At 44.1% G+C, this 72,089-nt stretch overlaps 1 protein-coding gene across 1 annotated transcript; it reads left to right on the top strand.

Moving 5' to 3' along the window:
- The first annotated feature begins 14,745 nt into the window (after window positions 1–14,745).
- Window positions 14,746–71,118, top strand: ISOC1 (isochorismatase domain containing 1). Its single transcript, XM_044275857.1, has 5 exons — window positions 14,746–15,151; window positions 48,527–48,646; window positions 49,920–50,123; window positions 55,301–55,417; window positions 67,239–71,118. Exons 1-5 carry the CDS (start codon window positions 14,873–14,875, stop codon window positions 67,383–67,385), a joined length of 867 nt encoding a protein of 288 aa, XP_044131792.1. The 5' UTR covers window positions 14,746–14,872; the 3' UTR covers window positions 67,386–71,118.
- Window positions 71,119–72,089: the final 971 nt, after the last annotated feature.

Below are 72,089 nucleotides of genomic sequence, written 5' to 3'. Positions count from 1 at the left end.
ACGAAGATGCAGAATACTTCGTTATCTTCGTTTTGTGGAATATGACGAATGCATTCGTTATATTCGTTTTGTGGAATATGACGAATACATTAGTCATATTCGCTAATTCTACCAAGCCAACCATAGTAAACCAGGTTCAAGTTGAAATCGCAATTCGATTAATTCAAGTTATAATAATTGAATTTCGATTTTAACTTAGCACTGCTATATTCCATATTAGGCTAGAATTAACGAATATGGAATATAGCAGTGCTAAGTTAAAATTGAAATTCGATTATTATAACTTGAATTAATCGCATTGCTATTTCAACGTAATTCTCAAATCCGACAGTACATTGTAGTATATGGAGACGTTCCCATGGTGATGGGGACGCTCCATGAGCACGGAAGTCGGCAGAAGCGGCAACGGGCACTGACTGGAGCAGCCAGGAATCCAAAGGACAGGTAAGAACAACTTTAGGGAAATGGGAAAGAAAAAAATATAACAATTTAAAAAAAAAAAAAAAAATATTCAAAATATCGAATTTATAACAGTACATTCGAAATATTGGCGAGTTAGCGAAGTGCCGATATTCGCGAAAAAAATTTGATATTTGAATATTCGCGCTCAACACTAGAAATTAATGGAAACCATACTTAAGGAGAGGATTGTGGAACATCTAAAATCCCATGGATTGAAAGATGAAAAACAGCATGGGTTTACTTCAGGGAGATCATGTCAAACTAATCTTATTGATTTTTTTGATTGGGTGACTAAAACAATAGATGGCGGAGGTACAGTAGACATCGCTTATCTAGACTTCAGTAAGGCTTTCGATACTGTCCCACACAGAAGGCTTATCAATAAATTGCAGTCTTTGGGCTTGGACTCCCATATTGTTGAATGGATTAGGCAGTGGCTGAGGGACAGGCAACAGAGGGTTGTAGTCAATGGAGTATATTCAGACCAAGGTCTTGTTACCAGTGGGGTACCTCAGGGATCTGTTCTGGGACCCATATTGTTTAATATCTTTATCAGCGAAATTGCAGAAGGCCTCGATGGTAAGGTGTGTCTTTTTGCTGATGACACAAAGATTTGTAACAGGGTTGATGTTCCTGGAGGGATACACCAAATGGAAAAGGATTTAGGAAAACTAGAGGAATGGTCAAAAATCTGGCAACTAAAATTTTATGTGGATAAGTGCAAAATAATGCACCTGGGGCGTAAAAACCCAAGAGCAGAATATAAAATCAGTGATACAGTCCTAACCTCAGTATCTGAGGAAAGGGATTTAGGGGTCATTATTTCAGAAGACTTAAAGGTAGGCAGACAATGTCATAGAGCAGCAGGAAATGCTAGCAGAATGCTTGGGTGTATAGGGAGAGGAATTACCAGTAGAAAGAGGGAGGTGCTCATGCCGCTCTACAGAGCACTAGTGAGACCTCATTTGGAGTATTGTGCGCAGTACTGGAGACCATATCTCCAGAAGGATAATGATACTTTGGAGAGAGCTCAGAGAAGAGCTACTAAACTAGTACATGGATTGCAGGATAAAACTTACCAGGAAAGATTAAAGAACCTTAACATGTATAGCTTGGAAGAAAGAAGAGACAGAGGGGATATGATAGAAACTTTTAAATACATAAAGGGAATCAACAAGGTAAAAGAGAAGAGAATATTTAAAAGAAGAAAAACTGTTACAAGGGGACATAGTTTTAAATTAGCGGGGCAAAGGTTTAAAAGTAATATCAGGAAGTATTACTTTACTGAGAAAGTAGTGGATGCATGGAATAGCCTTCCTGCAGAAGTGGTAGCTGCAAATACAGTGAAGGAGTTTAAGCATGCATGGGATAGGCATAAGGCCATCCTTCATATAAGATAGGGCCAGGGGCTATCCATAGTACTTAGTATATTGGGCAGACTAGATGGGCTAAATAGTTCTTATCTGCCGACACATTCTATGTTTCTATGTTTTAATGTCTCCATAGTCTGAGAGCCATAGTTTTTTTTGGGGGCGATTGTCCTATGTAGGGGCTCATTTTTTGCGGGATGAGGTGACAGATTGTTACTATTTTTGGGGGCATGCGCCTTGATCACTTGGTGTTGCACTTAGTGATGTAAGGTGACAAAAATTGCTTTTTTTTGACACAGTTTTAATTTTTTATGGTGTCTATTGGACGGGGTGGATCATGTGATATATTTATAGAGCTGGTCATTACGGACGCGTCAAAACCTAATATGTGTGTTTTTGTGTTTTTTTTTCAATTTTTTTTAATTATAAAATCAGGGGAAAGGGGCGTTTTTTTCTTGAAGCTTTTATTTTTATTGAAAACACTTTTTTTTTTAAACTTTATTTCTGTCCCACTCTGGGACTTCAACTTTTGGGGGTCTGATCCCCTCAGCAATGCATTACAATACATCTGCATTGTAATGCATTGCCTGTTTGTGTACTACAGTGAGTAGTATACTAACAGGTTGCCTAGGAGACTCAGCCCGAGGCTGGATCTCCTGGGCACCTGTAGAAGGCAGGTCCCGATGCCGTGCAAAGGCATTGGGTAACCTCTGCACGGCATCGGGCTGCGTTGTGACACATCGAGTCCCCGCCACAGCAGCGTGGGGACTCGATTCGCTCCTTCACCCACCGCAAACCACTTCTATGTCGCGGTCAGAGCGGACCGCAGCATAGAAGGGGTTAATCCACCGGCATCAGCTTTTACAGCAACGCCGGTGAATACAGCAGGGGCCCGGCTACCAGGGACTACCGGACCCCTGCAGTGACCGGGAGCGCACCGCTCCGGTGCCCGCCCAATCAGCCCGCCGTGCATGTACGGCGGAATGCATTCTGGCAATGCATCCCCCGCCGGAAAGGCACGGCATTTTGCGTTAAGGGGTTAAAGGAAATCAATGACAGGATAATTGCTTTTGAAGTAAAGCCATGGCCTAATAGCACTTAGTACTTTATTTCTAGATTTGCCAGCAATAGATGTTTTTTATCTCTGAAAATCCAGTTTATTTGAAATTTAAATGAGCCAGTAAGGTGCCCAGAGGGTTGTCACTCTTGCAGGAAGGAGCCCAGCCCCGCCCCCAGCCACAATGTGTCCACCCTCCAAAGATGAACTTAAAACCCTGCCCCCACTAAGCCACACCCCTGATCCAGTTAGGACATGTAAAAATCTACTTCTGTCAGCTGCAGGGGTGGTCGGTGAATTTTTCCTTGCAACTCACACTCAGACAGCACAGTGCTGCCGTCTTAGAGTGAACTGTACAAAAGATAAAAACGCCCCGATCCGGTTAGGCCATGCCCCTTCTCACTCCTCAGCATACATGGATTGAAAAAATGAAGTTAAAAATCAACTTCTGTCAGCTGCAGGGGAGGGACAGTGACTTTCTTCCTGCAGCTCACACTCAGACAGCAAAGTGCTGCTGTCTGAGAGTGAGCTGTTCAAAAGGACATCCTTGTGTCCATCCAGGCCCTGCACCAGACAGAGGACAGAGAGTCTGAAAGCCGGACTGTCCGGCCTAAAACTGGACCTCTGGCCACCCTAGGGGTAGGCTGCTGTGGAGGTCACAGTTAAGGGGATGGTCCGCTATGGAGGTCAGTGTCAAGGGGCAGATTGCTATAAAGGCCACTGTTAAGAAGGCGGCCTCTGTGGAGGTCACTGTCAAGGGGGTGGTGTGCTGTAAAACTTACTGTTAAAGGGGAAGGCTTCTGTAAAGGTCAAAGTTAAAGGGGTGGGCTGCTGTAGAGGTCCAATTTTAAGGGAGGGGGCACTGTGGGGGGGCAGTTTTAAGGGATGGGGGGCTGTGGAGGTCACTGTTAAAGAGGACCTTTCACTTGTATAAACTATGTGAACTGAGTATGCTGCCATATAGAGCGGTGCCCGGGGATCTCACTGCACTTACTATTATCCCTGGGCGCCGCTCCATTCTCCCGTCATAGGCTCCGGTACCTTTGCTTCTTAAGTTATAGTAGGCGGGTCGTCCCTTGTCCTGTGGGCGTCTCCTTCTCCAAGGCTGCAGCACTGGCCAATTGCAGCGCACAGCTCACAGCCTGGGAAAAAAAAACCTCCCAGGCTGTGAGCTGCGATTGGCCAGCGCTGCAGCCTAGGAGAAGGAGACGCCCACAGGACAAGGGAAGACCCGCCTACTATAACTTAAGAAGCAAAGGTATCAGAGCCTATAACGGGAGAACGGAGCGGTGCCCGGGGATAATAGTAAGTGCTAGTGCTAGTCCTACACCCAAAGCACTAGCACATGCAGATTGGCCTACACCACTCATTTCAGTACAAAGATGGCTTGACTACTTAATATAACAATCAACTACTTATTGTGTCACCCCCCATCTCTTAGAGTGTGTAAACCCTTGCAAGCAGGACCCTGACTCCTAGTGTTTCAGTTGTATATTAGCCAGTAACTTTGTGACTTTTTTGTTTTCTACATGAATCCCCATTGTAAAGCGCTGAAGAATATGGTGGCGCTATATAAATAAAGATCATAATATATATATATATCGGTTTACATAGAGAGCATGTTTTGACAAGTTAAACTAAGGAAAATACCTATATTATAGAGATATACGGGAGGCTTATACCTAGGTTCAGATCTGCTGCACTTTCCAGTTTTTGTGTTAGATATATGAAAAGAAAAGTGAAAAAAAAAAGAAGTGTCAAATTCAGATTAACAATGCCTGATAGACCCAACTGACTATAATGGTGTCCTTGAGGTTTCCATTCTAAGCTTCATCATTTTGCTGGACAAGGCAAATGGCTGGAACTGTATAATGCACACAGTCAATGGATGAGTGAAACAACAAGTACAGCAGACCATTATTTATCATTTCCATTTGTGGCCAGTGGAGATGACTAAGCCCCCATGTTCAGAATTTCATAGCTATTCCAAGTCAAATGTAACAATCATTAAAGGGGTTATCCGAGTTCTATAATGCCCCCCATATGCCCGGGACTCTCACAGAGGTTGTACTTACCTCGCTCCTAGACATTTGAGTTGCTTCTCATACCGGCACAGGAACGAGCCTCCCTAGCATAGTGGGTAATGGTAGTTGGCAAGGAGTCCCTGACCTTTATTGTCCAGGTGCCCAAATCACTCTTAAGGCATTAGTTTAATGTGTAAGGGGAATACGACCCTCCCCGTACAGATGATCTCTGAGGAAAGAAGTATCAGGCAAAGTGAATATTATCGCTCAACCCTTCTGTTCTCCCAGGAGATAAGCCACCTCCAGAAGTATCTGGCAGTGGCTTCCTCCCCTCTCCCCATCAAACACATATACATCAGACGATCCAAATGTGAATGAGCATGGTGAAGTATGAAGAGGTAGGTGTTTAGTTTGTTTCTATTCCTGAAGAAACAGTTTAGCATAAAGTCATTGTTAAAGACATCTGTGAAATGCTAAGGCCCTTTCTACTAGCCAGTTGTCCCCAATGTACATTGTACATGAGCTATGGCTATATGAGAAGTACAAGTATCTGCATTAAACCTGGATACGTGTCATATCTGGATTTTGTCTGATAGTTAAAATTTGTATCACTGTTATTGTCCCAGGCGAAATACAACAGGAGTGTATTTAGAGTAGTTTGGCATATGGTACGGTTACAATTTTGATGTTGAAAGCAGCTTAAAGGATTTAAGAGAGATAGTCGCTCGACACTGCAATGTAATTTACAAGAGCAAGTTTCTATGCTTATATGAATTAATCACCATGTGGTTCACTTTCCATGTTATGCATGTCACGATCAGTGGGGGGGGGGGGGGGGGGATGGGGGACTCCACACTGAACAGTGAACACAGGAGGGAAGGGGAACAGTAACTGGACCTGGAAACTAGGGAAGAAACAGGCCACCTCTTAGACAACCCTAATCCGGGGACTAACTAACTATCAATATGAATAGACCCTGAAGGTAGGAATATTCATATGCCTTATATCCCTATAAGGCCCTGGAAAAGGTTAGGACCAGAGACAACCCATTCCTCCCAAGATGGACGAATGGAAGTCTTTGTCTCAGGCCCAGATACAAACAACAGGGAATATAACAAACACAAACAAACGCGACACCTCACTTCTGTAGAGATGGACGAGCAGAAACACCAGGGACAAACTCACACCAGCTCAGGCAAACCCAAATGAAGCTATCTACCGTATAGTCAGAAGGGTGGGGTCAGACTTATAAAGGGTAGAAGTGATGACCACTGAGCAATAGCTGAGAAAAGGGAAGTGGTCATTAACCCCATCAACACTGAATCAAGAGAAATCAAGGAGGCTGTTAGATTCCTCCACGCTAAGCCAATCTCCTTGACTTCCTGACATCAGGCACCTGAGGGACCGTGACAATGTATGGGTGCAGTAGAGCACAAAGCCATTTTACATGATTAAGGCTCGGCTCACACGGACGTTGTGGGTGACGCGCGGGAAAAGATGCGGATGCGTTGCGGGAAAATGCACAATTTTTTCCCCGCGAGTGCAAAGCGCTTTAATGCGAGAAAACTCTTCACAGAAGTTCGGGTTTAGGTTAGGTGTTGTGTAGATTTTAATAATTTCCCTTATAACATGGTTAAAAGGGAAAATAATAGCATTCTTAATACAGAATGCTTAGTAAAATAGGGATGGAGGGGTTAAAAAAATAAAAATTTAACTCACCTCATCCACTTGTTCGCGCAGCCCGGCTTCTCCTCTGTCTTCTTCTTTAACGCCCAGGAGGAAAAGGACCTGTGGTGACTTCACTGAGCTCATCACATGGTCCATCACATGATCCATCATCATGCCTTTTTTTTACAGCGGTCACTAAGGCGCCTTTGGCTGGGCTGCCACATTTTTACATGAGAGCCGCGGCCCTGCTTTAACAGCTTGGACCGTCAGGAGTGCCGATTTGAGCTGTTTAACACTTTACATGCCGCTGGCAATGGCGGCCGGCGCATGTAAAGTGCTGAGAGCGGAAGCGGACTCCCTCTGTCTCCCATCGGCACCCTGCAAATGTGTTGGCGCAACCTGCTGGTCAATGTCAGAATAGCATTGCCATTAAAATGCAATGCACTATAGGGATAGTGCATTGCATTTTAAAAGCAATTAAAAAGCTGTCTGTTATAGGTGGTTAAAAAAAGTTTTAAAAAAATCAGTTATTTGATTTAAAAAAATCCCATTAAATAATTATGCTTTTTTTTCCCATTGAAAATATGCTTTTCAATGATACAAATTGCAAAAACAAAAACTTCCCCATATGTTTGGTATTGTCGTGTCCATAACGACCTGGACTACATAAATATCACATAAATCATCCCCTTGGTGAACGCCGTAAAAAAAAAAAAAAGACATATTTAGATCAAAAAGAGTGATTTACTCCAAAATGATACCAATGAAAAATACAAGTTGTCCCCCAAACATCAAGTTCTCACACAACTCAGTATAAAAAAATAAAAAAGTTATGGGTCTTGGGAAGTGGCAATGCAAAAACAATTTTGTCTTAAAAAAAAGGGGGTTTTATTGCAAAAAAGTTGTAAAACGTAAAAAAAAAATGTTTTTTGTATCACTTTAAACACTGACCCAGATAAATATATTATGTTATTTATACTAAAAAATTAACGCCGTAAAATTTATAACGGAAAAACGCTGTGGCAATGGCAGTATTGCTGTTTTTCACATCTCCCTCCCAGAAAGAGTTAATAAAAGTTAATTAGAAAGTTATGTGTACCCCAAAATTGCAACATGTTGTAGTTTGCTTTCAGTCCTGGGATTACCCCCAATGCAAGTCAATGGGGACTGCTGCTCCTGCCCGTGCCCCCCGGAGGATTACTATATGCTGGCATAACACATGGGTACTCTGTAACCATGTACTATGCCATGATAAGCTGAGCGGAGCGGGCTCCTGCCTGCTTCACTAAGCTAAGAGAACTGCATGGCAGCACTTAGCTTAGCAGGCACAGGCAGGAGCCCGCTCCGCTCGTGGCATAGTACATGGTTACAGGGCACCCATGTGTTATGTCATCCTCTGGAGGGGCACAGGCAGGAGCAGCAATAAACGCTGTACTCACTGCGCTGCGGCCCCATTGAGAAAATGATGTCTTGATTTTCTGACATCTACGACTTGTCATAAACCTACATTTTTATGGCCATGCTGCAATTTTCAAACCTGTAAGAATGTCCGTTATGTCCCGGATTTCCCAAAAATATTTGCAGCAGATGTAACCGCTTGTAATACTATTTTTTTCATTTTCAGCTAATGTTAAGTTGTTTGGTTTATTCCTTCTATTTCAATATATGACATTATAGGTAATGAATAAATTCAGTCGGATTAATGGGATTTCTATGTAATTGCTGCTCATGTACAATGCTGCCCATAATTATTCATACCCCAGGCAAATTTTGACTTAAAGTTACTTTTATTCAACCAGCAAGTAATTTTTTGATGGCAAATGACATAGGTGTCTCCCAAAAGATAATAAGACGATGTATAAGAGGCATTATTGTGCCATCACCCTAATCTTTAGCTCCCTACACAGATTCTCAATTGGATTCATATCTGGACTCCAAAACGTTAATGTTGTTGTCTGCTAACCATTTCTTCACCACTTTTGCTGTGTGTTTTGGGCCATTGTCATGCTGAAATGTCCACTGGTGCCCAAGGCCAAGTTTCTCTGCAGACTGCTTGATGTTGTCCTTGGGAATCCTCATGTATTGCTCTTTTTTCATGGTGCCATTTACTGTGATTAGGTTCAATGGTCCATTGGCTGAAAAACCCCCCCAAAGCATTAGGTTCCCACCACCATGTTTGACAGTGGGGATGGTGTTCTTTGGGTTGAAGGCGTCTCCTTTTTTACGCCAAATGAAGAAAACATCATTGTGACCAAACAATTCAATTTTTGTTTCATCTGACCATAACACAGAAGACCAGAAGTCTTCTTCTTTGTCCAGATGAGCTTTTGCAAAGGCCAAGCAAGCTTTTGTGTGCCTTATCTGGAGAAGAGGCGTCCTCCTTGGTCTGCATCCGTGGAACTCAGCAGTGTGCAGTGTCCGTTGGATTGTCTGCCCTAAGACATTGCCACCAGCAGAGCCCAGATTCAGCAGGATGGCCTTCTTTTTCACCTCTCTAACTATCCTCCTGGCCAGCACAGGTGTCACTTTTGGCTTCTGACCACGTCCTCTGAGATTTTTCACAGTGCGGAACAGCTTGTATTTTTTGGTCAAATGTACCGTATTTTTTGCTTTATAAGACGCACTTTTCCCCTCCCAAAAGTGTGGGGGGGAAATGGCCGCGCGTCTTATAAAGCAGATACTTCGCTGGCCGCTATGCTGCACAGCACGGCCAGCGAAGTTTCAGTGTGGAGGGAGGAGGCGGGGACACTCATCGCGGGGCCCGATGCAGTGACTCTACTCTAATACACTGTGACTCTACTCTAATACGCCTGCCGCAGCTCCCTCCTCATGCGCCGCCTGCCTGTTCATTCATAAAGTGAGATAAGCAGGCAGGTGGCGCATGAGGAGGGAGCTGCGGCAGGCGGCGCATGACCGAGGGAGCTGCCGGTCTGCGCAGTCTTAATGCTATACATACGGTACTGCAGTAAGTACAGAACAGTGCGGTATACATTAACATATGGATCGGATTGAATGTACTTAACAGCTGCGGGGCCCGGTGTATTAGATTAGAATCACTGCATCGGGCCTCCGCCTCCTTCCTCCACACTGATGCATCTGATGGGGGATCTGTAGATGACACTTATGGGGATCTGTGGATGACATAAGTGTCATCCACAGATTCCCCCCATCACAGTGCGTCAGCCACAGATTCCCCCCATCACAGTGCGTCAGCCACAGATTCCCCCCATCACAGTGCGTCAGCCACAGATTCCCCCCATCACAGTGCGTCAGCCACAGATTCCCCCCATCACAGTGCGTCAGCCACAGATTCCCCCCATCACAGTGCGTCAGCCACAGATTCCCCCCATCACAGTGCGTCAGCCACAGATTCCCCCCATCACAGTGCGTCAGCCACAGATTCCCCCCATCACAGTGCGTCAGCCACAGATTCCCCCCATCACAGTGCGTCAGCCACAGATTCCCCCCATCACAGTGCGTCAGCCACAGATTCCCCCCATCACAGTGCGTCAGCCACAGATTCCCCCCATCACAGTGCGTCAGCCACAGATTCCCCCCATCACAGTGCGTCAGCCACAGACTCCCCCCATCACAGTGCGTCAGCCACAGACTCCCCCCATCACAGTGCGTCAGCCACAGACTCCCCCCATCACAGTGCGTCAGCCACAGACTCCCCCCATCACAGTGCGTCAGCCACAGACTCCCCCCATCACAGTGCGTCAGCCACAGACTCCCCCCATCACAGTGCGTCAGCCACAGACTCCCCCCATCACAGTGCGTCAGCCACAGACTCCCCCCATCACAGTGCGTCAGCCACAGACTCCCCCCATCACAGTGCGTCAGCCACAGACTCCCCCCATCACAGTGCGTCAGCCACAGACTCCCCCATCACAGTGCGTCAGCCACAGACTCCCCCCATCACAGTGCGTCAGCCACAGACTCCCCCCATCACAGTGCGTCAGCCACAGACTCCCCCCATCACAGTGCGTCAGCCACAGACTCCCCCCATCACAGTGCGTCAGCCACAGACTCCCCCCATCACAGTGCGTCAGCCACAGACCACCATTAGTTCAAAACCTACAAAAGCACACCTTTTGGTTCAAAATATTTTTTTTCTTATTTTCCTCCTCAAAAACCTAGGTGCGTCTTATCATCAGGTGCATCTTATAAAGCAAAAAATACGGTAAATAAAAGCTGAGAGGATTTTTTTTTTCCACAATAATGCCTCTTGTACATCGTCTTATTATCTTTTGGGAGACGCCTATGTAATTTCCCGTCCAAAACATTACTTGCTGGTTGAATAAAAGTAACTAAGTCAAAATTTGCCTGGGGTATGAATAATTATGGGCAGCACTGTATGTGTGATATTCTGAGACTAGAGAAAAGTAAGGGAAAAACACTTTGCACTTTCATTTATCCCTGTGCTATCATCCTTCATTCTAAGCAGCTTTGGACAGGATCAGTTATTTACTCCGCTGAGATCAATGATCTGTCTCTACTTTGGTCCTAAGAATTAACTACAAAGACCCCACAGCCTTAGCTTGTCTTTCACCAAGGCGAGCCGGTAACCTGCAGTTTAGGTGATTCTCCAAAGTCTGAATTTATAGTGGTAATCCTCTATGTTTAGTGTACTCGGCGATGCACAAATATTATTATTTCACAGTACTATCTGAGGTTTTAAAGTGCTCCTTTCTAAACCCCCTGTCAACATAAATCTACACTGTTAAGCTTCATCTTGCTTGTTTGATAATTACTATTCCACAAGAGACAGTTCACATTCAGATGCCGCCCTATTGTCCTGCATTCAATTCCATAAAAGCAAAGGTCCTATTACACCAATAGATAATCGCTAAGATGATGGCTAACGAGTGATCATCTGGCAGTGTAATACTGCCGCTGGTAATCGGGATCTTTTACGGCTACTTTCACACTTGCGTTTTGTGTGGATCCATCATCGACGGATCCGTTCAGATAATACAACCGCCTGCATCGGTTCAGAACGGATCCGTTTGTATTATCTGTAACATAGCCAAACTGATCCTTCTTCAACACCATTGAAAGTCAATGGAGGACGGATCTGTTTTCTTTTGTGCCAGATTGTGTCAGTGAAAACGGATATGTACCCATTGACTTATATTGTGTCAGGACCGATCCTTTTGGCTCAGTTTCGTCACGCGGACACCAAAACGTTGCAACCAGCATTTTGGTGTCCGCCTCCGAAGCGGAATGGAGACTAATCGGAGGCAAACTGATGCATTCTGAGCGGATCCTTTTCCATGCAGAATGCATTAGGGCAAAACTGATCCGTTTTTGACCGCTTCTGAGAGCCCTGAACGGATCTCACAAATGGAAACCAAAACGCCAGTGTGAAAGTAGCCTAACATGTTTAAAATCCTTGTTTGCCGGCGGCAGATCGCGTCGTGTAATAGGCACTCTGCCGCCGGCAAACAATGATAAGTATTGGGATGAGCGATGCATTAGCGATCGCTCCTCCCTATACTGAGGAGATCCTTGCATGTAATAGCAGCCAGGGAATTGATGGAAAGGAAAGCCTCCCGACAATCGCCTGGCTGATCTGTCAATGTAATAGGGGCTTAAGACAATTACATTGTATAACTCAGTGTTAATGGGTTGTCTTTCAAGATAAACTCTGCCCATGTGCCTTATGTACTTCATATAGCAGGGGGCTCCCTCTATGAGCTAGAACTGACTGCTCAGGCCATCCACGTATTAGTATATTTAATGTTACATGTAATCCTACAATCCCCCTGCTGCAGCAGCATCTATCTGAACGGGGATGCCTCTAAGAAGATGGGGTTATAAATATTATGCATCGTTTTGGTCCAATTCTTTTAAAAGGGTTTATTAACCATTTTTTTTATTCTCTGGGGAGCAGCCAAGCTAATGAAAGGAAAACAGCTTAACTCACTTGCTAAAAGTGATGAAGTGGCATCATCACCTCCGATACGAGTGGAGGCCCTGGGGACCAGACTTGCATGTTCCTGTGTCACATCCATCGGTCACAGCTGATCGGCCGAGGTGCTGTGTGTCGGACGCCCGCCGATCTTATATTGATGACCTTTCCTGAGGATACGTCATCAATATTAAAAGCCCAGAGAACCCCTTTAACCTTTTTCTGACCACCCATTGACTATAAATCTCCGTGCCACTGGTCTTCATCTCTGAAGGGGCATTTTTTAAAATTCTGCTGATTTCCGCCCTCTGCGCAGCCCCATATGAGCTCCGTGACTCAGATGTGTCCTGACAGCTGAGACCATGGTGCTTTATCCTGAGACCATTCAACATGGTCTCAAGGCTTGTGATCTGTGGGACAAGTAGAAACGGTGATCACAAATGCTCGTACCATTTAGCCGGTCAAAGAGGGAGATGGGTACAATCAGCTTTCACATCTGTGATCTGGCGGTCTGCAGAGTTTTACCCCTGGAGACCACTCTGAGCGTAGTTACTCAGCGATGTCTAATTTCCTTTGTACATGTACCGTTCCCTCAGAATACTAATGTGTAGAGGAATATGTTGCTGTAAATAGGTAAAGAAAAACAAAATGGGATGAAAAAAATGATAACATTTGTGTAACATGATGATGATCAAATAAAAAAAATACGCATTCATAGGTGGATAGCCCGTCACAGATACATAAAGAAACCAGTGGAGATATATACAGTACTGTAAGAAGTGAGGGACAGTGAGAGATCTGCCCCCCCCCCCCGAGATAAAAAGAAGTACTGACCGACACAAAAGGGGTGTTCAGACATGGAAAGCTGACTACCGTTCACATTAGGCCTCATGCCTGTAAGTGTTTTGTGATCCACAGGCTGCAGATCTGCAAAACATGGATAGCGGCCGTGTGCACGCCGCATCACAGTGCAGACCCACTGCTGACCCCCCCCCCAAAAAAGGAACACTGCCTCAGTGCTCAGGGACTATGTGCTGCACTGCTGCTCCTTTCTCTCCTCACTGGAGCGGTGCACAGGCTGGTTTGGGCCTGGAGGCGGCGGCGCAGCTTACATTAGAGCCAGGAGTGTGTGCCCTGATGACTCTTCAGTGCACACGGTGTAGGCCTTAGGATGCTGCGGACCTTTACCAGCCTGCGCGCAGACTCTGTTGCAAGCACATCAATGTGTGCACCCTGCAGGAGCCCTTCAATGAATGGAGGGATGTGTAACAGCGGCCCTGCGCCCCCATGAAGTTTGTCCCCCACAATGCTACACTACCCAATCACATGTGGCCTCTGTCAGCTTTACATGAACGCGACGGAGTGAACTGCGCGGAGGCAGAGAATAACTGCACATGCTCGACCATGATAGCAGAGAACTACAGGTCATAACCATGGATAACTAGGGATAAACCAATGGCTGGCTGCCCTAAAAAAGATACTTTTATTGCAGATATATCCTGATAAACTGCGAATGACGTCATATCCGTGAGCCTTGTGAAAACATAGGTACTACTCCCTTCAAGGAAAGGGGGGAATGTTAGAAAACTGACCTGGTCCTGAAAGGGTACGTGCGGTTTCTATGTGGATTGTAAAAACTTTATAAGGGTTCATGCACACAAATGTATTTTTTTTTTTCGTGCCCATTCCAGGTTTTTTTTATTTTGAGGATCATATGCGGAGCCATTCACTCCAATGGGGCTGCAAAGAAAAGACTGAAATGTCCACTTGGCGGTTCTGCAATACGTCTGTCATGTGCATGAGCCCTAAACCTCATATACTGTATTTAAACAATAAAGGCTGCAGAACCCATTATATATATTATCTATATAGCCCGGTCCCTGGTATATGAGCGCTGTCCACAGGAGCCAGTCCCGGATGCAGTCATGGCGCTACACCCTCTGACTGGAGAGTTCTGTCACAAGGCTCCAGCTCCAGGCCTTAGTTCCAATGCAAACTGAAGAGAACTAGGGGAAGCCGCCTCCCGTGACGTCACTGCGCTCTGGCGCGTGTATGAGCCCTGACAGATGACGGCTGTAGGACTACAAATCCCAGGGATCAGTGCTGGCGCCATGCTGGGAGTTGTAGTCGTGCAGCCACAGGTTGCCGAGCTGCTGAGAGGGTCAGAGCCAGTGTGTATGAATGATGTGCAGCGCAGGCTCCAATCACAGCCCTGGGCTGGAGCCTCTCGGGAAAGGGCTATCACCTAGGCTCCCCCCGCAGCCTGTGTGGCTCCTCCTCCTCCAGAGTGGGTGACAGTGGGAGGGGCAGTGACCATTTCTCCGGCGGGGGGGGAGGTGACCGTACACATTGTCGTGTCCTTGTTGTCAGCAGCGCTATGGCAGAGCAGCCGGCGGTGTGCGCGGCACAGGTGAGCGGGAGTGTGCCCGTCCTCTTCTGCTTCTCCGTCTTCGCCCGGCCTTCCTCCGTGCCGCACGGCTCCGGCTATGAAGTCCTGATCACGAAGTTCCTCAGTCTGTACGGGGACCAGATAGACATGCACCGCAAGTTTGTGGTGCAGCTCTTCGCGGAGGAGTGGGGGCAGTACATCGACCTGCCCAAAGGCTTCGTGGTCAGTGACAGGTGCAAAGTCCGCCTGGTGCCCCTGCAGATCCAGGTGAGTGGCAGCCTGCCATCTGCTGCCAGCCTTCCCATAGCTGTATGCCCCATGAGATTCGTCTTGGCCAGTGAGTGTGTTGTGCCAGGATAATAATCCTCTCTCCACTTTCTGAGGGACACTCCCCTGTAAGTTTGTGAATTTGTGGTGGCAACCTGCTTGCTGATGGGCTCCTGCGCTGCATTGTGTATAGGACCCTGTTCACACTGGTGTCATCATGACTAATGTTCATCACTTATGGACTGAATACGGACAGACCCATTGGGGAGGTTTATTATCAAAACTGGTCCAAAGGAAAACTGGTTTATTTGCCTCTGATAACCAATCCGATTCCACCTTTCATTTTCCAAAGGAGCTGTGAAAAATGAAAGGTGGAATCTGATTGGTTGCTAGGGGCAACTAAGCCAGTTTTCCTTTGCATCAGTTATGATAAATCTCCCCCATTCATTTTTTTCGGGAGTCTGTAGGGGTTGTGCTATTTTGATGGCAATAGAGATGTAAACTGCGCCTTTATTGCCGTCAGTAGCAATAGCACCAGTGTGAACGGAGGGTAACACGTGGAAGACATGTTTGGATTTTTGAGTCCATTGAAAATTGGAATATGTGCAGGGCCGGTTCAAGGATTTTTGCCAACACAAGTGAAGCTACATTTTGCGCCCCGCCCCCGATCTTGGTGGGGGTGATGTGACATGGAGAGGGAGAAATGTGACATTACTCCCCCTCCATGTCACATTTCTCCCCCCATGTCACATCATTCCCCTCCCCCCCATGTCGCATTTCTCTCCCTCCCATGTCACCTCTGGGCCCCTGATTATGTCTACATTCACACATTGCAGAATTTGGGATGCAGCATCCACACAAATTTTGTAAGGCTACTTTCACACTTGCGTTCAGAGCGGATCCGTCTGAGACGGATCCGCTCATATAATGCAGACGGTGGCTCCGTTCAGTATATTGTTATAATATATTGTTCAGTGCATTATAATGTTAAAAATTTTCTAAGTGTCAAAGTAACCTCAGACGGATCCGTCCAGACTTTACATTGAAAGTCAATGGGGGATGGATCCGTTTGAAGATTGAGCCATAGTGTGTCATCTTCAAACGGATCCGTCCCCATTGACTTGCATTGTAAGTCTGGACGGATCCGCACGGCCAGGCGGACACCCGAACGCTGCAAGCAGCGTTCAGGTGTCCGCCTGCTGAGCGGAGCGGAGGCTGAACGCTGCCAGACTGATGCATTCTGAGCGGATCCGCATCCACTCAGAATGCATTAGGGCAGTGCGGATGCGTTCGGGTCCGCTTGTGAGCCCCTTCAAACGGAGCTCACAAGCGGACACCCGAACGCTAGTGTGAAAGTAGCCTAACTGTGTACATGAATGTTTTAGCAAACGCCTGGCTGCCCACAACCAAGTCCGCAAAGTTCCGCTTCCTTATTTGTATGCGGTGTGTGAACCCAGCCCGATAGTCGTCCTAAGTGATCTCCGTTAAAAAAAAGTTATTCTGGAGCATCTTTTCTTCTAACTGTGTTGAGCCATTCCTCCATTATTCCCCCTAGAATCTTAAAAATAAATTGCTAAAATGTTGTGTTTGTACAGAGTCTAAGGGTATGTTCAGGTGGAGTATTTTTACCGTGGCTTTCAGCACAGATTTGGTAACGAAAACTGTGCTGAAACTGGCTCCCTGTGCCACAGTTAATGTGGATGAGGGTTTTCAAGACCGCTTGAACCCCCCCCCCCAATGCGGCAGCAGCTCAATTCAGAGAGGGGCAGCATGAAAACCCACAGAAGAAAGCATAGAGGTGGACAAAATCTCCATGTGAGCCTACCGTATTTCTCCGAAAATAAGAATTATATATATTTTCTCCGAAAATAATATATTCTTTTTTTGGGCTCCATGAACAACAATCGCACAGTTTATGCCTGAACAAAATTTTTTGATGTATTCAAATACAGTATAATCTGGAAAAACAGCATAAGGGCTCTTTCACACTTGCGTTGTCCGGATCCGTCGTGTACTCCACTTGCCGGAATTACACGCCGGATCCGGAAAAACGCAAGTGAACTGAAAGCATTTGAAGACGGATCCGTTATTAAAGTCCTGGTTGCCATAGTAGTAGTGGGGAGCAGGGGAGCAGTATACTTACCGTCCGTGCGGCTCGCGGCTCCCGGGGCGCTCCAGAGTGACGTCAGAGTGCCCCATGCGCATGGATGACGTGCCTTGCGATCACGTCATCCATGCGCGTGGGGCGCCCTGACGTCACTCTGGAGCGCCCCGGGAGCCGCGAGCCGCACGGACGGTAAGTATACTGTTCCCCCGCTCCCCCGCTCCCCAGGACTTTAATAGCGTCCTGGCTGCCATAGTAACACTGAACGCATTTTGAAGACGGATCCGTCTTCAAATGCTTTCAGTTCACTAGCGTCCTGGCAGCCATGGTAACCATTCAGAAAAAGCTAAACGTCGGATCCGGCAATGTGCCGAAACAACGTTTAGCTTAAGGCCGGATCCGGATTAACGCCTTTCAATGGGCATTAATTCCGGATCCGGCCTTGTGGCAAGTGTTCAGGATTTTTGGCCGGAGTAAAAAGCGCAGCATGCTGCAGTATTTTCTCCGGCCAAAACACTCCAGAATTGGTATTTCTTGGGAATATACTTACCTTAAAAGACTGTCAGGAGAGGTGTAAGAATTCGTTTTTTTTTTGGGCAAATCCCTGACACACTCGGCCGGACCTGTAAAGGGAAGCTTACTTACCTGCTTCCTGGCGCACTCCTTCTCCTCCCAGTGTGCAATGCTCTGCAGCGGCTAGCATCCCCTTACATCATAACAAATAGTCACATGACGCAAGGGGGTCCGGTCGCCGACCGGTGATTGGCTGCGGCAATGTCATACCGAATGTTTACAGTGGAGCATCACTGGCTAGGAGGAGAAGGAGCGGGTGCTGGCGCAGGAAGCAGGTAAGGCTACTTTCACATATGCGTTATTGCTGTCCGGCATGAGATCTCAAAACCACAGCAAAAAGCATCCGTTTGAATAATACAACTGGCCGCATCCATTCAGAACGTATCTGGCTTTATTATATCGAAAAGCCGTTTTGTGTCCGGCGTGGGAACACAACAAACCGGAAGAAAAGACTTTCATTCTGTTCCGGTTTTGAGATCCTCTGCCGGATCTCAAAACAAGAAAAGAAAACGCAGATGTCGAAGTAGCCTGATGCCCCTTTCAGTCTTGCAAGTTTCACACTCGCGCTGCGAGTCCAGAGTATGCGGCAGCTCCTGTCCAGACCTCCCAGCACTGACGGGGTCACATGACATTATATTGATTTATGATGCTATGTAACCCTTACAGTTCTGGAATGTATTGGATAACACTGACATAATCTATTCGGATGCAGATCGCGGACCCCATTCAATTAATGGTTCCTCCGTCCTAATACGGCGGCCCTATGATCGGTACCCATGCATTGCAGAATAGGGTTGTCACGATACCCAAATTTTGATTCTATTGCGATACTCGATATCACGCAAAAATAAGTAAAACGCCAAAAAAGCTGCGTGCATTCCGCATTTTATGGAACTTCCGGACCATACTCGAACAGTCCGATTCTATTTTTTGGGCGCAACAAGGTGACAAAAAAATGGCAAATCGCGGCATAGGAGATATTTTTTTTATATTTTAATAGTTTGGACTTTTCGGACGTGGCGATATGTAATATATTTATTTTATTGTTTATATATTTTATATGTAAAATTGGGAAAGGGGTGATTTATAGTTAATATTTAGTTGTGTGTGTTTTTTTTTTTTTTTTTTTTTTTTCTTTTTTTTTTTTGTCTTAACTTTTCATTTAATAATTATTTCCCCCTTTGGGCTAGAAGAGCTCTATTAGGGTGAATAGGACTTCACACTCTCCCTGTGCATAGTACACACATCAGCAGGGAGTTTACCATGGCAGCCAGGGCTTCAGTAGCGTCCTGGCTGCCATGGTAACCGATCGGAGCCCCGCAATTTTACTGCTGGGGCTCCGAGCACAACTGCCACTGCACCACCAATGAAGAGGAGGGGAGGGGACCCTGTGGCCACTTCCACCAATAATTTAATACTGGAGGGGTTGGGGGGGGGGGGGCACACTGCGCTACCAGTGCTTTTTTCCATTTCATCCACCATGACGGCCCACATTGAGATTGACCCTTGACCTCTGTAGGGGCAGGAACACATAGAGAGTTTAAGAACCCCCCACCCCTCCACCTCCTCAGTGCTTTCCTGCCCCTACAGGGGCCAACACGTGGAGAGGATCCTCCTCAAGGAGGATTACATCGTTAGTTTTTACTTTGCAGGTTCTCCAGCTGGCCTCCCGCGGCATGGGCTAAGGCTGGCCAGCTTGGAGCATCGAGGACCCTCGTCTCGGCCTATGCTGAGGCCTGTGGTCCTCCCCCATACCTCTCGTACTTCCTTCCCTCCTTAGGGAAGCAGTCGGGGGTGCCGGATTCGCGGGTGCGGTGTGCGGCGTTCTTCCTCCGCATGCTGTGCGCTTGTGACCGGCTGGGGGAGCAGGTGCGGCGCATGGAGCGCTCAGGAGGCAGGCTGGACGCCGCACGCATCCTCTCATAGGCTCGTGTGGCGCCGGCTCTTGCCGTCACTAGAGGCGCAGCTTGATGACGTCAGACGCCGGGAAATTTGAAAAGGGAAGTAGACCGCGGTTCCCTTCAGCTCTTGCCTGCTGCACCGCGATGTCTGAGACACCTGCTCCCCGCCAGGAAGGCCCTGATCCCACTACTGCCAGTACCGTGAGTCCCCTTCTGGGGGGTATATATTTCAGTCTTTTGTCATTGAAATTCTAATTGGCATATCTGGTTGCTTCCTCACTCCAGGGCAGCAAGGAGTCAAAGCCAAAGTCCAAACTCCTAAAATGCTGCGCTTGCTCTAAGCGTCTCCCTGAGAACTACAAAAAAAGGTTGTGCAAATCTTGCACATCGGAAATTTGGAAAGAAGAACAACCAGATATTCTGTCTGAAATGAAATCTTTTATTGCGGACGAAATTAAGTCCTCTTTAGCCACCCTGACAGCCCCCGCTAGTACTCCTATCCCCTCCAAGAAACGCAAGTTGTCCGCTATCTCCTCCTCTGAGGGCGAGGATGTTGAAGTGGCTTCCACCTCATCCAGACAATTTCCTAATGAGGAACCCTTGTCTGACGGGGAAATTCCGGACGAGGATAAAAAATATTTCTTCTCCGCTGATGAAATGGAGGAGCTGCTGAGAGCAGTTAGATCCACAATGGGTATCGAGGATACCCCTAAACCTCGTACGGTACAAGACGAAATGTTTGGGGGCCTTAGATCTAAATTCTCTATAGTTTTTCCCATTAACGAAAATATAAAGGAGATGATAATGGAAGAATGGTCAGACCCGGAGAAAAGGTTAGGCGTTCCTAAGGAGTTCAGAAACAGGCTCTGCTTTGATCCGACTGAATGCAAACTTTACAATCAGACCCCTAAAGTGGATCTACAAGTGGCTAAGGTAGTAAAGAAGACCGCTCTACCCTTCGAAGACTCCTCACAGTTGAGCGATCCTATGGATAGAAAGGCGGACGGGCTCCTAAAAAAATCCTGGGAATCAGCCATGTTTGGGGTCAAGACTAATATCGCTGCTACTTCTGTTGCTAGAGCAATGTATATATGGCTAGGGGAGTTGGACGTACACCTGAAAAATAAAACCCCAAGAGAAGAGATCAGAGACTCGCTCCCTCTTCTACGCTCCGCCACAGCATTTCTGGCCGATGCTTCTGCAGAGTCGATCCGCTTCTCAACCAAGGATGCGGCTCTTTCTAATGCAGCCCGGCGGGCGTTATGGATGAAGGCCTGGTCCGGGGACAAGGCTTCCAAGGCTAAACTCTGCTCCATCCCCTTCTCAGGGGAATTTGTCTTTGGTCCCACTCTGGATAAGATCCTAGAGGGGGCAGCAGACAAGAAAAAGGGGTTCCCAGAGGAGAAAGATTCTAAAAAGAAGCCCTTTCGTCAATTCCAGCCTCAGCAGAGATCCTACAGGGGGAAAGGGAAAACTGGCCGATGGAGCTATCCCAAAGGAGGGAGAGGAAGAGGCTTCATCCTCAACCCCCAAAATAGACCAAACAAACAGCAGTGACGCCAGAGTAGGGGGGCGACTGATGGGTTTTCTATCTTCCTGAAAACAGGTAACTTCAAATCCCTGGGTTCTAAATGTAATCTCTCAGGGCTACAAGATAGAATTCGCATCAGTCCCCCCCAAGAAGATTCTGCATCTCACCCCAGCGCAGGTCAGAACTTCCAAAAATTTGGCAGGGCGTCCAAGACCTCTTGGACCTAGGGGTGATTCAAAGGGTCCCTATCCCAGAGGAAAGGAGAGGGTTTTATTCCAGCCTTTTTTTAATAAAAAAGCCAGACCAATCCTTTCGCACCATTATAAACTTAAAACCCCTAAACAAGTCCATTCTATACAGGAGGTTCAGGATGGAAACAATCCCATCCATAATTCCCCTGATCCAGAAGGGGGCGTTCATGTCATCGATCGATTTAAAGGACGCCTACTACCACGTCCCCATTCATCATCTCTCTCAGAGGTATCTAAGATTTGCTATAAAGGGTCAAGACGGATCAATCCATCACTTTCAATATGTGGCCCTTCCCTTCGGTATCTCCTCGGCCCCCAGGGTCTTCACAAAAGTAGTAGTAGAGATGGTGGCCTATCTTCGTCAAGAGGGAGTTACAATCATCCCATATCTCGACGACTTCCTGATTCTGGGCAAGACAGAGTCCGAGAACCTCCGAGCAACGCAAAGATTCTCGGAATTCTTAAACAATCTCGGCTGGATCATAAATCTAAAGAAATCCACCCTAATCCCATCCAGGAGAATAAGGTTCCTGGGTGTGGAACTGGACTCATCCCTGTTAAGAACCTTCCTCCCTCAGGACAAGGCCACGACTCTAGTGGAAAAGATCCGAGCATTCCAGAGGTCTCGCAGTTGCTCCATCCGGAAGGCCATGAGTCTCCTGGGAAGCCTAACAGCCTGCATCCCTTCGGTTGCCTGGTGCCAAGGCCACACAAGGGTAATCCAGAGTTGGATCCTAGGCATCTGGGACGGGAAGCAGGTAAGTCTGGACAAGACTTTCCGGATCCCGCAGGCCGTAAAAACAGACCTAGACTGGTGGAAAGAAAGAGGAAGACTGCTTGGAGGCCTACAGTGGCAGAACCATCCGGCCGTTCAGGTTATCACGGACGCAAGCCTCGGAGGCTGGGGTGCAAAGATTGGAGATCATCTTCTACAGGGCTCCTGGCCAGCCGAGATACGAGTCAAATCCTCAAACTACAGAGAGCTGTATGCAGTCCTGGAGGTGTTATTAAGGGGAGAGAGTTTTTTAAAAGGGCAACACCTAAGAGTAATGTCCGACAACACCACAACGGTGGCCTATCTGCGACATCAAGGAGGGACAAGGTCACGGCCTCTGGGTGCGTTAGCAAGAAGAATCTTCTCCTGGGCAGAAGAGAACGTCTTATCTCTCTCCGCCATCCACCTAAAGGGCTGCGAAAATACGATAGCAGATTTCCTGAGCAGGAGGACGATAGATCCAGGAGAATGGTCTCTGAACAGGGACATCTTCCGGAAGATCTCGGAAAGATGGGGCCGTCCGGAGGTAGACTTGTTCGCCTCCAGAAAAAATGCGCAGGTGGAATGCTTCTGCTCCCTAAACCGGGAGGACAGACCCTGGGCAATCGATGCCCTATCGATACACTGGAATTGGAACCTGGCCTACGCCTTCCCCCAATACCTCTTCTTCCCAGGGTCATCCAGAAACTCCTAGGGGAACCAACTACTCTGATCTTAATAGCCCCTTTGTGGCCAAAGAGGAGTTGGTTCTCCACTCTAAAACAGCTATCGCTGGAGGATCCATGGGAAATCCCTTTCCAGAAAGATGTTCTAGTCCAGGGCCCTCTACTTCATCCAGACCCCGGGATATTCAAACTGTCAGTCTGGATCCTGAGAGCGAGACATTAAGAAACAGGGGTCTTTCAGAAAAAGTGATATCTACCCTAAGGGCCAGTAGGAAAAATGTGACGTCTGCCATCTACCTAAAGATCTGGAAGAGATACTGTTCCTGGTTAGGAGTGGAGCGCCCAGACACCTCCTCCCCTCCCATCAATAGGATCTTGGACTTTCTGCAGTGCGGCTTGGAATTGGGCCTAAGACCTAGTACCCTGAAAGTCCAGGTTTCTGCTCTCAGCTCCTTTTATGACTGCAGCCTAGCTAGCCACAGATGGATCAGGAGGTTCTTTAGAGCGGTTTCAAGATTGAGACCCTCTCTGAAATCGAGGGCTCCTACTTGGGACCTTAACATAGTCCTAGAAGGCCTAACAAAACCTCCCTTTGTACCGTTATCAGAAATCTCTTTAAAACACCTTTCCCTAAAAACTGCCTTTTTAATTGCTATCACCTCAGCCAGACGTATTGGAGAGATCCAGGCCCTTTCTTGTAGGGAACCCTACCTCCAGATCACCCAAGATCACATCCGTTTAACTCTCGATCCAGGTTTTCTCCCAAAAGTAGTCTCCCCCTTCCATCGGGAACAGGAGATCTTTCTACCTTCCATCCCCAGATCTGAATCTTCAGGGTCTAGTGTTAATTTACATCTCTTAGATGTCAGGGATACAGTGATCCAGTACCTGGATTCTACCAGGGATTTTAGGGTTGATGGCAATCTCCTTGTTCAGTTTTCGGGGAAAAATAAGGGAAAGAAACTAGCTAGGTCTTCCATAGCCAGATGGATCAGATCCACCATTGAATATTGTTACAGGTTCCAGAATATACCCAGTCCTGATAATGTTAAGGCCCACTCTACTAGGGCCACTGCCTCCTCTTGGGCTGAGAAAGGAGGAGTCTCGCTGGACCAGATTTGCAAGGCTGCAACCTGGTCAAGCACCAATACCTTCGTAAAACATTACCGTCTTAATCTTCCGGATTCGAATGAAACTCTTTTCGGCCGGAAGGTTTTACAGGCGTTATCCCCACCCTTTTAGTTATCTGTTATGTCTCAATGTGGGCCGTCATGGTGGATGAAATGGAAAAACCGCAATTAGACTTACCGGTAATTCCGTTTCCTTGAATCCACCATGACGGCCCATACTATTCCCCTTCCCATTCCCAAAAAAAAAAAAAAAAAAAAAAAAAAGGGGAGATATATGCTTACGAATATATCTTTTCATATATACGTACTTTAGGATAAATAGGAGTTTAAGGGTATGGATAATTATCCTTTTACTTTTGTTCCACCTTTTCGGGTAATTGTAAAGCACTGAGGAGGTGGAGGGGTGGGGGGTTCTTAAACTCTCTATGTGTTCCTGCCCCTACAGAGGTCAAGGGTCAATCTCAATGTGGGCCGTCATGGTGGATTCAAGGAAACGGAATTACCGGTAAGTCTAATTGCGTTTTTTTTTTATTATTATATTATTTTTTATTTTTTTATTAAACATTTTATTTTGTTACAAAACAAAATATGTATCACAGTACATTCTTATCAGGAATGAACACTATTAAAAGTATTACAGTGTTAACTTGGCATCCATATAGCCAATTGGTAACACAGAATATTGTATACTAACAATTTACCATTCTAGCCCAACTAAAGTTATTTCCAAACCTTATTTCCATAAAGACAAAAATGCGAGCCCAAATAATTTCCTCACTTCCTTCCAAGTCACTACTGTGTCCCTAATCATCACTGATAATTTGATATCTGGAGGTAGAGATGCCAGTCTGGAATGCAATATAGCTCCCAAGTCCCACCCTGCGGCCAGTTCCTTTTCCAATAAAGTATTTGAATAATGAGAGGTCTGATGTAGCCAATCTCTACAATTTGGAAAGAGGCTTGCTAGACTAGATCTCATCAGATCCGTAAACCCACCTTTATCCGACGGAGACCACAGCGTTTTCATAGCTATTCTAGGTTTTCTACCTGCCCATACAAATCTTGAGAATGCTTTGTTTAATGATTGTATATCCTTGTGTCGGATTAACACAGGTATAGTCTGCATCAGATAAAGCGGCTTAGGGAAACTAATCTACCTAACATAGAAAGCGTCAACTTCCACCACCTAAGCAGTTCTTGCGTAATCCCATTTATCAGAGGGACATAATTAAGGGTCTACAAAGAATGAGGAGACCTTCCTATTTTCATCCCCAGGTAAGTGATGTCATTTTTGGCTATCAAGACTGGACAAAACTGTCTCCCCTTATTTCCCGTTCCAACAAAAAATAACTCAAATTTTCCTGTGTTGACCTTAAAACCTGAATAATTCCCAAATTCCTCTATTGCCTCAAATCTTGTGGGAATCCCTTAAAGGATTATCCAGAAACAGAATAATGTCATCCGCGAAGAGAGATATACGTACTGTTCTGGATCTAATTTTGATTCCTTCAAATATATCTGCTGTTTCCAAATAGCGCGCTAGTGGTTCTATTGCGATGTTAAACAATAAAGGTGAGAGGGGGCATCCCTGTCTGGTGCCTTTTAATATCTGGAAGGGTTTTGATAAGAAACTAGGAATAGCTATTTGTGCTTTAGGGTTATTATATAACACATCAGTGCTGCAGACTAAAAAAAATACCTAGTAGCCATTGGCTCCTGAACTGAAAAATTTAGGAGCCAAATCAAATTTTTAGTCGCCAAATCAAAACCGAATCAAAATTTTGGTATCGTGACAACGCTACGCCGATCAGATCGGCATAGGGTTGTTTTGATACCAAAATTTTGATTCGCTTTCGTCACCATAAAAAAGTATTGCGATACTCAATACCGCGCAAAAAAAAACAACACCAAAAAAAGCCGCGTGCATTTCGCATTTTATGAAACATTCGGCCCATAATAGAACAGTCCTATCCTATTTTTTGGGGTGACAAGGTGACTAAAAAATGGCGAATGCTCACCGCATAGGAGACATTTTTTAATAATTTATTAGTTTGGACAGCGCTATGTAATATGTTTATTTATTGTTTATATATTTTATATGTAAAATTGGGAAAGGGGGGATTTAAACTTAATATTTTAGGGTACTTTCACACTTGCGTTTTTCTTTTCCGGCATTGAGTTCCGTCACAGGGGCTCTATACCAGAAAAGAACTGATCAGGCATATCTCCATGCATTCTGAATAGAGAGTAATCCGTTCAGGATGCATCAGGATGTGTTCAGGTCAGTCATTTTGACTGATCAGGCAAAAGATAAAACCGCAGCATGCTACGGTTTTATCTCAGACGAAAAAAAACTGAAGATTTGCCTGAATGCCGGATCCAGCATTTTTTCCCATAGGAATGTATTAGTGCCGGATCTGGCATTCAAAATACCGGAATGCACCCGCACTAAATCCGGACCCATTCACTTCTATGGGGCTGTGCACATGAGGGGTGATTTTCACACATCACTTGTGCGTTGCGTGAAAATCGCAGCATGCTCTATGTTGTGCGTTTTTCACGCAACGCAGGCCCCATAGAAGTGAATGGGGCTGCGTGAAAATCGCAAGCATCCGCAAGCAAGTACGGATGCGGTGCGATTTTCACTCATGGTTGCTAGGATGAAAGTCTATTCACTGTATTATTTTCCCTTATAACATGGTTCTAAGGGAAAATAATAGCATTCTTTAAGGCTACTTTCACACTAGCGTTCATGGGTCCGTTCGTGAGCTCCGTTTGAAGGAGCTCACGAGCGGACCCAAACGCCTCCGTCCAGCCCTGATGCAGTCTGAATGGACGCGGATCCGCTCAGACTGCATCAGTCTGGCGGCGTTCAGCCTCCGCTCGCCTCCGCACGGACAGGCGGACAGCTGAACGCTGCTTGCAGCGTTTGGGTGTCCGCCTGGCCGTGCGGAGGCGAGCGGATCCGTTCAGACTTACAATGTAAGTCAATGGGAACGGATCCGCTTGAAGATGTCACCATATGGCTCAATCTTCAAGCGGATCCGTCCCCCATTGACTTTACATTGAAAGTATGAACGGATCCGCTCAGGCTGCTTTCACACTTAGAATTTTTTCTAAGTTATTAATGCAGACGGATCCGTACTGAACGGAGCCTCCGTCTGCATTAATATGATCGGATCCGTTCAGAACGGATCCGATCAAGCGCAAGTGTGAAAGTAGCCTAATACAGAATGCTTAGTAGAAGGTCAATATAATAAACATTGGTGGCGCAGTGCGCCCCCCAACACCCCAGTATGATAAACATTGGTGGCGCAGTGTGCCTTCCTAATATAATAAACATTGGTGGCGCAGTGTGCCCCCCTCAATATAATAAACATTGGTGGCGCAGTGCGCACCCCCCCGACACCCTAGTATAGTAAACATTGGTGGCGCAGTGTGCCCCCCTCAATATAATAAACATTACCCCCCTAACACCCCAGTATAATAAACATTGGGGGGGGCGCAGTGTGCCCCCCCTCAATATAATAAACATTGGTGGTGCAGTGTGCACCCCCCCCCAACACCCCAGTATAATAAACATTGGTGGCGCAGTGTGCCCCCCCCCCCCTCAATATAATGAACATTGGTGGCGCAGTGGGGAGTGTCAATGAGGGTTAAAAAATAAAAATTAACTCACCTCCTCCAATTGATCATCTCCTGTTCTTTCTTCAGGACCTGTCAAAGGACCTGTGGTGACATCACTGTGCTCGCCACATGATACATCACATGATTCATCACCATGGTGATGGACCATGTGATGAGCTCAGTGACATCACCACAGGTCCTGAAGACAGAACAGTAGACCGACAGCTACGCGATCAACTGGAGGAGGGGAGTTAATTTTTTAAAGTTATTTTTTAACCCTCATTGGCACTTCCCACTGAGCCACCAATGTTTCTTATACTGGGGTGTTGGGGGGGGGGGGGGGCACACTGTGCCACCAATGTTTCTTATACTGGGGTGTTGGGGGGGGGGGGGCACACTGTACAGGGAGTCTAAGAAAGAATCGAATGAGTCACAAGTCGGATCTTTAGTTCTTTTCACCTGTGACTCATTCGATTCTTTCTCCCTGTTCTTGTCAGTGACTCAGAGCTGCTAGTGCTCGCCTTGCCTTGCCTCAGCTCTGATTGGTTGGTGGGCGGGGAGGGGAGGGGCTGGCAGAAGCAGCCTCCACTCTAGGATCAGATTACACTCCTCCCAGCCCCTCCCCTCCCTGCTGCCAGCGGCTCTGTGTGCTGTGACCGTGACTCAGGCTGAGAAGAACATCGGCGGCAGAGAACTATCAGCTCCTGTGCCCGCCGCTGTTCAACTGCAGAGCTGCCGCGGAGGGTCTAGTCGCAAATGGCGACACAACTAAAAAGTCTTGTCGCCATTTGTAAATTCTTAGTCAAAATGGTCGCCATCTGGAGCCCTGCACATATGTCCTAAAAGCCCCTGTTATGAGCATACGGTCCATCACCATGTCCAAGCAGCTCCACCCCACATTGTCAAAAGCCTTTTCGGCATCAATGGTAAGGAGAACTGGTGTCTCCTGTCCCGTATGTTTACGATGCGTGTGGTCTAGGACTGTAAGAACCCTTTGCATATTAAAAACTGCAGAGCGGCCCTTTACAAAGTATACCTGGGATGGACCTATTAAATCTGGTAAAATGTTTGCTAGCCTATCAGCCATTATTTTTGAGAATATCTTATGATCCACATTTATAAGAGAAATTTGGCGATATTATGCGGGTATTAGTGGGTCTTTCCCACAATTTCTTTTTATCGTTTTAGCCTGACCACTTAGAACATCTTTAGTTAACAATTGAGTTATATCCTCCCTTAATATTTTATAGAACTCCCCTGAGTATCCATCCGGTCCAGGTGCTTTGCATAGTTTCAGTTCTTTCATAGTTTGAGCTACTTCCTCACTAGAGATGGCCTTATTAAGGTCCCTTAACTGACTCTCCTGGATTTTTGGGGTACAAATTTTGTCTAAGATTGTATGTGAAGGAATCTGGGTCTGTGGGTCCCTAGCATATAGATTTTGTTAGAAGGTCTGGAATATATTGAGAACCTGTTCCGGTTGTTTGGAGGAAGCCTTGGTTGTCTTTTAATGATGGTAAGTGTGACTGTCCCTTTTGGCCCCTTAGATAGTCTCGCTAATAGCCTACTTGATTTATTCCCAAATTTAAACAGATTGGATTCTTTTTTGGATCTGAACATGTCTTCCCACCGAGAGTACCATAATTCAAAATCCTTCTTCGCCAGTATCCATTCTTGTTTGGTTTAATCTGTGGGAGTGGACAGGAACGCCGTATAAGATATCCTGAGTTTTTCTGTTACCTCGTTTAATCTCAGCTTAGTTTTAGTTTTCAAGGAATGGGTATAAGAAATTATTTTACCTCCCAGAACAACTTTTGCTGTATTCCATAATAGAGAATGGTTGTCTTTGTGTTGTTCATTATCAGAGATGAATTCTAGATACCATCCCTTTAGTAAACCCCTAAAGTTAACATTACCATGAAGTAACAAGGGGAAACGCCAAATATAATCAGAGCCTCTTGGGATCATGTCCTTTATGTCTAATTGAACCGGAGCATGGTCAGAAATAGCCAGGTCAAATATTTTAGCCTGTTGATTTTCAGTGTGCATAGCCAAGGAAGTGATGATATAGTCTATCCGAGACCATGAGTCATTTGGTGCGGAGTAAAATGTATATTCCCTGCCTTCCGGATTATGTAACCTTCATGGATCAATGAGATCATGATCTCGAATAAATGTGCTTAATGTAGTGTCCCTGCTAACCGGTGTGATTTTCTTTCCTGCAGGGGCCTTTCTATCCTCATTTACATTTAGAACTGTGTTCATATCCCCACCTATTACCATGTTCAGGTTATGAGCCGTACCTACAATTGAACTAAGATCATTGAAAAATATCTTATTTTCCCCGTTTTGGGCCATATATATTTACCAGACATATCTCACCTACCGGTGATTTAATATGGGCTTTTTGCCATCATCTCTTTATCAGTCTCATGACCAAGTAGTGTATAGTTCAGACCTCTATGGAACAAGATTAAAGTCCTCGCTTTCCTAGCATTTGATGAAGATCCTATTACCTACCCCACCCACATGTTCTCCATGCGGAAGATATCTTCCTCAGCTAAATGTGTTTCTTGCAATAAAGCTGTATCTGGTTTAAAGCAGTGCAGGTATTTAAGGACCATATTGCGTTTAGCAGGTGAACGCAAGCCTTTCACATTACCTACCAGTGTTTTTAAACAATTAATACAAACACGATGGCAGGCACCCGACCTATATGACAGGGAGCTGTGATCAGCGGCAGTTAACCCCTCAGGTGCTGCACCAGAGGTCAGATGCCTGCTATGTGTTTCTGCCGCCGGCACATTTCTCTTGTTTTTTTTGTATTAATGGTTTAGTTATCATCATGGGTGGCGCAGTGGCCACAGTCCCTCCCCTCCTCCGCCCCTCTCTCTTCTCATTGGTGGCAGCGGTGACACAGGGGGGAAGGAGAGACTACTTCCTTCTCCCCTGTGCTGCTGAGGAGAACATGGCATGCATTGAGAGCAGCGTGCTCCATGTTCTCTGATACTAGTGCGCAGCCTAGTATCGGTAAATGGCAAATCCCAGTATCGAATCGATCATACATTCGTGTGCATGAGCCCTAAAAATTTGCCAAGTCTATCAAAATAGCTCTTTCTTAAAGGGGTTGTCCAGGATTTTCTGCCTGTCTGCTTCTGCACGGATGGGGTCACTCGCCGGGTGATGTGTACCCTAATGGCATGTGACCCAGCAGTGACTTCAGGGGGCTTGTGAGTGAGAGGTCATCCACTGAACAGCCCCCCCCCCCCAATTCAAATGCTTATTTTAAAGTGTTCCTAAACCTTTCTATATACTATAGTAAATGCCATAAAATCATTTTTCTAATATACCGGTACTTATACTATACAGTCAGGTCCATAAATATTGGGACATTGACACAATTCAATTTTTTTGGGCTCTATACACCACCACAATGGATTTGAAATGAAACTAACAAGATGTGCTTTAACTGCAGACTGTCAGCTTTAATTTGAGGGTATTTACATCCAAATCAGGTGAACGGTGTAGGAATTACAACAGTTTGCATATGTGCCTCCCACTTGTTAAGGGACCAAAAGTAATGGGACAATTGGCTTCTTAGCTGCTCCATGGCCAGGTGTATGTTATTCCCTTATTATCCCAATCACAATGAGCAGATAAAAGGTCCAGAGTTCATTTCAAGTGTGCTATTTGCATTTGGAATCTGTTGCTGTCAACTCTCAAGATGAGATCCAAAGAGCTGTCACTATCAGTGAAGCAAGCCATCATTAGGCTGAAAAACAAAACAAACCCATCAGAGAGATAGCAAAAACATTAGGCATGGCCAAGACAACTGTTTGGAACATCATTAAAAAGATGGAACGCATTGGTGAGCTCAGGAACACCAAAAGACCTGGAAGACCACGGAAAACAACTGTGGTGGATGACTAAAGAATTATTTCCCTGGTGAAGAAAACTCGCTTCACAACAGTTGGCCATATCAAGAACAATCTCAAGGAGGTAGGTGTATGCGTGTCAAAGTCAACAATCAAGAGAAGACTTCACTAGAGTGAATGCAGAGGGTTCACCACAAGATGTAAACCATTGGTGAGCCTCAAAAACATGAAGGCCAGATTACAGTTTGCCAAACAACATTTAAAAAGACTTCACAGTTCTGGAACAACATCCTATGGACAGATGAGACCAAGATCAACTTGTACCAGAGTGATGGGAAGAGAAGAGTATGGAGAAGGAAAGGAGCTGCTCATGATCCTAAGCATACCACCTCATCCGTGAAGCATGGTGGTGGTAGTGTCATGGTGTTTGCATGTATGGCTGCCAATGAAACTGGCTCCTTTGTATTTATTGATGATGTGACTGCTGACAACAGGATGAATTCTGAATTGTTTTGGGCAATATTATCTGCTCATATTCAGCCAAATGCTTCAGAACTCATTGGACGGCGCTTCACAGTGCAGATGGACAATGACCCAAAGCATACTGCAAAAGCAACCAAAGAGTTTTTTAAGGGAAAGAAGTGGAATGTTATACAATGGCCAAGTCAATCACCTGACCTGGATCTGATTGAGCATGCATTTCACTTGCTGAAGATAAAACTGAAGGGAAAATGCACCAAGAACAAGCAGTAACTGAAGACAGTTGCAGTAGAGGCCTGGCAGAGCATCACCAGGGATGAAACCCAGCGTCTGGTGATGTCTTTGCATTCCAGACTTCAGGCTGTAATTGACTGCAAAGGATTTGCAACCAAGTATTAGGGCTGTTTCACACGAGTGGATGCCGTGCGTGGCACCCGCTCCGTGAAAGAGTGCCAAGACCTGATGCAGACTGCAGCGGCACCGAGCATTAACATGACTGATAATGCTCCGTGCCTCTCTGTGACCTCTTTACTGCGAAATTACGGTGACAACTGTGATTTTGTAGCAAAGAGGCACGGAGCATTATCAGTCATGTTAATGCTCGGTGCCGCTGCAGTCTGCATCAGGTCTTGGCACTCTTTCACGGAGCGGGTGCCACGCACGGCATCCGCTCGTGTGAAACAGCCCTTAAAGTGAAAGTTTGATTTATGATCATTATTCTTTCCCATTACTTTTGGTTTCTTAACAAGTGGGAGGCACATATGCAAACTGTTGTAATTCCTGCACCGTTCACCTGATGTGGATGTAAATATCCTCAAATTAAAGCTGACAGTCTGCAGGTAAAGGGCATCTTGTTTGTTTCATTTCAAATCCATTGTGGTGATTTATAGAGCCAAAAGATTTAGAATTGTTGTCGATGTCCTAATATTTATGGACCTGACTGTACATTTTTTAAAATATTTTCCATGCCATATAGGCAGCTAAAGTTCAAGTGCCTATACTGTTTAGTAATCCATATTCCCATGCGCTGCTGGTGTACGGATTCCCCGGCCGGTGCTGCAGGGGCGTCTGTACTCCCATACACTGCGCTATATGGGAGTACGGATTCTAAAGTGCAGATATCTGAAATTCAGGTGCCTATTTTGTCAGTTAAAAAAAAAAAAAATAGACAAATTATTAATCTGGCACTTACAATAGGTCTCAAGTATATGGAGAGGTTTAGGCACGCTTTAACGGTTTATATTGTGTACTTGTCAGGCATCACGTTGTTCGCTTTCCAGCACTAATACATAGATAAGTGATGGAATACAGTGATCATATGGACGTTTTCTGGATTGCCTGCCTGCCATGCCACAGTCAGAGGGAGGGTTTGTTTGATAAGTACATGACTCCTTGGATGGCAGAAGGTGACACTATGCAGCGGTTTCCCTGGTAGCCAGTGATTAATGCTCGCTCACGTCTTACTGCTGCCCTGGATAATTCTTGGTGACAGAACAGGAGCAGAATCCAGGTAGGACAATTGTCAGGAGATGAAAGCCTCCGGTAATCCAGTCCATGAGCAGTTTGCTGCAATGTAATGGGAGCGACTGCGGTTGGCATCGAGCCACAGAAAGCAATTAAAGGGCAAGTTATTTGTGAGCCGGAAACAATCAGATTTTGGTTTTCCAGGCAAGTTCATTAGATAGGCTACTAAGTAATCCCACAGTAAAGACCATGACACATTTACCACCTGTTGTCAGGGCGGATTAGTTTCTTTTATATTTTATCCGTGCTATTAAATATTCAACGTTTCTATCAAGCCTCAGTGATCTTCTTTAATTCTATAAATACTGCCATACTCGAGCTACAGATCTAGCGTCCATCCAGTGGAGCAGTCACTTTTTGTTCTCTGCATACAGGGCAGAAGTGGGAGGCTTGTCCTCCAGCCAGTTGTCTTATGGCCTCTAAACACTGCTTTCTTCCCGCCTGCTTGTCAGTTACATTTACTTGTTGCGATCCCCCCTACAGTACACAGTATGGGGAGCAGTGATCACTAGTTCTGTCACTTGCCCTCATACAGAATCATTGTTTGTGGGCAGTACAGTGCTGTTTAGAAGGCACAATCTGCTGCCCACTAATGATAATTTAGGCATCTGCATTACCCTATGAGCAAGTGTTTGGCTTTGTGTAATCGTCAGCATCTTTTAACGGGCCATACGAACGATCGTTGGCAGATAATGGGCAGTGCAAAGCTGCCCACACATGTAAGATTATGATCAACCAGAATGTGGGCAATCAATTGTCGAATATTCCGACTGTTATGCCTAGAGGCTGGGGTCTCTGTAACTCCTGCCCCTTCTGCTCTTTAATTGACAGGGCCAGAGGTGATGAGATTTTCACTACCTGGCCCTGTCAAAGTGAAGATGGAGAGAGCAGAACCTCTAGGTGTAATAGCAACGCCCCCATTGCTCCTAGGGGCTCATTTGCATATAATAAGACCACATTTTTCTCAGCAATATGAACATGGGCCCAACACAGATGCCTTCAGCTGCCTAGTACACGTGTAACAGGTCAGCCAGTGTCATGGGTACAAATCTGCTGACAGATGTGCTTTTAACTAATTGCAGTGCTGAAAATGCGTAAAATAAGGATCAGAAAAGAACACTATGGGGCGGAATACATTCAGTGGGATAGATTTACTGATCACAGTAGACGGTGTAAAAAAAAAATGCCCCAAATTCATCGCAGGTGCTCAGGCTAAATGATAAAATTGGTGCAGGAACAGACACTTTTATCTAGCGGTACATCGACTACTGGTTTGTGTGCTTTGTGATTTTGTGGTATGTTATCACATCGATTTTTGGCACATTTTGTGTGGAATGCACTCGGGAAGTTATTGTAATAACCAAAAAGTAAATATACCGCCATTCCAGGTCTTGATATTGAGGCTATTTATTTTTCACCCATGGCAGGCATGGCTTTAGTGAGGGATTTTTTTTTTACTTTTTTTGCACAGGAATCCATCAGATGTGTTTTACCAGTGGCCGCAATAACACTTGTACAGGTGTTCTCATCCACACACTGCAGGAGAAAGACCTGCAGCAGAAACTGAGCCGTGGTCCAGATTTTAAATCTGCAGCATGTCTATACTGTGCATTTCACTCCAATCAAGCAGCGTTTTTTGCAACAAAATGAGCACAAAAAATGAAGCATTAAAGGGAACCTGTCACCGGGATTTTGGGTATAGAGCTGAGGACATGGGTTGCTAGATGGCCACTAGCACATCCGCAATACCCAGTCCCCATAGCTCTGTGTGCGTTTATTGTGTAAAAAAAAAAAAAACTATTTGATACATATGCAAATTAACCTGAGACGAGTCCTGTCCCTCACTCATCTCAGGTTCATTTGCATATGTATCAAATCGTTTTTTTTTTTTTTTTACACAAAAGCACACAGAGCTATGGGGACTGGGTATTGCAGATGTGCTAGCGGCCATCTAGCAACCCATGTCCTCAGCTCTATACACAAAATCCCGGTGACAGGTTCCCTTTAACCTCTTCTTGACACATGACGCACCGGTACCTGATGTGTATTTCCGATCACCGGAAATGCGTGTCCCCACCCTGCATGTCGGTGATCGACGCAAATTGCAGGTCAGTTCAGACCTGCGGTTTGCGGCTTTTACCTGCGGTTGCGGTGGCGAGCGGTGCCATCCGGTCCCCATGTGGCTGTAGGGGGGACCCGATGGCATGGAAGGAAGCGCGCTGCCTTCCAGTGACGAGCCTGTGAGATCCAGCCCCCTGGATCTCACAGGCCGGAAGCTATATGAGTAATACTCACTGTATTACTCATACAGCCAATGCATTCCAATACTTCTGTATTGGAATGCATTGTAAAGGATTAGACCCCCAAAAGTGCAAGTCCCAAAGTGGGACAAAAAATAAAGTGAAAAAAAGTTTCAAAAAATAAAGTCTTCCCCAAAAAATATTAAAAGTTTCAAATAAAAATAAACAAAAACGTCATTTTCCCCAAATAAAGTAAAAAAAAAAATAGGGGGAAAAAAAGTATACATATTAGGTATTGCTGCATCCGTATTGACCGGCTCTATAAACATATCACATGACCTAACCCCTCAGATGAACACTGTAAAAAATTTAAAATAAAAACTCTGCTAAATAAACCATTTTTTGTCACCTTACTTCACAAAAAGTGTAATAGCAAGCGATCAAAAAGTCACCCGCACCCCAAAATAGTGCCAAAACCGTCATCTCATCCCGCAAAAACCATACCCTACCCAAGGTAATTGTCCAAAAACTGAAAAAATTATGGCTCTCAGACTATGGAAACACTAAAACATGATTATTATTTTTTTTTTTTTAAATGATATTATTGTGTAAAACTTACATAAATAAAAAAGTATACATATTGGGTATCGCCACATCCGTGACAACCTGGTCTATAAAAATATCACATGATCTAACCTGTCAGATGAATGTTGTAAATAACAAAAAATAAAAACGGTGCCAAAACAGCTATTTCTTGTTACCTTGCCTCACAAAAAGTGTAATATAGAGCAACCAAAATACATATGTACCCGAAACTAATAACAATACCACCCTATCCCATAGTTTCTAAAATAGGGTAACTTTTTTGGAGTTTCTACTCTAGGGGTGCATCAGGGGGGCTTCAAATTGGACATGGTGTAAAAAAAAACAGTCCAGCAAAACCTGCCTTCCAAAAACCGTATGGCATTCCTTTCCTTCTGTGCCCTGCCGTGTGCCCGTACAGCGGTTTACGACCACATATGGGGTGTTTCTGAAAACTACAGAATCGGGGCCATAAATATTGAGTTTGGTTTGGCTGTTAACCCTTGCTTTGTAACTGGAAAAAAAATTATTAAGGCTACTTTCACACTAGCGTTCGGGGCTCCGCTTGTGAGTTCTGTTTGAAGGCTCTCACAAGCGGCCCCGAACGCATCCGTCCAGCCCTAATGCATTCTGAGTGGATGCGGATCCGCTCAGAATGCATCAGTCTGGCAGCGTTTGTCCTCCGCTCCGCTCAGCAGGCGGACACTTGAACGCTGCTTGCAGCGTTCAGGTGTCCGCCTGGCCGTCCGGAGGCAAACGGATCCATCCAGACTTACAATGTAAGTCAATGGGGACGGATCCGTTTGAATTTGACACTATATGGCTCAATTTTCAAACTTATCCGTTCCCCATTGACTTTCAATGTAAAGTCTGGACGGATCCGTCTGAAGCTACTTTCACACTTAGAATTTTTTCTACAATATAATGCAGACGGATCCGTTCTGACCGGATCCCATTGTTCAGAACGGATCCGTTCTGACCGGATCCATCTGGGCGGATCCGCTCTGAACGCAAGTGTGAAAGTAGCCTAAGGCCTACTTTTTTTTTGGTCTGATCCGGTACTAATACATTCCTATGGCAAAAAAATGCATTCAGGCAAGTCTTCAGTTTTTTTTTTTTTGCTGGTGATAAAACCGTAGCATGCTGCGGTTTTATCTTTTGCCTGATCAGTCAAAATGACTGAACTGAAGACATCCTGATGCATCCTGAACGGATTGCTTTCCATTGAGAATGCTTGGGGATAAAACTGATCATTTCTTTTCCGACATTGAGCCCTTTTGACGTAACTCAGTGCCGGAAAAGAAAAACGCTAGTGTGAAAGTACCCTTATTTATTTTTGTTTCTATTGCTGTTGATTTCTGCTGTAGAAAATATGCAGCATTTTCACAATGTATGAACATACCCAGACTAGTCCCCCACCCCCTGCACAAACGGCACAGTAGACTGACTACACTACATATAGATTGGCAGCTAACAGCATCTCAACCAGCCCATGTTCATATAAAGAAAAACTTCTCGAAGTCACTCCTGGGATCCCCGTAATCAATCCATCAATACAGTGAAGGGTGGACCCTGTGTTAAGCCTCATTCACATGTCTGTGTCTGTGCTCAAATCTGTGAGCGGGTGGTCATTGATGCATCTGTTAAGCTGTTGGTGAAGGATCCGCTTTGGGTCCTTGTGTTCTTCTTTTGCTCTCTGTGTTTCACGGACACTGAAAAGCCGAAAAAAAATATTTTCAAAGCATCTCTTCCTTATGATCAGTGTTGCATAGTTTTTATGGACCCATAGACTATAATGGACGTGATGGATCCGTAAACACGGACAAAACAGAGCATGCATCCGTGCTGCAAAAACGGACCGTGCTAAAACACTGATGTCTGAATTTCCAAATATATATACAGCTCTCACCTTTGTTGTTTTCACAGAAGCACGGACCCAGTGCGGACTTGACTGTGTACAAACGTAATCCAAAGAAAAATCTTGTTGTCCATGAGAACACGTACAGCACACGTCCGTGGAACACTGACATGTGAATGAGGCCTTATCTGCCTTTAGTTGTATAATAGAGTTGTTACCTTTCACTGGATGTGATGATAATGAGAGTGCTGCTGAGAGGTGATCTTTGCAGAACAGGAAGTGTCAGCCTATTATGAGGCTCAGGGGCCAGAGTGAAAACTTCAGTTTCCAGGACGTCCTCCATGACCGCACATGGGAGGATGTCCATCCCCATCTCTGTAGGGACAGGAAGTGAGACAAGTTTAAAAGGTCCCACCCCCATTCACCAGTGTTTTTCGTCCCCCTGCATGGGAGCTCACTCCCTATCCCTGTAGGGACAGAAACAAGTAGAAAGAAAACTTATAAGGGCTCGAGCTGGTCGGGGGATGTCTGGTCTCCCCTCACAGCTCTGAAACAGGGAGGCCACTAGCTACCCCTCCGGGGGTTCTCTAGCACACCTCATTTTACCTTTTTGGGCCGTGGTAGTATATAGGCTGAGGCCGCTTCCCCTCAGGGGGCTCTCGGCTCGGCGGACGCCTTCTCCTCCTTCACCTAGGTGGCGGCACACGAAAATAAGATGGCGGGGCCCAGCTAGTACACTGAAGACCCCGCAAATGTGGTCTCGCGTATGGGGTCCACTCCCCCCTGGGAGGGGGGGGTTTTTGAGTCCCCTGAAGACGGAGGAGGAGCGTCATGGCTGCAGAGGATGGGCAAGGAAGGTAAGCCACTCCTAGATAGGTCTACAAACCCTACCATGGAGGCCCTTATGTCTTCTAAGGCTGAGACAGTCTCTGACACCTCTTCACAGAAATAACACTGCCCTCTTTCCGTGCCTCCCCTAGAAATCCACGAGTGGCGCGGTTTCACTGCCTAGATGTACAGAGAACTGTTCTTAAATATCTACAGGAAACAGAGACAGAAAGGACTCTAACCTTTTTGTCCAGTTTGGAAACGGCAGTAGAGGGGGAAAAAGGACATTAACCAGATTTTGATGCTATGTAACCCTTACTGTTCTGGAATGTATTGTATAAAACTGACAGCATTGTGTCAGTGTTATCCAGTACATTACAGACCTCTAAGGCCCCTTTCACACGAGCGAGTTTTCCGCGTGGGTGCAATGCGTGCCGTGAACGCATAGCCCCCGCACTGAATCCTGACCCATTCATTTCAATGTGTCTGTGTACATGAGCCTTTTTTTCACGCATCAGTTCTGCGTTGCGTGAAAAACGCAGCATGTTCTATATTCTGCGTTTTTCACGATAGAAGTGATTGGGCCTTCAGTGAAAAACGCATTGCATCCGGAAGCAAGTGCGGATGCAAGGCATTTTTCACGGATGGTTGCTTAGAGATGTTGTTTGTAAACCTTCAGTTTTTTTATCACGTGCGTGAAAAACGCATCAAAACACATTACACCCACGCGGAAAAAACTGACTGAACTTGCTTGTAAAATGGTGCAAGTTTCACTGAACGCATCCGGACCTAATCCGTCACGATCGTGTGAAAGTGGCCTAAGGCCTCTTTTACACGGGCGTCAGTTTTTTTGCCCGGATAAGAGGCGGGTGCGTTGCGGGAAAATGCGCGATTTTTCCATGCAAGTGCAAAACATTGTAATGCGTTTTGCACTCACGTGAGGAAAATCGCGCCTGTTTGGTACCCAAACCCGAACTTCTTCACAGAAGTTCGGGTCTGGGATCGGTGTTCTGTAGATTGTATTATTTTCCCTTATAACATGGTTATAAGGGAAAATAATAGCATTCTGAATACAGAATGCATAGTAAAACAGCGCTGGAGGGGTTAAAAAAAATAAAAAATAAAATTTAACTCACCTTAGTCCACTTGATCGCGAAGCCGGCATCTCCTTGTGTCTCCTTTGTTGACTAGCACCTGTGGTGAGCATTAAATGGAGGTAAAGGACCTTTGATGACGTCACTCCGGTCATCACATGGTCTTTTACCATGGTGAATCACCATGGTAAAAGATCATGTGATGACCGGAGTGACGTCATCAAAGGTCCTTTACCTCTATTTAATGCTCACCACAGGTCCTAGTCAACAAAGGAGATGCCGGGCTTCGAGATCAAGTGGACTAAGGTGAGTTAAATTATTGTTATTATTTTTTTAACCCCTCCAGCGCTGTTTTACTATGCATTCTGTATTCAGAATGCTGTTATAAGGGAAAATAATACAGTGAATAGACTGTCACCTAGCAACCATGCGTGAAAATCGCACCGCATCCGCACTTGCTTGCGGATGCTATGCGATTTTCACGCACCCCATTCACTTCTATGGGGCCTGCGTCACGTGAAAATCGCACAATATAGATTTTCACTCAACGCACAAGTGATGCGTGAAAATCACCGCTCATGTGCACAGCCCCATAGAAATTCACCGCACGCATCGCACCCGCACGGAAAACTCGCCCGTGTGAAAGGGGCCTAAGGGTTTATCCCTATAATGCTATGAGACCCTGGCAGTGCTGGAAGTTCAGGACGGGAGCTGCGCTGCTAGTCCAGAGCGTGACACTCGCTCGTCTGAAAGGGGCCTTAAAGGGATTCTGTCACCTCCCCTCAGCCAAAAAACGATTTAAAAGCAGCCATGCAGCACAGCTTACCTGGATTAGGCTGTGCTGTTTCATCTTGAAATCCGTCCAGCAGTTACTTTAAAAAACGACTTTGATCAATAAGGAAATGCGTCCTGAAGGTGCCCAGAGGGGCGTTTTTTTTCTTCCTAGTGAGCCCAGTACCGCCCCTCTTTCAGTGCCCAGCCCGCCTTCCTTGTATTTTCTAACTGCCGCCCCCAGCCTGCCACAGCCTCTCCTGCCTCTCCTCCCCCTCCCTCACGCCGAACGAAGTCTCGCACAGGCGCAGTAACCACTGAGGGCTGCGCCTGTGCGATCATCAGGAGACTGAGGGCGGCAGCTTCATCTTCGTCACTGGGCATGCGCCGAGCCCAGTGAAGTCCGATGCTCGCTCTTCCCTGACTGAGGGAAGAGCGAGCATCGGACGTCACTGGGCTCGGCGCATGCCCAGTGACGAAGATGAAGCTGCCGCCCTCAGTCTCCTGATGATCGCACAGGCGCAGCCCTCAGTGGGTACTGCGCCTGTGCGAGACTTCGTTCGGCGTGAGGGAGGGGGAGGAGAGGCAGGAGAGGCTGTGGCAGGCTGGGGGTGGCAGTTAGAAAATACAAGGAAGGCGGGCTGGGCACTGAAAGAGGGGCGGTACTGGGCTCACTAGGAAGAAAAAAACGCCCCTCTGGGCACCTTCAGGACGCATTTCCTTATTGATCAAAGTCGTTTTTTAAAGTAACTGCTGGACGGATTTCAAGATGAAGCAGCACAGCCTAATCCAGGTAAGCTGTGCTGCATGGCTGCTTTTAAATCGTTTTTTGGCTGAGGGGAGGTGACAGAATCCCTTTAAGTAAAATTCCTGTTTTGACATGATTTTTTTTATTTATTTTTTTGGTCTTTGAGGCATTCTGAGAACCTTAAATTTATTATTTAACAATGTTTAATTTTGTGCTTGTTATAGAAAATAAATTGTTTTTTATATACCGTCAAGTGGTTGATCCCTGGGTGTATGGCCAAAGGATCCCCCACTGATCAAGAGAATAGAGGTCCCTCTATTCTCCATGTGCATGGAGTGGAAGCTCCACTGGGGGATTCACCTCTCCATTCTATGTGACTGTCGTGCATTGAGCTACATGCAATCTCTGACTATCTGTCACACATGCGCACTAGCACTCAATTTAGATGGGAAATTGGGTAGCTCTATCCTTGTGATCGCTACAGTCCCAGTAATCGAAACCTCCGCAATCAGTAACTTATCCTCTATCTTGTTAGAAAACCCCTTTAAGACACCGAAAGCAGCATGCAGAGTCTTTATTGGTGAATGAACGGACTACTTTGCAATATCTGAGAGGGGTGCACACTGGAAGGAGGGTGGGTAGGGGACATTTTAGCAAAGGCACATGGGCTGTTAATTGGGGCGTTCATACTTTTATGGGATTACTATGCTTTTATGGGGGTGTTCAAGCCTGAGCAACTGTTTTTATTATGGTGCTTGGCTGTTATGGGGGCACTCCAACTGTTCTACATAACATACCGTAGATGTGAAAACGTAAAGATACCAGACCTAAAAGGGTTTTATTTTTTAACCTTTGTGAACGTGTGATCTTTATTTAAACCTAACATAAAGATAACTGTAATTTAACTGAGCAAAAAACACCGTCACAGAATGACTGTAATAATTAGTTTAGCAAAAAAGCTGTTAAAATCACCTTATCCTCAAGCACCTTCTGGTGCAATGAAGAATTCATACTGGATTTGATGGTGATGAACTGCCCAGGCCCTGATGTAGTATTGATACTGTAGGCAAATAACTCTGTCTTTTCCGTGTCTGTCCAGAGCACATTTGGGGTGATTTAGTGTAACCACCATACATTTGGACAGCTTAAAACTAGACCAGACATGATGTGGAAGATTGATCCCAGTGGTTCACAATATGTGATTTAGTGCATCGTTAGACAAAAGGTGGAAAAGTATATGATAAATGGCATTTCAGAACTTTAAATGCTTTTTACAACTTTGCATAAATCATATATTTCCAACACTCAGGTACACACATCCTATTCTGAAAAGCTATGTGACAGTGCGGCTGCACATTAAATGGGCACCATACTTTGGGAAAACTTTTGATATGTCACTGTAGCATATCAACATTTTAATTGATGGGGGTCTGAGTGCTGAGACCCCCAAATAAGTAGAGAGATGCACTCGGATAGCAGGCTCTCCTTGCTGCAAGAGACTGAACTGAGACAGGCCCATAGACTTTCCATTCAGTCAGTCTACTGCAGTGATGAGGAGAGACAGCGCGCTACACAAGCGTTTCTCTTTCCCTGTTCTAGCCATCGGCACGTGTCTTCACACTTAGATCCTCGCGTTCCTTTTTATCTTGGTGCCCATATCATATGTGTTTCTTTTACCACTTGCAGCACTTATCTATCAACTAAGTGCTGAATGTCCCCTGATGAACCATTTGGATATCTCCTCTTGGGGAAACGCGTCGGGAAGAGTGTTGCAAGCTAGCAGGGACACCTAGGGTCTCTGAGGGCTTAGCCACCGAGAAGGGGGGGGGGGGGGGCGCTTTCAGGCAGGGGTAACCGGTAGGGACAATTCAGGGATAGTACACCTTCCCAACCCCATCTTGTCGGCTGCTGGCCTACAGATCATCTGGTGACAAATAACCATGAGTTTAACAACAACAACCTCTGATTATTTAATTCCATGCTCTAAGCTCTATCAAATGTGCAGGTGTCATGCTGGTTACTGTCCCTGGCTGCTTTCTGTTTCAATAGTTTTTATTGGTTTAGTATCGATAAAAGATAATAGAGGACAATAAAATGCAGTTCCACCTGCTAAACATTGCAGATGGAAGAAACTATATGTTTGTCTTTACAGCATGAGACAAACAGCCAAGTGGATAATATTATTATAGTAAAGACACATTATCAAGATTATTAAGTTTCCTCAAATATACCTTATTCTGGTCTATATGATTTGTTATGAATGAGGGATGATAAAATTCCCAAGAGGAAAATACAGTATGACAGTGAAAAAATAAAATATGATGTATGCACTACACTGACTGTTGCATCTTGAGTGTAGGCATAAGATATTAAGCTATCTATTCTATCTCTATATTATTTATGTTTTGGGGTTTGGTTATTTTACCTTGATGATTATATTAAAAGTTCCATTTTAGGGGTTTCATGTTCAGTGATATTTTTTTTAGATCCTCACTGATCAAAAGTTTACCCAAAGTACAGGGACACTTTCAGTAGAAAGCAGAAGACCCCTTTAACCTCTTAAGGACACAGGGCATACAGGTGCGCCCTGATGTCCAAGTCCTTAAGGACGCAGGGCGTACAGGTACGCCCTGCGTATTTCCAAACACCGCCGCGCGGTGATTGGAACAGAGTGCCTGCTAAAATCAGGAGGCACTCTGTAACAATGCCGAGGAGGGGTCACACACATGCACGCTAAATTAAGTTTTACACACACGCGCGCACACACACACTCCCCTATAGCTCGCCAGACGTTCTCGGCCAAAGACGCATACGCCCTGCTTGTCTCCGACTCAGAGAGCCCCAGTGAGGATGACCCCACTTTCCTCTTCTCATCCGCGTCCTCCTCATCATCTAGTGATGATGAGCCCCCAAGGCGGCGGAGACAGGGGACCCCCATGCCAGGGACCCTGTGGCCCACACTAGTATGAGCCGCTCTGGGGCTTGTACTAGTTTTCCGGCCCACCAGATAGGTCCACCTGAGCCCCCTACCGGTGAACTTGTCTGGTGTACCCCAGAGGATTTTGAGCCCATAATTCCTGACTTTGTTGGCCAACCAGGAATCCAGATTCCCACAGTGGGCTTTACTTAATATGACTTTTATTTTTATTTTTTTCAGTGACCACTTTGTGAATCTGATGGTGGAGCCAATGAACTTGTTCGCCCAACAGTTCATTGCTCCACACCTGGGCTCCTTTTTGGCTAGGTCCTGTGGCTGGACTCCGGTCAGTGCAGCCGAGATGAGGACGTTTTGGGGTCTCGTGCTGCACATGGGCCTAGTCAAAAAACCCAGTGTCAGGCAGAACTGGAGTGGGGACGTCCTCTACCAGACCCCACTCTACTGTATGGCCATGACACGTTCCCGTTTTGAGGCCATTCGGAAAAGCCTGCAGTATGCAGATAATGCAGCATGTCCCCCGAGGTGATCCTGCCTATGACTGCCTGTACAAAATCAGGCGGGTCATCTATCACCTCAGGGCCAAATTTTTGGAGGCCTATGTACCTGGAAGGGAGGTCGCGGTTGATGAGTCTCTCATTGCTTTCAAGGGGAGACTCATTTTCCGCCAGTATGTTCCCTCTAAGCGGGCGAGGTATGGCGTTAAGCTGTACAAACTTTGTGAGAGTACCTCAGGGTACACTTACAAGTTTTGTGTGTACGAGGGGCGAGATTCCCGTATTGAACCCCCAGAGTGTCCCCCCCGCTCTGGGTATTAGCGGACAACTTGTGTGGGACCTTATGCACCCACTGCTAGATAAGGGTTACCACCTGTACGTTGCTAGCTTTTATACTAGTATCCCCTTGTTCCAGTCCCTTGCTGCCAGATCCACATCCTCTTGTGGCACCGTGCGGAAAAATCAACGCAGCCTCCCTACCCACCCCCTCCAGGTACCTATCCCCAGGGTTGAGACCCTTTTCCTTACCAGTGGAACCCTGTTGCTGGTCAGATATAAGAACAAGAGGGATGTCCTTGTACTGTCCACAATTCACGGTAACGGCATCACCCCTGTCCCTGTGCGAGGTACTGCGGCAACTGTCCTCAAGCCCGATTGTATCGTGGACTACAATCGGTATATGGGAGGAGTTGATCTCTCTGATCAAGTCCTCAAGCCATATAACGCCATGTGCAAAACCCGGACATGGTACAAAAAAGTTTCTGTCTACTTGGTACAGGTTGCCTTTTACAACTCTTTTGTGCTGTCCCGGAGTGCTGGCAACACAGGGAAATTCCTGCAGTTCTATGAAGCAGTTCTCAAGGCCCTGATCTTTTCTGACCGGGAAAGAGCAGGCTGGAGTACCTCGGGAACTGGAGGCACCCGGATCGTGCCTGGCCAAAACTTTCCAGGTGTGGTCCCCCATACTGGAAAGAAGGGACGGTTCCAAAAAAAGTTCAGAGTGTGTCACAGGAGGGAAATACGGAAGGACACCACCACTCAGTGTGACACCTGCCCCAATCATCCGGGCCTCTGCATTGACGGTTGCTTCAGGGAGTACCACACTTCCATGGAGTACTAAATTTATAATCCCCTTCCCCAATTTTAATTCTATTTGGCCATAGACAATCGCCCAGAAAAGAAAAAAAATAATAAAACTATGGCTCTCAGACTTTGGAGACACTATTTTTTTCAAAAAATATTATTTTGTAAAACTAAAATAAATTAAAAAAAGTACACATATTAGGTATCGCCGCGTCCGTAAGAACCTTAACTTCAAAAATACCACATGACCTAGCCCTTCAGATGAACAAAGTGTAATAGCAAGCTGATCAAAAAGTCATATGCACCCCAAAATAGTGCCAATAAAGCCGCAAAAAATGAGCCATTACCTAAGACAATCGGCTAAAAATTAAAAAAGTAGACATATTAGGTATTGCCGCGTCCGTAAGAAAAAAAACGTGCCAAAACAGCTATTTTTTGCTAAATTTACAATTTTTATGAATTTTTCCCATTAACAAAGCAAGGGTTAACAGTCAAACAAAACTCTATATTTATTGCCCTGATTCTGTAGTTTATAGAAACACCCCATATGTGGTTGTAAAATGCTGTATGGCCAAACGGCAGGGCGCACAAGGAAAGGAGCGCCATATGGTTTTTGGAAGGCAGATTTTGCTGGACTGTTTTTTTGACACAATGTCCCATTTGAAGCCCCCCTGATGCACCCCTAGAGTAGAAGCTCCATAAAAGTGACCCCATCTAGACCCCATTTAAGAAACTACACCCTTCAAGGTATTCAAAACAATTTTACCAGTCATGAAGTACGAAAAAACTGTCTCAGAATTGCCTGGATAAGTAACAGCATTTTAAAGTTATTCACACATAAAGTGACTGTGGTCAGATTAGCAAAAAATGGCCTGGTCCTTAAGGGGTTAAAGAGGACCTTTTACCAGGATACATGTATAGAAATAGTTATATTACCTAACAGTGCGGCCCCCAGTGATGTATTTCCACTTATTATATGCTAATGAGGCGATTCGGTTCAACTAGGCGATGACTTGAATTTGTCATGGGCGTGATTATCTTCTCCCTGGCTAAGAGCGAATCCAATCAGAGTGCCCCGCTCTTAGCCAGGGAGAAGGAGCCGAGCTGTGCGCCATCTTGGAGTCCCTTAGGGGGTGGTGGAAGGTAAATTTGTAAAACTAACATCATGCTCATTTGCCTAGGGGGGGGAGTATTAGTAAAGGTTGAACAAGTTGCTTGTTTTATAGGGTTGTTTTTTCCTACTTACCGACAGAATCCTACTGCTGCTGCCGCTGCGATGCTCTCCACCGGGGACTCCAAGATGGCGTACAGCTCGGGATGTGTAAAAGCTAAAGTTCTTGCGAATCTCGCGAGAACTTGAGCTCCTTCTCCCTGGCTAAGAGCGTGATGCTCTGATTTGGATGCGCTCTTATCCAGGGAGAAGATAACCGCGCCCAGGACATATTCAAGTCCCCACCTAGTTGAACCGAATCTCCGCATCAGCATATGAGGCCAGAACTATCAGAGACCACAGCAGACGAAAGGGGGGTCCTTTGAAAAAATAATAAGCGGAAATACATCACTGGGGGCCGCACTGTTAGGTTATATAACTATTTCTATACATGTATCCTGGTGAAAGGTCCCCTTTAAATGATAAACTTCAATTTTTTTTATTGTTCACCTTGTTTTATTGTCACACCTTTATCTAAATATTGGAAAGTCCACTAGAGTTAAAAAAAATAATAATAATCTTCAAATGGTGTCCTTTCTTTTTCACATGACTGTTAATAGATATAGTGATGCCTAGTAATACAATAGACTTTCTATATAGTAGACTCTAACAGTGTTATAAGTTCTGTTTATATTGGATTACGCCACAGAGACTGGCAGTGCCCTCTTTACCCCAGTGACCTGTCCGATTCCTCCAAGGTGTCATTTTGACAGATCCTTAATGGCCAGAGTGAATATTTTTTTAAATTTGTGTCTGTGAATTATATATTTGTCAGTAATAAAAACCTGATTGATCTTTATTGTTAAAAACACAGAGGACCCCTTTAAATAACGTCAGTTGTGATGCATTCCTTTTATGGTAAATGTTTTTTACCTCTTTGTTTAGTGTGTAGCCAGAACCGAGACTACCATAGCAGTCCAATTCTGTAATATAAGGCACTATTTTATAGACCACTTTCATCTGCTATATATAAATTATGTATATATTTAGAGAGTGATTTGTATCTTTTATTTAAATAGCTCAAATGTTGTATCTATGCTGTTAAGCCACCTTTCTGTGTATGATTTAATTTTCCTGTGCTTTGTCTTGGCAGCTAACAACACTTGGAAACCTTACTCCCACTAGTACTGTCTTTTTCTGTTGTGACATGCAAGAGAGGTTCAGACCAGCAATCAAGTATTTTGGAGATATTATAAGCGTAGGACAAAGATTGGTAAGTCTTATGATTCTGATGTGAACAATTGTACCTTCCCTTCCAAACCAAGTGAAGGATCAAAAGATCACCTACACCAGGTAGGAAGCTAGGGAGGCCAGCATCATGTGTGCCCGAGATGGGTCTTGTATTGTGGCTAGTGAGAAACGGCTACAGCTAGGAGCAGATTGCCCTGCAAGAGCAGCCAGAACTTAATTTTTGATTCGTAGACCCATCTCATTACCCTATTGCTATTGTTTGCCTGCTATGATAATCTAAGTTTTGTTAAGTTGAAAGTGGCTACACACAAATTTTCTTTTTTTATACTTCCAATCTGGTCTTAAAGGGAACCTGTCACCGGGATTTTGTGTATAGAGCTGAGGACATAGGTTGCTAGATGGCCTCTAGCACATCTGCAATACCCAGTCCCCATAGCTCTGTGTGCTTTTATTGTGTAAAAAAAAAAGATTTGATACATATCCAAATTAACCTGAGATGAGTCCTGTACGTGACTCAACTCAGGGACAGGACTCATCTCAGGTTAATTTGCATATGTATCAAATCGTGTTTTTTTTTTTTTTTTTACACAATAAAAGCACACAGAGCTATGGGGACTGGGTATTGCGGATGTGCTAGCGGCCATCTAGCAACTCATGTCCTCAGCTCTATACACAAAATCCCGGTGACAGGTTCCCTTTAAAAATGTATTCCTGGGATTTATATTGATGACCTGTCCTCAGGATAGACCATCAATATCTGGTCAGTGAGGGTCCTACACCACCCCACCCTTGCTGCCCAGCTGTTTTAGAGTAGTCATCTGTACATGAACCATGCAGCTCTGTCCATTGTGTAGTGGGCAGAACTGGTAATTGCGGCACTGCTTCCAGTGAAATGAATCTGAGTAGCACTGCAGTTACAGGCTCAACGAAAGAGCAGAGATACTCTGAAACTGGCTGATCGGTGGGGATGGGAGGATAGGCCATCAGTCTTAAAATCTTGGACAACCCCTTTAACTTCAAAACACTCCATATTTATTTTAAAGTCTTCATTGGGGATTATATATGGCCCTTTTTGCAGCATTTGCAAATCTAAGGATTGCCATAGACTTATCAGAGCTCTACTCATATCTACCTTATCACTGAAGGTACAGGTTATTTACTGGTTTGGCTAATTGACTCCATTGACTAGTAGTGAGCCATAACATTGTATACTTCCTATATATGATTTGCAAGTTTCTGCTTTATCTTGCCACCTGTAGTTTCTTTAACCAAATGTTTTACTGTCTTAATCTTAGCTACAAGGAGCGCGTATATTAGGAATACCAGTGATCGTCACAGAACAGTATCCTAAAGGACTTGGGAGCACTGTGCAAGAACTTGACCTAACCGGAGTGAAGCTTGTGGCCCCAAAGACCAAATTTTCTATGGTTTTACCAGAAGTAGAGGCAGCGCTGGCTGAAATTCCTGGGGTTCGTAGTGTTGTGCTGTTTGGAGTTGAGGTGAGTTCGGCTTTGTTTGTTGGTTTTAGTTGCATTTACCAGTCTCTCCTATTGTAATACAGTATTTGGAGTTATTGTGGATTAGGGAACCCATGTACGTTCTATGGATCTGTACGCTACATGCTTGACAAGAAATGAAAGTGGAAGATGCAGAGCGCTGTGAGCAGAGCTTTTGCACCTTTTGAGTTTTCAGCAAAGGTTTAGGTAGTGGTACCCTTTAGAGGGGACTAGCCGTAGGATAGGCCAACAGTATCAGTATCAGTGATGGTCTGACTCTCTCGCCAATCCTACTATCAGTCTGATTAACCTCTTCCTGACACATGACAGATGACTTGCCGCAATTTGACGTACTATTACGTCATAGTGATCGGGCGGGCAGTGCGCACCTAATCACTGCAGGGGCCCGGTAGTCACTGATAGCCGGGCCCCTGCTGTATCCGCCGCCATTTCTGTAAGAGCCGATGCCTACGGATTAACCCCTTCTATGCCGCGGACCTGCCTTCTATGGAAGCTGAGAAGATCCAGCCATGAGGGGTGTTTCTGTAAACTGCAGAATAAGGGTAATAAATATTGAGTTTTGTTTGGCTGTTAACTCTTGAGGTGAGTGAGATTTAGAAGTTTAATCTTAATTTTCCTTTAATTCTTGTGGAACACCTAAAGGGTTAACAAAGTTTGTAAAATCAGTTTTGAATTACTTGAGGGGTGTAGTTTCTAAAATGGGGTAATTTATGGGTGGTTTCTACTATGTAAGCCCCACAAAGTGACTTCAGACCTGAACTGGTCCTGAAAAAGTGGGTTTTAGAAATTTTCTTAAAAATTTCTTCTAAAATTCTAAGCCTTCAAACGTCCTAAAAATAAATAAAAGGACCATTACAAAATGATGCCAACATAAATTAGACATATGGGGAACGTTAAGTAATATCAATTCAATTTTAAAAGCAGAGAATTAGAAATTTGGAAAATTGCTAATTTTTCAAAATTTTTGGTAAACTTAGGATTTTTTTTATAAATAAAGGTGAAATATATTGATTCAAATTTATGACTGTCATAAAGTACAATGTGTCACGAGAAAAAAATCTCAGAATGGCTTGAATAAGTATGGTAAGTCGTATAGGAACATAGGAAGACGGGCACTCTATATGAGGTCACCAGCAGATATCAACAAAGGACAAGGGATAGTGTGTATATGATAAAAACTATATTTATTTGGGTAGTAATAGAAACGTTATCAATATAGGTCACTCCCAATGTACAGAGAGAGGAGTGGGTGGTGTAAAATAGAAAAATGGATAAATGAATAAAGAAAAATAATGTGAAAAAGTGATGATAAAACACCCTGTATTGGGCTATAAGTCCAGAATCATGGTATGTAGAACTTTGAATATTAGACAAATATAGTCAATAGTCTGAGATGGATTCAGTTGATTAAAATAAGTAAAAAGTTAGTACAAAGATCTAAATTGTGACAGGTTTAAAAGGATATATCAGCAGCATTCCAGATCCGATATATGTGTATACATAGCAATGCGAAAGTTATTTTCAGCGAACCAGTGCCTGGTGGCGTCCCACCTAAAATTGGCTATCTGGTCGCTGTTACCTTTCTGGAGGATCGTCTGTTCTTCTATGTAGGTGTCTCCGCGCAGGATCCTCTGTGTGCTGTGGATGCTTAGTGCGGTTCTGGATAGACTGGGCCGGCAGCGCGGTTGCAGATGGATGCGATGACGGCAAAGGGCTGCTGTTTGTGGATCAGTCTGTCGATGCGAATGTTGCTGTCTTTTCCTCTGGTCAGAGGGCTGCTGACTGTGTCTGGCGGGCTTGACACAGTGCGGCAGTTTAGCGCGCGCTTTTTTTGGGCTCTTTAATTCCCGGTGTGGTCAATGGATGGAGGCAGCCTGATGGTGCAGGGGAGTTTGGAAGCGCTTCCCAGGGCTTGGATAACATACGCGTTTCGAAGGATTGCAGCCTCCTTCATCAGTGGACTTGAATAAGTAAGTGTTCCAAACCTCATAAAGTGGCACATGTCAAATTTGCAAAAAACAGCCTGGGCAGGAGGGCGAAAACTGTCCCGGGGTAGAAGGGGTTAAAGAGGCTCCCGTCACCCAGTTCAAGCCTACCCTAACAGGCAGATAGCCTGGTAGGGCTGATGACAGACAAAACCCATACCTTAATAAGGAATTTGAGCACTCTGGCTTATGCCGTCCGATCACTGCTTCTGCGACGCCCCTCTTCCTTGAAAATGCCAGCATTCTGCATCTAATCACACCCCCATGTCCTTTGATTGGCAGCCCTAGACCCGCTGATATCCTGCACCTGCGCACTCGCTTCCATGATGGCGCGTGCGCAGTGGACATACACACAAACCGTGAAGGAAGGAAAAGATCCAGTGCGCACGCGCCTGCGGGTGCACAGGCGCGTGATATCAGTGCTAGACCGGGTCTAGCGCTGTCAATTAAAGGACATGGGGGTGTGATTAAGGCCGGCATTAGTAAGGAACGGGGTCATCGCAGAAGCAGTGCTAGGAAGGCATAAGCCCGCCTCCGAGTGCTCGATGTCCTCATTTGCATATTTTTAAAAGTTGCTTTTCCGGTCATACCGGACCTACTACATGAGAAATTAAAGGTATGGTTTTTGTCTGTGTCATCAGCCCTACCAGGCTATCTGCCTGGTAGGGTACGCTTGAACCGGGTGACAGAGCCTCTTTAAAGGGTCCACAGAGCCTGAGTAGATAGACTATCCATATCAAAGTCCCATAAATCCTCTTTAGTGATCTTCGTAAGGTATTAAAGACCATACATTTCCTTATTTATCTTATACTGATCCTGAGTTCTAGTGCATTCACAGTTCTGCAGGCTTCAGAGCTGAAATCGCTTACCATTTTTGCACTGATTCACGTTCTAGAAAGTCATTTTTATTTAAAGGAATGTTCAGAATTCTGACACAAATGAACTGTCCACCTGCATTACAAAAGGTCAACTAAGCAGATTTGCTATATTTATGGCCTATATAGTAGGGTGCATCCTGCACATACACCAGAAAATGTTCCCGTTGTGTATGCCATGTGTCCATTGCTTTTAATGGGCCCAACTGGGTTGGCAATTTCCTGACAATTTCATCACTGCCTGTGCAGTTGAGATGCATTTACACAGGCAGATGAGCAGATTGTCGAGAAGGAAGCGCTCCTTCCTGACAGTCGGCAGTTCGTTCAGTGGAGGTGAACTGCTGTATTTAGATGCAGCGAACTGGGTGACGGGAGCCTCTTTAACCCCTTCTACCCCGGGACAGTTTTCGCCCTCCTGCCCAGGCTGTTTTTTGCAAATTTGACATGTGCCACTTTATGAAGTTTGGAACACTTACTTATTCAAGTCCACTGATGAAGAAGGCTGCAATCCTTCGAAACGAGGGATGGCTATTGCAATCGCTCCTCCTTACATCCTCATTATTTTGTTTAGACAGCAAGATCTGCTGCCCAGAAACTATAATTTGCCTGCACTAATGATCATTTCACCCCATGAACGAGCGTATGGCTCGTTCATCGGTGGTTGGCTGCCTCGTTAGACGGGCAGATTGTTTGGTATGAGTGTTAGCAGTCACGTTTGCCTAAATAAGCAGGAAGGATTTCTCACTGTTTTATCTAGGCAAATCTGTCATCCATCAGTGTGGGAAAGCTGGATTACAGATCTTGTGGATCGTTACACACTGTCCAGATACTTTTAACCTTACGTTGTGCACATGAATTAGCATTCCCAGGACCCCGAGAGGCTAATCTGCCTATCTATGGCACTTTTTAGGAGTGAGGAGGGGGATTTGTCTTGGTAGATTTATTATTCAGCATTTTCTATTACAGCTTCACACGGTGGTAACCTAGCTTTTCCAAGACCCAAAAGGCAGTGAGGAGGGGGATTTATTTAGGTAGATTTGGTATTTAGCAGTCCCTATTACAGCTCCATGTAATGTATTACCCAGGTTTCCCGGGGCCTTGAATTACAAATCTGCCTAGCTACTGTGTAGAGAGTTTCACTGGGATTTTTACTTAGCTTTTCCTTGCCCCTGGCTATCATATCTAGCTAGGTTTCTGTAATCCTGGAAATTTACCAATTCATAAACCAGTCTCATCTGGCATTCTGCGTTTTGGAAAAGCTGGATAGCAATCTCTACGGGGCTGTAACAAGGGACGAATTGGTTTTATAAAATACCTTCAATGCTGCCGTGATACATTGTGAATCCATCGTATGGTACCAGAGCAACATAATCTGTTGTCGCCAATACAACTGCACCGTGTTATCACCCAGCTTTTCCAGGATCCTGAATGGCAAGTTGGTCTACCTATATGGTGATTTTTATCTCTACATAACTAGGCAAATGTGGAATTCAGCAGTCTGAGAAAGCTGGATAACAACCTCTCAAGACACATAAGGAGATTGGAGATGAGTGAATTTCATATTTTGAAATTGGTTCACACTTCGTTTGTTGCTAAAAGGTGAATTGTGTTAAGGATTCCGTTACCACGGACCATAACGCAATTCAATGACGGAATGCATAACGGAATGCATTTTGAGTCATTCCGTCATAATAGAAGTCCATGGGCTGCAAAATGGATCCGCCCCGTTTCCGTTATGCAGGGGAGTCCTCTCCTACATAACTGAAACGGGACGGATCGGTTATGCAGCCCATAGACTTTTATTATGACGGAATGCCTCTAAATGCATTCCGTTATGAATTCCGTCATAGAATTGTGTTATGGTCTGTGGTAACGGAATCCATAACGCAATTCACCTTTTACCAGTAAACAAAGCGCGAATGAATTTCATAAGCGGAAATTTGCTCATCTCTAAAAGAGATAATGTTATGTTTTATTTATTGGTTTGGATTCTGGCTTTACTTTTTATTAACACATTGGTAATTAAGCAGAAGGTGTCTGAAAGGAAACTAGATATGATACAAGTCCTCAGATACAAGTCCTCAAGTGGTCAAGTAGGACAACAGAAGGAAAAGGGACCACAGAAGGGACACTCATGGGCATATGTTGTGGTAACCCCGAAATTGATAAACTTCTAGTTGTATGTGATAGCTGCCCTTTAATACTTTATCAGAAATCTTCCTTTGAATGGAGCTTTTATTTTCTCATATAACTTCTTTAAACTACTGACTTCTAATAATATACTTTTTTGTGTCTTTAGACTCATGTATGTATTCAACAAACTGCACTGGATCTGATTGGCCGAGGGGTAGAAGTTCATATTGTGGCCGATGCATCTTCATCAAGGAGCATGATGGATAGGATGTTTGCTTTAGAGGTAAGAATGCACTCCTTTTTATTAATTGCATTCACTCAATTCCTAATTTTCTAGGTTTACCTGTGTTATAGAAAATGTTTCTAAAATTTGACTTTTTGACTACTGTAATATACATATAACTATAGTGCTGGTATTTGATGCTGAAAAGGCAGCGTAGCTGTATAACAGACATAACACACTGGTGCTTGTTCTCTCAGTCTAAGGGCTCGTTTACAGGAACGTATTTTGCTTTCCGTATACGGACTGTTTTCTGCGTTCTGTATACGGAACCATTCATTTCAATGGGTCTGCAAAAGATGCGGACAGCACTCTGTGTGCTGTCCGCATCCGTTGCTCCCTTCCGTGGCCCCGCAAAAATTAGGAGTCCTGTCCTATTCTTGTCCGTTTTGCGAACAAGAATAGGCATTTCTATAATGGGCCTCCTGTTTCATTCCGCAAATTGCAGAAGGCACACGGGCGGCATCCGTTTTTTGCGGACAGCAAAAAATGGCACGGTCCTGTGAACGAGCCCTAAGGCTTTATTCACACATCAGTGTTTTGGTCAGTGATTTCCATCAGTGATTGTGAGCCAAAACCAGGAGTGGAGCCTCCACAGACATAAGGGAAAGATCTTCACCTGTTCTGTGTCTTTACTCACAATCACTGATGGCAATCACTGACCGAACACTGACTATGTGAATAAGGACTTGGGGTGCGTTCACACAACCATAATTGTTTTGCTTTCGACAAAACACAGATACTGACCGTGTGCACGCCGCATCACAGTGCAGACCCATTGACTTCAATGGGTCTGCGGTCCAAATGTTTTGACGTCGTTTAGCATATTTCCTATGTTTTTTGCAGTATGGATGCGGAAGCACACAGAGATGTTTCCGTGTGCTTCTGCATCCAGGTAGAAATGTCAGCTTTCTGCAAAATTCACAGATTCATAAATGCTTGCTTACAGGTGCGTTCTGATTAGACACTGGTTCTTGCCACAAGATTAGATTAGTATTCGGTTAGACACTGGATCTTGCAACAAGAGGGCATAAAAAATGCTTCCTCTGCTGCCCTATAAAAAGGCTCTCAGAGGCTACTTTTGTGTAGTGTACCTCTTGGTGAGAGATTGTTGACTGTTAGACTTGCCTCTACGATGTATTTGAAGACATTTTGTTCAGTTGATAGACTACAACTGGGGGCATATTGATGGACTGAGAGAAGCAGGATGGTCATATTATCAGTGAAGTGCCTGCCATCTACGCTGTTCTGCCTCAGCTGTTGGGAGCAGTAACGTGAGGGCTCTGGATGGCCCAGACAGGCAACCAGTAGAAAAGGTCATTTGATCCGCCAACAAGCATGAGCAGCTCCCACAGTTTTATTGTCCACCATCCAGACACATGCACCTTGATTACACACCCTTGTCTCTGCCTGGACCATATCCAGGCACTTAGCAGAAGGAAATCTAGAAGGTCGCCAGATTTATTGCCAATTGAGTATTTCTGAGACCAGTTGCCAGCTTCTGTGAGCAAATGTGCAGAAGGATACCATATGGAACCTATATTCCTCCATGCCCAACTGTATCATATCTTCCATCCAGGCTAGTGGTGGCTTGGAGCCTACTTTCAGTTGTACAGTTTTCCCCAATTAACCTGTTCTTTTACTGTAATATTGGAAAATATTGTAATCAAGTACCCAGAGGAAGAGGCGTTAAAAGCATTTGGAGCGCATTAAGAACCGGCTGTTACTAACATGCCTTCTTAGCACTTCCTGCACTTCACAGCCATTGTCGGAGGATGTTCCGACCCCAGCTGTTAACCCTTTGATCATGCTGCGGTCTATTGCAGCATGATCAAAGTGATCCATGCCTCCAGTTTGGTCACCAGATTTCTCACTGACCCAATCAGAGAGCGGGGGAGCGATCCACGGTTGTCCTAACAGCAGCCTGTGTTGTAGTGATGTGGTGTATAACGTATTAGCAAAGATGTGGTGTATAACGTATTAGCATATTCCACACTTTCACACATAAAAATCACCATTATTTACTGTAAAATAAAAATACACATTCATAATAACCCAAAGAAATTCATTATCAGGTTATTTTGTGTTAAACATGAATAGCGCGTGTATATATATATATATATATATATATATATATATATATATATATCTCCACAGAAAACAATGCCAAAAAATAGCATTTCTCCCACATAAAACAAGCCTTGAGACAGCCACCTCACTATACACAGTTAAAGATGGGATGGGGGAGTTCTGTCTTGATAGATACAGAGGACTAACAGCACCAGTCTGCTACTTTCTTTCTAGTGTGGTATTAAATGGGATCTATGCCACTAGATTTCACAGTCCAGATTGCTTACATTATTAAATAGCTGTTAGACCTGGTGAGGCTGATGTACTTTTTTGGAAAGCCATATCATAATGGCTGTACAGTCCTTTTTATAAGTCTGGTAGAGAGAGTCTGGTATATGCACAAGCTACACTCTCTGACCACCTAGAGCTGAAAGGAGTTGTCTGGGTTGGGATTTTAATAAACTTTAGTAACATAGTACATAAGGCTGAAAAAATACATCTGTCCATCCAGTTCGGCCTGTTATCCTGCAAGTTGATCCAGAGGAAGGCAGAAAAAAAACCCTGTGAGGTAGAAGCCAATTTTCCCCACTTTAGTGGAATAAAAAATTCCTTTCCGACTCCAATCGGGCAATCAGAATAACTCCCTGGATCAACGACCCCTCTCTAGTAGCTATATCCTGTAATATTATTACACTCCAGAAATACATCCAGGCCCCTCTTGAATTCCTTTATTGTACTCACCATCACCACCTCCTCAGGCAGAGAGTTCCATAGTCTCACTGCTCTTACCGTAAAGAATCCTCTTCTATGTTTGTGTACAAACCTTCTTTCCTCCAGACGCAGAGGATCTCCCCTCGTCACAGTCACAGTCCTGGGGACAAAAAGATGATGGGATAGATCTCTGTACTGACCCCTGATATATTTATACATAGTAATTAGATATCCCATCAGTCGTCTTTTTTTTTCTAAAATGAATAACCCTAATTTTGATAATCTTTCAGGGTACTGTAGTTGCCCCATTCCAGTTATTACTTTAGTTGCACTCCTCTGGACCCTCTCCAGCTCTGCTATGTCTGCCTTGTTTACAGGAGCCCAGAACTGTACACAGTACTCCATGTGTGGTCTGACTAGTGATTTGTAAAGTGGTAGGACTATGTTCTTATCACGGGCATCTTTGCCCCTTTTGATGCAACCCATTATCTTATTGGCCTTGGCAGCAGCTGCCTGACACTGGTTTTTGCAGCTTAGTTTGCTGTTTATTAAAATTCCTAGATCCTTTTCCATGTCAGTGTTACTGAGTGTTTTACCATTTAGTATGTAGGGGTGACTTGCATTATTCCTTCCCATGTGCATAACCTTACATTTGTCAGTGTTTAAACCTCATCTGCCACTTATCTGCCCAAGCCTCCAATCTATCCAGATCCCTCTGTAGTAGTATACTGTCCTCTTCAGTGTTAATTACTATACGGCAAAAATGTATATTTTACTGTGCAAGCCTTCTACAAGATCATTAATATATAGTAAGAGCAGGAAATTGTATAAAAAATAAAATAAAAAAAAATCACTATCTTTTAAACTTCCAATTGTTGGTCCCTGCTGGACCTATAGCTATGACTTGATGTACATCATTCTCATGACTGCTGCAGGCAATCGCTGGACTTACCTGCCGCATAGCATTCATCCTAACATCACCACTGATGCCAGTGATTGGCTGCGGCGATCATGTTTGTTGACTTGATATCGTTACTATCGTAGGGACGGGCTGCACCTCAATGGGGAAGGGGCAGCTGTGTTGGGGAAGAAGATGGCTAGAAGGTTGGAGGAGTGTTTAAACTAGGGACTGGGGGGGGAGGGTAATTATGTTATAGAATGGGAAGATAGTGCAGATAGAGACCGGGGGCAAGGTAGTGAGACTGGGTGAGGAACGGAAGGAGGGACTAGAACAGTTCAGAAGTAAAGGTGTAGAGTAAAAAATATACATAAACCTCTCAAATGTATGTATACTAATGCCAGAAGCGTGACTAATAAAACTGGTGAACTGGAATTAGTGATGTGTGAGGAGGACTATGACATAGTGGGAATAACTGAGACATGGCTGGATGATAGCTATGACTGGGCAGTTAATGTACAGGGTTACAGCCTGTTTAGAAAGGATCGTCAAAACCGGAGAGGGGGAGGGGTCTGCCTTTATGTAAAGTCCTGTCTAAAGCCCACAGTCCGGGAAGATATAAATGAGGGACAGGAACATGTGGAGTCACTGTGGGTAGAGATACAAGGTGCGAAAAACAATAATAAATTACTAATAGGAGTTTACTATAAACCACCTAATATACCAGAGTCCACAGAAAATCTACTACTAAACGAGATAGACGAGGCGGCAAATCATAATGAGGTGGTTATTATGGGGGACTTCAACTACCCAGATATAGACTGGGAAACTGAAACTTGTATATCTCATAAAGGAAACAGGTTCTTGGCAATAACCAAAGACAATTACCTCTCCCAACTGGTTCAGGACCCGACTAGAGGGACGGCCATACTGGACTTAGTATTAACCAATAGGCCTGACAGAACAACAGACGTGCAGGTTGGGGGACACCTGGGAAATAGTGACCACAAAGTAATAACCTTCCAATTATCATTCAAAAGAGCGTTTCTACAGGGAGGAACAAAAATACCAAACTTCAAAAAAGCTAAATTTAGCCAACTAAGAGAGGCCATAGGCCTAACTAAATGGGATAAAGTCCTCACAAATAAAAATACAGCCACAAAATGGGATATCTTTAAAAGCATCCTAGAATCTCATTGTTAGAGGTACATACCGTATGGGAATAAAAGGTTAAGGAACAAAAAGAAACCAATGTGGATAAACAGAACTGTAAAGAAAGCAATAAATGACAAAAAGAAAGCATATAAAACACTAAAACAGGAAGGTAGCACGGAAGCACTGAAAAACTATAAGGAAAAAAATAGAACATGTAAAAAACAAATAAAAGCGGCCAAACTAGAGACCGAGAGATTAATTGCCAAAGAGAGTAAAACTAACCCTAAAATGTTCTTCAATTATATAAATGTTAAAAAGTATAAATCTGAAGGTGTCGGCCCGTTAAAGAGTAATGAGGGGGGAGTCGCAGAGAGCGACGAGGAGAAAGCAAAGCTGTTAAATATTTTTTTCTCCAATGTATTCACTGAGGAAAATAAACTGTCAGATGACATGCCGAATGTTGAAATAAAGTCCCCATTAAAAGTGTCCTGTCTGACCCAGGAAGAAGTACATCAGCGACTTAAAAAGATTAAAATAGACAAATCGCCAGGACCGGATGGCATACACCCCCGTATCCTAAGGGAATTAAGTAATGTCATATCCAGACCCTTATTTCTGATATTTGCAGATTCTATATTGACAGGGAATGTCCCACAGGATTGGCGCATAGCAAATGTGGTGCCAATATTCAAAAAGGGTCCAAAAACAGAGCCTGGAAACTATAGGCCGGTAAGTTTAACATCTGTTGTGGGTAAACTGTTTGAAGGTTCTCTGAGAGATGCTATGTTAGAGCATCTTAACGGAAATAAGCAAATAACGCCATATCAGCATGGCTTCGTGAGGGATCGGTCATGTCAAACAAATTTAATCAGTTTCTATGAGGAGGTAAGTTCTAGACTTGACAGCGGCGAATCAATGGATGTCGTGTATCTGGACTTCTCCAAAGCATTTGACACTGTACCACATAAAAGGTTAGTATATAAAATGAGAATGCTCGGACTGGGAGAAAACGTCTGTAAGTGGGTAAGTAACTGGCTCAATGATAGAAAACAGAGGGTGGTTATTAATGGTAAATACTCAGATTGGGTCACTGTCACTAGTGGAGTACCTCAGGGGTCAGTATTGGGCCCTATTCTCTTCAATATATTTATTAATGATCTTGTAGAAGGCTTGCATAGTAACATATCAATTTTCGCAGATGACACTAAACTGTGTAAAGTAATTAACACTGATGAGGACAGTATACTACTACAGAGCGATCTGGATAGATTGGAGGCTTGGGCAGATAAGTGGCAGATGAGGTTTAACACTGACAAATGTAAAGTTATGCACATGGGAAGGAATAATGCAAGTCACCCGTACTTATTAAATGGTAAAACACTCGGTAACACTGACATGGAAAAGGATCTAGGAATTTTAATAAACAGCAAACTAAGCTGCAAAAAACAGTGTCAGGCAGCTGCTGCCAAGGCCAATAAGATAATGGGTTGCATCAAAAGGGGCATAGATGCCCGTGATGAGAACATAGTCCTACCACTTTACAAATCATTAGTCAGACCACACATGGAGTACTGTGTACAGTTCTGGGCTCCAGTGAACAAAGCAGACATAGCAGAGCTGGAGAAGGTCCAGAGGAGGGCAACTAAAGTAATAACTTGAATGGGGCAACTACAGTACCCTGAAAGATTATCAAAATTAGGGTTATTCACTTTAGAAAAAAGACGACTGAGAGGAGATCTAATTAATATGTATAAATATATCAGGGGTCAGTACAGAGATCTATCCCATCATCTATTCATTCCCAGGACGGTGAAGTGTGACGAGGGGACATCCTCTGCGTCTGGAGGAAAGAAGGTTTGTACACAAACATAGAAGAGGATTCTTTACGGTAAGAGCAGTGAGACTATGGAACTCTCTGCCTGAGGAGGTGGTGATGGTGAGTACAATAAAGGAATTCAAGAGGAGCCTGGATGTATTTCTGGAGCGTAATAATATTACAGGCTATAGCTACTAGAGAGGGGTCGTTGATCCAGGGAGTTATTCTGATTGCCTGATTGGAGTCGGGAAGGAATTTTTATTCCCCTAAAGTGAGGAAAATTGGCTTCTACCTCACAGGTTTTTTTTGCCTTCCTCTGGATCAACTTGCAGGATGACAGGCCGAACTGGATGGACAAATGTCTTTTTTCGGCCTTATGTACTATGTATGTTACTGCAGGGTCATAGGAGCGTTGAGGTTGATAAATAATGTTTTTTTATAAAAAGAAAATTAAATGTAACGCACAAGAGTAACTACTACCCCAAAAGGTGCACTCAGTTGGGTGGACTCACCCAGTCCACTCCAGAAGGAGTATAATAAAAATAAGAATACCTAGGCATTCTCAAGATATCTGGACCAGTTGAAATTTATTAGCATATAATATCAGCAAGTAACAATAGTAGTATATACTGGCGGAAATAATGAGAACTATCTATCTATATTGACTAAACCATAATACACAACATGCAGTATAACCATATAAAACAATTGGAAAATAGCAATCTAAAATGTAATAAAATTCGAGGAATAAAATGGAATAATCGATAATAAAATGATCGTATGAATATTCAGCCGAATATTCGGATGGGAAAGTCACGTAGCTAAGAGTAGCGATACAACAATGTCCTCTGATATTGTCCCATTTGATATATTAACAGGGGTATCCGAAGATTCTACAGTCCCGATATGCAATCAAATACACAAACTTAAGCGGCGTCCCGCTTATAGCATCCACCAGCGCCGTCCCACTGGACTAGCAATCTTAAATATTTTAAATGGCTGGATAAAATCGAACGGTCTTACCATCTCCCTTGAAATGTCGACGAAGGTAATAATAGGTTCTTTGAGTATGTAGACCGATAGTTCGTCATAAATTCGCACAGTGGCAATTGTTTGGCACGTGTATTCAGGCCTTCCCCATGGACTCAGGCCTTACAGGTTATATTCCGAATAAACCATTAGTGTGACAGAGGATTCCTTCTTTGCGACAATCCAGTCAGTTTTCTAGCTTCTTAAGTGGTCCAAAATTTGAGGGTCCTGACTAGGCTAGACGTGTTTCAGGGTATCGCATTACCCCTTCCTCAGAGCTACTGCCAGTTCAGTGGGACGCCGCTGGTGGATGCTATAAGTGGGACGCCGCTTAAGTTTGTGCATTTGATTGCATGTCGGGACTGTAGAATCTTTGGATACCCCTGTTAATATATCAAATGGGACAATATCAGAGGACATTGTTGTATTGCTACCATTAGCTACGTGACTTTTCCATCCGAATATTTGGCTGAATATTCATATGATCATTTTATTATCGATTATTCCATTTTATTCCTCGAATTTTATTACATTTTAGATTGCTATTTTCCAGTTGTTTTATATGGTTATACTGCATGTTGTGTATTATGGTTTAGTCCATATAGATAGATAGTTCTCATTATTTCCGCCAGTATATACTACTATTGTTACTTGATGATATTATATGCTAATACATTTCAACTGGTCCAGATATCTTGAGAATGCCTAATGTTTTTTTTTATGATTTTATGCAATTTCTTCCTCTTGGACAATGTTTTGTTGTTGCTCCCATACATCCCCTTCAACCAGGGCCGCATGTTATGAATGATAGATCCGATTTACATTTGATTAAATTCTTATACACAGCAGTGATTGATCCTAAAGCAAAAGGTTTTCCGTTTAAGCAGCAGAGTTTCACTTTATATTGTTCCCAGTTTTTAGCACTTTTATACGAATATCACTCTTTTAGTGGAAAACTCCCACATCATATATCGGCATAGCTTTCACCACATGCTTCCCACTGGGGGTTATTAAAAACCAAAATGTAGGTTATAGCTGGTGGTTAAATAACTGGGCTGAAGGTTTGTAGAATTTGTTGAAGTTGCTCTGGTTTATGATCCTTTTATATTGTAAAGATAATATATTTTCATATATATATATATACACTTTCCAGTGTCCGAGCCAGTGATGAGCAGTTTGCTGATGTGGTTTGCTAGCTGATATATGCCAGTTTGAGATGGTGAAAGTGGGTAGCAGCATTAGAGCTTTGAATGACCCAGCTAAATTGCGATAAGACCTTGCCGTCTGTGCCCCCAGCTAGTTTTTACTCTAAGCGACTAAATTATTGTGGCATAAGGGCAAATTGAATCCTCTGAATACACACTGCGCTGACATTTACAGCTTTGAAAGGCACACACTGCGGGCAAAATCCATGCATCATTTGCTGTGCACTGTGAAATCATTGCACAAAATGGCATCGTTAGATTTATGTAAATAGCAGAGGATTAGAGGTAAAGGTGGTTTATATGCTGTAGAGCTAAAGCTTTCTGGTACAGTAGATTATTTTTTTATTTTTTTACTGAAAATGCTATTTTTATATTTGCTATTTAATCCCTTCAGTACCAAGCAAATTTTGTTTTTGAGGGCCTCTGTTCTTTCCATCTCAGCATTCGTGCACTTTAATGGAAAGAAGAAATGTGCGCTTTCTAGAGTAGTAGTAGGTCACACATAATGATTAGGCCTGAGGGGCTATCGGATATTCTGGCTTGGAATGCTCACAATTAATAATCTTGTTGAAGCTGCTCTGCATTGTTGTTCTACCCCCTGACTTGTGAGGTATGCTGATATAATGCAGGCTGCAGAGTAGACATGATCCGTAACTGATGTGCTGGTTGTTCTTGAATGTTTATTACATTATAGTTTCATACTTACGAACATGGGGCGTCCCATACCTTTCTGAGAACACCCAGTTCTGGCCGGGTTTTTCATAAACCCCACTCATTGTCAAGCCTGGTGAAGCCGAATTTGTTAGGACCGTCTGTGAAAATTCAGGTCCATTCCAGCGACTATATATATTTTTTTTTATTGTGACTCTTTGTTTTGTGTATAGTAACTTTATTCAGTACCGTCACTACAGTGCAGAAGACCTACAGTAAAGCAGGAACGCACGGCATCAGAAGTCATTATGATGCAGTGAGCAGCAGTGTTCAGTCCAGAAAATACAGCACTCGCATCTAGCGTGTTTCGCAGACTGAATACACACGTGTGAAATTGACCTAAATGAGAGCTCTTCAAGCCTGGATATCTGGGGAACACATTCTAGTCCTTTTGGGCCTAATCATTATGTGTGACTTATTACCCTAGTGAGTGCCATGCTCTTTTTTTTTCTTTCCATTTTTAATACAAAATGCTCAGGCACTCCAAACCCCCACACAATAGGAGCCAGCACCCGGGATACCATACTTTTAGTGACATCAATGTAGTGTTCACATTCAACCAAGGTGAGCACAATACATTACTGATACCACTCCTTCCCAAGGCTAAGCTCTTCTGTAGTGCAGCCCTAGAAGCCTTGTTCTAGTTCTCATGGGAGAATGTGTCAGATGTGCCTAGCAGCAGACTATTCTCCTATCCCCAGAGAGAACATTGAGTATGCTTGTGTATGAGAAGTTGGGAAAAATAGCAGTCGCCCAACAGCTATCTAAATTGTATAGCTAAATTGTATAGCTACCTTTTAAAGGTGGTTTCCAGGCTTACCTCTAATCAGTCCTTGAAGAAAAAAATAACAGCCACTATTATTCTTAGAACCTTCTCCCCTAAACATCACATCTGATGTCAGTTTAAGGTGAGAATTTATAGATACCAAGGTAGGATGGGGAATGTAAGTGTGCAGTCTTTTGGGCATTTCTAGCACTGGCTGTGAGAAGAGAGCAGTGACAGCTGGGAAATGCTTCCCCGGAAAGTGATGTGATCGGACGTGCAGGATGTAAACAACCCATTGGGGATGACTGCAAAAGAGTCTGGTGAGGTATACATAGTACATAAGGCCGAAAAAAGACATCTGTCCGTCCAGTTCAGCCTGTCATCCTGCAAGTTGATCCAGAGGAAGGCAAAAAAATAAAAGTATGAAGTATCATAAAGTGTATCTGGGGTATTGTTTGTGGCTGTAAATACAAGTTTGTTTTTTCCTAAAAACCCTTTCAAGCATAGATAACATTTTGGCATAGTCTTTTCACCCCACAATAGACTCATTTTTTTTGTTATTTTACTGTAGGTTGTAGTACATTCTGTATAATTCTCTATAGGTGTTCAATAATCCATGAATGGCTACTAAAATAAAGGACTTGGTGCAATATATGCACAATAACAATATTGCAGGGTTTTTATGTACATTAAATGCTTCTCTCTGGTATTGCCTCCTGCTGTTTCACCTGTGGCTGGAATTCTGGTCCACCTCCTACATTCAGTGGTGGACTAACATGCTAAGTAGTTTCACTGCTTTCTCACAATAGAGATCTTATAGTGAAGCGGCTCAAACACCTTTCATTCATCCTTGTTGTCGAATTTGAACCTAGGACCCAGCGCTGCACGGTACCAGTGCTAACCACTGAGCCACCATGTTGTCCTTCTAAACTCATACAGAATGTAGAAGTATATAGGTATATCTCTCTGCACAGCGAGGAAGGAAATTGTGGGGACATTACATACCATGTGTTTCTCTGGAGCTACACGTGAGGACCTTTTTGTATGCATGGGAGGAAGGAGTTAACAAGAGCTAATTGCAGTGCCTTCTGGGATACTTAGGTGTTTGGTGTGGCAGGCAGCTGCTGCCATCCCACAGAAAAGAAAAAAACTGAAGTCCTCCAGATGTGGCAGTAAAAAGAGAAAAACAACAATTACACTGGAGAGCATATTAATAGAATATTAATATCTTAAGTGTATTGCTTAAGAGAGGGAATATATATATATATATATATATATATATATATATATATATATATAATCAAATTTTTGTGTTTGTTTTGTTATTAACTTTGTAGGATAACTCCTTTAAAATGATATATAAAATGTACCAGGAACTATACTATTGTTATTCTTTTAGATATTTCAGGGCACTATGATGTATACTATATTTTCTTTCATGCTTGCACCTTTCTGTTTTTCAGCGCCTTGCAAGGAATGGAATCATAATCACCACAAGTGAGGCTGTACTCCTGCAGTTGGTTGCTGATAAGGACCATCCGAAGTTCAAAGAAATCCAAAACCTTATTAAAGCAAGTGCTCCCGAGTCAGGACTCCTTTCTAAAGTTTAACTACAAATGAAATGACTCTCCTAATTGGATTCCATTTACTCGTTGTATTTTCCAGTACAGAATAATTACAGAACTGCATGATTATACTTTGGAGCAAACTAACGATTCAATATCTTCACGGACTCATCCGTAAACCAAATGATTGTTTGCCTGCGTGTCAAATGAAGTGAATATTGTAATGTTGTCTAGCTTCTTATAGATATTAACTATGAGAGCAGTTTTATGTGATAGATCAGGACCGTGTGCAGTCTTGGTCTTTCAATTTTCGGAGCAACTTGCAGGGCTCTGTAGATTGTGGAGTCTAGTTTGCATAAGTATAGGCTGGATGGTTGGTAAAGGTATATGGCATGAAGAGGCGCCAATCACTTGTCCATGTTCTTAATTTAGGCCTAGTCCCAAGATTGCAGTGTACCCCAGCTGGAGTAGATTTCAATTGGCATTTATGCCAGAAAACTGGCATTGCTAAGAGAGAGTGTTCTGGGGCCACACCGACACCACTCCGCTTTTTTCAGAAAGTGTCGAAAGAAGCATTTAAACGCCACTTGCACCCAGATTTAAGCAGTGGTGTTCCAAACATTGCAAACCATGGGCTTGCAACTTTTTTGCCCCAGTTTCTTATGTAAATAACCCCTATTGTGCCATATGTGTACTAAAGGCTGCATTACACCAGGCGATTGTTGGGCCAATCATTGCTAACGCTCGTTAGCAATGATCTGGCAGTGTAATACTGCCACCGATTACCTGATAAACCAGCAAGCGCTCGTTCATCGGGCAATCCAAATCTTTTGACAGGTTTAAAAATTGTTTGCAGGTGGCAGATCGGGGTGTCTAATCACAATGTGCTGCCGGCAAATACCTGGACAGCATGGGGACGAGCGATGGTATAATGAACTCCCATGCTGTTGAAGAGATCTCTGCATGTAATAGCAGTGGTTTCCTCCACTAGCGAGCAGGTGATTAGCGCTTTCAGAATTGGGCTGTCTGATACAGCCTTAAATGTGGGCTTAGGGCTGCATGACCATGTATAGGAACAGGATTTTTAGAGCCTCTTGTCTCATTACTGGAAATAAACATAAACACTTGCAAGATCCAAGTACTTTACATAACATGAATGGTTTTTATGTGACCAACCAAATTATTATAGCAGTCACCTGCATTCATATATTGCACTATTAGATTCCAGCTGTAACTCGGCTTAAAAAATAATTGTACATTGGTCCATCAAGATACAATGACCTCAGGATACAATATTTCACCTTACAATGGTTATTGCTGGATCATCATAACAAGAAACTAGACTCAACAAACAATGACTCAGACCCAACCAATCAACCTGGCCATTTCACTGGTAAAACCTGTATTGGCTGCCTAGTATATCTTCTTTACAGTACAGTGTGGTACTACATCTCCTGTACTGCCCTCTGCCTGTACCAGGATGAGCAGCTCCTTTGGTTGTCAGATGAGGACGGCTCACCTTTATTCTTCTGGTACACTGTGTGCTACATAGGACCCTGAAGAAGCTCCTGTCTTCATCCTGGCTTTCATCATCATTACATGCAAAAACTTGGTTTATCTGCTTATTTTGTTAAATCTTAATTTCTCATATCTTAGGGTGACATTTGGGGCTTTGGAACCAATTATTAGTTTTCCACTCAAATTGCAATGGTTTCAAAATACAATGGTCGCCTCGGAACCAAAGATTGTTGTACCTCGAGGGATCACTATATGGCTGGGATAGACAAACAAATATAGTGTTTAGCAGCCTGTCAGACCAAGCAAACTTTTTTTTTAGTAGCCTAGGAAAAAATGTACAAGCAGATTTCTAGGTGCATTGTATACCAAGCTTCTGGGATTTGCACATGCCTGCTATGAGGTAACCAGAATGTAAGTACAGACAGGCAGTGCACATTGTGGTATGTATATAACATACACTTTATATACAGTAATATTAACATAAAATGACCTCCAACTTCCACTAACGTAGGTAGAAAGGACTATTATTAATAAGGAGACAGTCAAGTCTTTTGTATCTCTGCAGCCTTTTTCTCCCATGTCCTGTTTTTTGTCTCTGGTTCATTAATGTTATATCCTTCATTTCTATGGCAGCATCCATCCATCTCTGTGCTCAAGGGAGCTTAGAGGTAAAACAATAATCATGTTTGCTCCAAAAACATGTCCTAAAGAAGATGACAAGCTCCAGTCTTGCCATTTGTGCTTTAATTTGAATGTTTGGCTTGGATAAGACACACGATCCTTGTGTACGTTTTTTTTTTTTAGCTGTCTACTTCTCTGACTACTACTAATACAAGATCAAATACTAAAAAGGCGAGTTTATCCTCTGTGTATTATTTAGAGGACATATCTATGCGGCAGCAGTTAGGTCTGTGCTCCAGTAATGATTGATTCATTCAGTTTGAAAAAAAATGAACCCTGGGAATTGACAAGATGTGGGTTCAAGCTGTTGGTCCAGATGTAGGAGAAAATCTCCAATATGGGCTGTATGCTCCGAGACTGTACATTTTATTAAAGTGATTATATAAATATGGCAGATTTAGTTACTCAATGTGGCAGAGGTAATGCCGAATGTGTATAAACACTTCTTAAAACCCATATTTATATGTATGGTCTGAAAACTGCAGATGTTCCATATTTGGTTTTGAGAGCTTGATTCAAGAGCGATGTTACAAACAGAATAGAGAGGTTTTCTGAGACTTTACATTGACTTTCACTGGAACAACTGTTGCTGCCCCTTTGTTTTCTAGATTGGTTAGAGTTTGGAGGATGAGACCCCCATCATGTGCCATTAAAGGGGTTTACATATCTGGCACATTGATGGCATATTACTATGAGATGCCATCAGTGTCAGATAGGTAAGGGTCACACTTCTGGTACTTGCTCCCATCTCCAAAATGGGGCCTCCAAAGTGAATGCGAGCGCACCGCACATGTGCAGCATGCTCTCCTTTTATCATTATGGGAGTTACAAAAATAGCCAAGCGAGTGGACTCAGCTGTTTTCGGAAGTTCCACATCGGGAAAAGAGAGTGCACTGTGCGACCACCGCTCCATTCACTGCTGTGGGACAGCCAGAAATAGTCAAGCTCGAGCTCCTCTCTGCATCTCCGTTTACTTTGGGGCCTCGTTCTGGAGATAGGTGCAGGTCCCAGAGGTGGGACTCACACCTATCTGAAATTGGTGGCATATCCTATCAATATGCAATCAATGTTTTAGATGGACCAAACCTCTAGTGTAAAGTTCCAAAAAATCAATTTTACTGATAAGTGTACAACAAACTTATTGCTATGTTTAAATAATTTGTTAGCTTTGCTCTCTAATTTTTGCCTGTTACTACTTAGTTTACGACCTGTAGTAGAAGGAAGCGCTTGTGCCTGAACCACACAGGTCATTCATATTGGTGATATGTTGTATTGATTACGACTTTAGAGGGAATTCTGCTTTAATAATAGAGAATGTGGTCACATACAGTAGATGTCAGTCAATGGATTTATTATGGTTCCATGTAAACTCCAGACTTTGTATTGTCCAGTAACGTACTTATGATTTAGGAGTGACTCGGTGCGGTGCCTGCGTCGTCTGTACAGTACCTCGGTTGGAATACACCACTATAAAGTGCAGTTTTTTGTGTGGAAATCTTTCTAGTTTGTACACTTTGTATTTGTATGTTTCCATTTTTGGTCAATCCTTGCTAAATAAAATGTGACTTTTTTCCACCTACGTTCTACTGTAGTTTTGTTCTTTACTGCAGATGAAGCTTAGATTAAAGGGGTTCTCCCGGAATTAAAAATGAAAATACCTAAATATAATTTTCTTATAATACCTTTCATTACTTAGAATGGCATGTTTTGTCAAGGGAGCAATCCTTAGGAGAAATAAAATGGCAGCTGTCCTATTAGTGCACACAAAACCTGTCCTAATCACACAGGAGGACAAGTTACTTCACGACACTGAGCTAAAAAGAGCTGCCTCATCCTCCTCGCTGCTTGTCAGGGGTTATGGTCCTTAATAGTTTAATATGATATTCAGCTGAATCTCTGTAGGAATGGAGTTCATGAGGTACAGAGAGGAGGTGGGGATGTGGCTGATGAGCAGCAGCTCTTGTATGCAGCCTCCATTACCACAGTCTGTCCTCTCTGTACCTCATATCTCCTTATGAACTTAATTCCTACAGAGGTTCAGCTGAAGATCATATTAAACTGTATTCAGGACCAGAAGTAATATTTACGTATTTTAATTTTCTTAATTTCTGGAAAACCCCTTTGTAATGTGGTTTACTGTGCTGCAGACAATCGGTTACATCCTGTCTTAATCTCATTCTTCTGTCCCTCAAATACCACTCCATCTGGAAAACATCAGTCTGGGGTGGGGTCTGCTTTGTTAATGAAACGTTAGATTAACGCAGCCATTCTGTTTAGTGCTTGCAATGTCAAATGACATGACAGGTGGAGGGAAATTAAAACCAGATTGGAGAATAGAGTGATTAACATAATTTTAGAAACTTGAGATTTTTCTTTTGTGCAGCTTTCCTCATAGCAGTTGATTTAAGTCCTACTATTTATAATGTATTATTTGATTTGAGTTATAATTTATTTATTTTTTCTGTATGTGATCTAAGCAACACATTCAGTGCAGTACAGGTGAAACTCAAAAAATTAGAATACCGTGCAAAGTCCATTTTTTTAGTAATG

The sequence above is a fragment of the Bufo gargarizans genome, chromosome 1 (assembly GCF_014858855.1).
Source record: "Bufo gargarizans isolate SCDJY-AF-19 chromosome 1, ASM1485885v1, whole genome shotgun sequence".
In the NCBI taxonomy this organism is placed as follows: domain Eukaryota; kingdom Metazoa; phylum Chordata; class Amphibia; order Anura; family Bufonidae; genus Bufo; species Bufo gargarizans.
Note: the sequence above shows the minus strand (reverse complement) of the source record. Positions and strands in the feature narration are given on the sequence as shown.

What these genes read in the sequence shown, in the direction of transcription:
- ISOC1 (XM_044275857.1), top strand. Translation starts at nt 14,873, where the DNA reads ATGGCAGAGCAGCCGGCGGTGTGCGCGGCACAGGTGAGCGGGAGTGTG. An exon ending in TAAGCGTAGGACAAAGATTG is followed by an intron (nt 48,647 to 49,919) that starts GTAAGTCTTATG and finishes TCTTAATCTTAG; the next exon opens with CTACAAGGAGCGCGTATATT. An exon ending in TTGTGCTGTTTGGAGTTGAG is followed by an intron (nt 50,124 to 55,300) that starts GTGAGTTCGGCT and finishes TTGTGTCTTTAG; the next exon opens with ACTCATGTATGTATTCAACA.